Source organism: Centropristis striata, chromosome 20 (assembly GCF_030273125.1).
Source record: "Centropristis striata isolate RG_2023a ecotype Rhode Island chromosome 20, C.striata_1.0, whole genome shotgun sequence".
Lineage (NCBI taxonomy): Eukaryota > Metazoa > Chordata > Actinopteri > Perciformes > Serranidae > Centropristis > Centropristis striata.
Window position 1 is genome coordinate 25718762 of NC_081536.1, and position 72089 is coordinate 25790850.

At 40.6% G+C, this 72089-nt stretch overlaps 1 protein-coding gene across 1 annotated transcript; it reads left to right on the forward strand.

Annotated features, from left to right (window-relative positions):
- The first annotated feature begins 699 nt into the window (after positions 1–699).
- fbxw4 (F-box and WD repeat domain containing 4) lies at positions 700–52079 on the forward strand. The gene is made up of 9 exons (XM_059359865.1): positions 700–1007; positions 3742–3837; positions 4192–4377; positions 5267–5399; positions 6204–6289; positions 25629–25694; positions 47224–47364; positions 51572–51713; positions 51820–52079. The coding sequence occupies exons 1-9, from the start codon at positions 823–825 to the stop codon at positions 51952–51954; spliced, it is 1170 nt and encodes a 389-aa protein (XP_059215848.1). The 5' UTR covers positions 700–822; the 3' UTR covers positions 51955–52079.
- The last annotated feature ends 20010 nt before the right edge of the window (positions 52080–72089 follow it).

Consider the following 72089-nt stretch of genomic DNA (forward strand, 5'->3'; position numbering starts at 1 on the left):
GTTTACAGAACTATCTTTTTTCTGTTCCTTTTAAAATTCCCTTTGGAAATGCACCTTTGGTCATATTAATATATAATTGACATTTTTCTTCTTTTACATTTATCTGTTTTTTGTAACCAGAGGGTAGCCGGGTTTCAGGTTTTAATATATATTCTCAGACTTTTAATATATATTCTCAGACTTTTAATATATTCTCAGGTTTTAATATATATTCTCAGACTTTTAATATATATTCTCAGGTTTCAATATATATTCTGACTTTTAATATATATTCTCAGGTTTTAATATATATTCTAAGACTTTTAATATATATTCTCAGACTTTTAATATATTATCAGGTTTTAATATATATATTCTCAGACTTTTAATATATATTCTCAGGTTTCAATATATATTCTCAGGTTTCGATATATATTCTCAGATATTCTCAGGTTTCGAATCCATATATATAATTATATAATACTTTTTAAAATATATATAAATATATATTTCACAAAAGTTTTCATCTTTTCATCGATTAAAAAATTAAGATGCCAATAAGCACGTGAGTTTGTTTGCCTGTTTGTTATAGTGGATCATCATCATCATCATCATCATCATGGCAGAACGGTGAGTCTTGCAAAAAGACGCACAGGACGCAATAGAACTCAGCAGCATACGTCATCACGCCCAGAAACGTAGGGTAGTCATCAGCTGTAGCAGGAATGGCTTCCTGTTTGCTATGTGCTGCTGCTGCTGTCTAAACATGACGTTTTTACGAAGCAGCGGGTAATAGGGGACATCACTCCGCAAACACACGGGCATGGTGCACCGGGAGGAAGCATGCTGTTAACCCAACTCCCAGAAGATGTTCTCTATCATATCTTGTCTTATTTGGACTGCAGATCTCTCAGTCGCCTGTCTCAAGTTTGTAAAAGTATCTACCGCTTCGTAAGCCGGGACGCGGTGTGGAGGAGGATTGCAAAAGAGTTCCTAAACACTGGAATTACCTGGAATGGGACGGACATGTAAGATAACAGTCGCACATTGATGACAGAGCTGATTTGTAGCTTAGCGTTAGCCTCAGCCTGAACTGTGTTGTGGTGGAGTGACACTGAGCTCTGATCATTCAACTGTAATGGCTTTAGACTTTAGTTCTTCCTGACGCTTCTGCATGCTGTCCACAGCCTTCAGCTCATGTTACCTGATCAGAAATAATTTCATAGACCACATTTCAACAGCATACACAGAGTGACCAAGAGGAGGAAGTCTGTAAAACATTCTTTTTAGCATTCAGCACCTTAAATGACATCCATTTTTGGGATGTGTTAGTGTTACCTGACAGACCTCATTCCCTGAGCTCAGGTGCTCTTTTAACACCTGTTCCTCACCCTCTATTGGCAATATACACACATTAACCTTGTGTTAAAATGACTAGTGCAGTGCCTGTAGGAAGTATGTATTCATATAGTGGGAGATTAAGTAGATTTTTCAATTATGGCCAAAGGAGGGAGTGTGTGAAAGTGGGATGTACAATGAAGTGTAATACGCTTGCTTGTTAACATGTACCCAAATAGCTGATATTGCATGCTCATATCAAATGATTATGGGCATTACACTAAGCAACATGAATGTCATCCCTTAATTACATAGTAATGCAACATAAGAAGTGAATAAAGCTAAATCTCTGCTTAACATGCTAATTGTGAATAACAGAATTTGCACATTACATGCAGACCACTACAACGTCTGCAACTCCATAAAACACTTACTTTTCATAAGGTACGCACACCATCCAGCACATAGAAATTGAACATTGATATTCGCTGGAAACTATTCAAATATTATTGTAAAATCGAACCTTGTTGCGCACTTTAAAACTCTGGAAGCTAGGTAGGCTAAATAGACTTACAGATCTGATGAGTCAGGCGTGGAAATTCAGAGTGAATTGTGTTACTGACCAGGTGTAGGCCTATCACACAATGGGGTGCACACCTTCTTGCCATGCGCAAGCCACATATGAAATCTTTGGTCAGTCTGACTAACGGTCAACGAGATATGCCCTAGACACACACACACACACACACACACACACACACACACACACACACACACATTCACATAGGAAAATGCAAAACTGTGATTAGGAAAAATCTTTAACCTAGACTGAGAACTAGACTAAGACCCTGTCAAGATCAGGTAATGAATTATGAGCCGCTGACACTCTTGACATCTTGATACCTTGACACACATTAGCACAAATCAGTTGACAGACAATGAGCCTGAAGCTTTCTGGCCCCTGCACTTCTGAGGACCAGGGGCAGTTGCCTTCTTTTTCCTGTCGGTAAAAACCCTGTAAGTTATTGGTTTCTGTCACAAATATTTTGAGAAACCAGTGTTAGCGTTTAGGGTTCATTTGCACATTTGCTGCATGGCCACTAAAAGTCTCAAAAGAATACAGCAACAATAATTAATTCATTAATTAATTACTGTTGCACTCAAGCCTGTCATCCAGTGGCAGAGTGGCGGCAGCCTCACAGATGCAGGTGATAGTATAATAGCACTTGTAGACCATACTGACACAGGGGGATTCCAGGGGATTCTCACAGTGAGACAGTTTCAAGCTGCATTACCTGAACGCTGTGCTACTTCTGCACACAGCCCCCACACCTCAGACAAACACTGCCTTGTGATCCACATCAGAACAGCTTCTGCCTCTCATTCAACTTGACAAGTCCTTTATCAAGCATGTCCAATGTCCTCATTCAGGCCTGTATTCAACTATCATTGAGATTCAGCCTGATGTACAGTCAATTTACATTTTAACCTTTTTCATAATCCAAACAATGTTATTATTGGGACAGTTCCAATGTAATCTGTTCACGGGCAGTTTAAGGATTATCATGAATTATGGACCAGGGGTTTTGAAAATAAATGAATTTTTAAAATTTTTATGTATAATTTTTCAGTATCGTGAGCACCACAAATGAAATTCATTCACCTCCATTGTATTAGACTGGGAGGAGTCTTGAACCTCTCAGTTCATTTTTCATTTTGTTAATTACCATAAGGCGTTATCATCGGGTGCAGACAAAAATGCTCCTCAGTAGACTACCACCAACTAGAGCAATTAAATGTGACCCCCCAACCAATCAGAGCAATGGATGCATGAGTGCATGTGATGCAGTGCTAAGTGAGACATGCAGGTCGGGGCGGTGCTTGGTCCGTTTTCAAGTAGGACAAATAAGACAAAGTTTGTCAAATTACAGGGAAACAGTCAATTAAATGTGTTTCTGAAAACATTTGATGAGAGAAATAGACAATGCATATATGCAAACATAATCAGTGCTGCATGTTTTGACAGTTTGATCTGAGATGCCAGTCATCCTATCAAAGCTGCTGATTTTCCTGGTGGGTGCCAGGCTGTCTGTAAGTAAGTCTGAATGGGAGAGCAACCAGACTCTTCTGTCACAGCGAATAAAACAAGAGCTGGGCATATTCATCTGCTTCCCAGGATACCATTTTATTCGAGTCAAAGAAGAAATTCTGCAAATGTATCTCTTAACTTCAGACAAGAGAAAAAAGTGACCTGAATTTGTAGTTTCTTTTTTTATTTAATACTTAAATATAAATCTGGGATGAATTTGTCATTTAAAATCAGTGCTCCAGTATGTCTAGGTGGGATGGGTATGTTTGCCATCATAACCAGCACAGTAACATCCAGTGTGGCCAAAGCATCATAATGTTAAAATGTCATTGCAGATATCCATTCATCCCCCTGAAGGAGAGAGTAAAGATAGCTCAGAACTGGTACTATGGGGTCTGCAGAAGGGCCATTCCTCTCAAATGGAAAACAAAGTAAGTGCTTTGCTTATACATTGTTTGAGGGCTGATCTGATCTTTTTAACTCAGCATCACTGAGACACTGTACACAGGGAAGTGAGAGTTCAGAGGGTATATACTACAGATGATGTGTTTATAATAAGGTATGTCCTCTAGGTCTAAGACCATTCCCCCTGCTCCAGTCTTTATGCTAAGAATGAGATTAATATTAATCTTGTTATATAACTCTTACAAAGACTGCAAGTAATTGTATCCACAAATGTAAAATGTGTTTTTTTTTTTTTGTTTTTTTTTTAGCTGGAGACGTTTTATTCATATTAGCTTTACAATCATCATTTCATTGACATTTCTTACATTTCTTATCTTCAGACTGTTGCCATGGTTACAGCTGGAGGGGAACACACTGTTTCTGTCCCAGGCTGGTGATATTGCAGCGTACCATCTGCACCAAGACTCTGGGAGGCTCCAGCGTAACCCATTTGAAATCTATTCTGGCCACACAGGTGATGTCTGTCGCTTTGTTGTGACAGACTCTCACCTGATCAGTGGTGGAAGGTACTGCTCATGCTCTTTTTGTTCCTCTTGTGACTTTATTTATCAAAATTAACATGCATTAGTCACATAACAGTCCCAGATCTTAAAGTAACAACTGGTATCTTCCGTACAGATTTCAATAAAGCTATTATATTTACTGTTTTTAATACATAAACACAGGTGAAAAAAGGCTTCTAGCTGTTAACAACTCTACAATGCTTCGGTGTTTGATAATCCATCAAGCTCATGGATCTGTCACTCTTCATTTTCTCAGTGGTATCTTGAACAACACAGCCATTTCAATAAGATACACATTTCTCAAGAAAGGGCTTTTCCCCTTCTGAATATGTCCTCCGCCAGTGGCTGAACAGCAAACAGAAAAAAAGTCAGACTCCATCTTTAAAAAGTTTAAATAAAGACATCAAAGGTCTTTATTTATCTGAGTTTCCTCAGTTGTCTGAGATTTCATTCACTCAGTTATCATGTGACCAAGTGAGCATGGAACTTCTTTGGCAGATGAAGGTCAAGAAAGGTGGTTGAAAGCTCTGCAATAGGCTAGAAAGTGTACCTTGAGTAAAGCTTTCATGTGCTGACCAGAGGCTAAATATCTTCCTAGAGCAGCCCTACACATGGCTGTGTATGTGACTGTCAGACTGACTGGACCTATTTTACCATCGCACCATGTGCCTGTTTTCAAACACTTTGTCATGGAGACTTGAGTGGTGCGTTTATGTTCTAATGTGCAATCCACACTGATTCCATCTGCATAGACAGCTGTTTAAATCACACACTGTGTTTGAACTTATTAACTGCTTGTTAATTGATGAATCAACTGCAGTGGCGGCCGGTGACTGTCCGGCTTGCGGCTATGATCCCTTTGTCTAAAATCACTCCCCTTTGTCTGTTACAGTGATAGCAGGATCCTGGTTCACAGCAGGAGAGTTCACATGTCGGTGGAGTTAACAGGTCACAAACAAGAAGTCAACTGCCTGGACTCTAAAGAGGGACTCATTGTCAGTGGATCCAGAGACAGAACTGCCCGGGTCAGGATACCTCTGTTATGCAGATTTATTCAAGTGCCGCACAGTGTCATGATGTGGACTAACGATTGAGGGGCGTTAACCTCATCGCTTTCAGGTTTCAGGTTTCAGGTTTCAGGTTCCAGGTTCCAGGGACATTTTTCACCCTGAAAAGCTCAAGGTCAGGGGATAGTAATGTGCTGCCACTGCTCCTTGCATGGTGTGTTCACTTGAGTGTAAAAAGGATGGGTTAAATGCAGAGGTTGAATTTCCCCTTTGTGGGATTAATAAAGTAAATAATCTTGATCTTAATCTTAAATCTAGTACTCTCAGAAAGTAGAGGATCTTTTGCGGTGGGGTTTGCTGGGATGACTGCCGCTGATTGGTCAAATACACACGCTGCTGCTTCAACTCGTGCCAATTTATACATAAAACAAGGAAGTGCTGTAGTATTAATTAAAGAGATTTTAGGCAGAGGGGAGGACATTACTTTTTGTTTAATCACATTAAAAGTGAAGTCAGGCTTTGGTGCCGGCCTACCAACTCATTTTAAAAATGAGAAAAAGCGAGATTGTGTTAGCTTGAAGAGAAATTGCTCCTTTCATTTATTCATTCATTACATCTAACTAGCCTAATTCAGCAGTAAATGTTGTCACAGAGCGGCAAAACCTAAGGTATATGTTTTTTCCGACATGTTTTTTAGACCAACAGGCGGGCACACTGAACGTTAGGAGTGTATTTACACCTGTGATCAGCAGTAGCCCTCCTCCTATGTCATTATAATCGACATTATTACATGTGCTTACTGGAGACTTTTGTTTTTTTTAGATTTGGACTTTGACTTCCAGATGCCCCAGACACACCATCCCCACCTATGACAGAGTGTGGTCTGTTGCTATTAGTCCTACATTGAGGTAAGCATTTGCTCAGAATCACTCACTAGGTTTTGGCTCTAGTGACTGAGCCATGAAGAGGTGGATAGTTGTGAAGAGGATCAGTCAGAGAGGCAAAAAGCTCTTCTTTAAAATCCCCCATTGATGTCATTGACAAACTCCTGAGAGAATGATTTGTCAACTGGTCCACCATGTTGGTATCTAACTTTAAGGCTAGCTTAAAAAAGCTAGTAATGTAACATGTTAATGGTGATGATCAAACTTGAGACCTCTTTTGTATTGAAGCCTGTTTTCCCATTGAATTATGTTTGTTGTGGAGCTAACATCTGTGGTTAGGCTTTCGGATGAGTTTAGCCTGATATTAAGGTAAAGACAGACTAGAGACTGTCTTGCGATGGCATCACACCAGCCGCAACGCCAAATGGGGCCAGAGCCCTGTATGTAACATAGCTGCAGTTACAGTAGTTACTGTATGTAACATAGCTGCAGTAACAGTAGAGTTACTGTATGTAACATAGCTGCAGTAACAGAGTTACTGTATGTAACATAGCTGCAGTTACAGTAGTTACTGTATATAACATAGCAGCAGTAACAGTAGAGTTACTGTATGTAACATAGCTGCAGTTACAGTAGAGTTACTGTATGTAACATAGCTGCAGTTACAGTAGGGTCACTGTATGTAACATAGCTGCAGTTACAGTAGAGTTACTGTATGTAACATAGCTACAGTTACAGTAGAGTTACTGTATGTAACATAGCTGCAGTTACAGTGGAGTTACTGTATGTAACATAGCTACAGTTACAGTAGAGTTACTGTATGTAACATAGCTGCAGTTACAGTGGAGTTACTGTGTGTAACATAGCTACAGTTACAGTAGAGTTACTGTATGTAACATAGCTACAGTTACAGTAGAGTTACTGTATGTAACATAGCTGCAGTTACAGTAGAGTACATTTTGGCTGCTTCGTCATCTGACAGGCTTGCTTTTTCTTGTCCTATCTGAGCAGCACCTGCAGCCGCTTTGTGCCTTTGGGGAGTGAGCCCCTCCCACTACGCTTTGCGAGTGCTTGCACTTGTGCTGTAAACATTTTTCAAAAATTTAGGGCACTAAAGGGCCCAATTCTGGCCCCCCCTCCCTAACTCAGGGTCTAACAACTGACCCGCTAGAAAACTGTTGCAACATCCAGAAACACAGACGACTTCTCTGGGCCTGAGCTCATCTGAGTTGATCTGATACAAACTGGAAAAGTGCGCTGTCTGACAAGTCCACATTTCAAATTGTTTTTGGAAATCATGGACGTTGTGTCCTCCATGCTATATAAAAAAAAAGGGAATATCCAAATTGTTACCAGCACACAGTTCAAAAGCATCTGATGTTACCAGGATGTGTTTGTGCCCATGGCATCATGGATAACTGTCACTTTTAATTCAGAATGAATATTTATTTACAATAAACACAACATTTTATTAGTTTGATGATTAAATATTTTGTCTTTGTACAGTTTTCAATGTATGTCATTTAGGGTTAGCAAATTGTCACACAACTTTTTTGGAATCTGAGTTGTTTCTCAACTTATTAATTTAGTTACATTAAATCAAATGCTGTCATAGATGCTATGGTATCCTCACTGTGTGGGCTTTGCTGTGTGATCTAGCACCCCTGCTGTTGATTTTATAGTTTATAAAAATATAGCTTACCATAAGTCTTAGAAGCCGCTCTGACAGGTATCCCATGTTTGGCTGGGGAGGCTGTGGCTCAGTTGGTAGAGTGGTCCCCCATTTATCAGAAGGTCAGTAGTTCGATCCCTGACCATGGACCTAATTGTCAAAGTATCCTTGGGCAAGATACTGAACCCCGAATGGCTCTTGAAGCTGCGTTCATCGGATTGTGAATGAATTCCCAATTTTATGCATTTTTTAACTTTCAAATTAATTCTGTGTATGTCTCACACCCCTGGTCTAAACAAACCTAATCTTTTGGCATACCTGGCCATGTCTGCCTGAAACAGCTTTAGGACCCTTTTTATGATACTGCCATGGTGGAACAATATTCCCTGAAACTTGTGTGTGTTGTGTTGTGGTTGTCTTCATATTTGTGCATTCCACCAGATAAAATAAACTATAAAACAATCATTTATTTAAATGAAACCACTGTGTTGGCACAGCGGGAAAAACATGTAAATGCACATACTGGTAAATGACATTGAAACTTGAAGAGTGCATCTGTTTTGGAACAGGTGTAACCCAACCCCATTGAAAAAAACAAAAAACAACAGCTCATTCTTAAACCCAAATGTTGTAATCCCCTCTAACTCTAAGCCTTATGTAAAACAGTAAAACCCAATCACCGTCACGTCATAGTTTGGTCCTTAAGCCATGTTAATACCTGAAGAAAAATGAAAAACATACCTTTTTTAGTCTAACATTATAACTCTTGCCCACAGGAAATAAGAAATGCAGTTTGTCAGCATACGCGCATGATGGCCTTCTCTGTCTGAGCCAGACATCGAAGCCTCTCTCACATCTAAGAGGAAGGGGCAGATTAACCACATCATTAATTCTCCAATTTGCTGGCTGAAATAGCAGACTGTGCCTCTGCCTGCTGCCCCCTCATTATGGAAACTACCTCTCACTGACCAGCGACCTGGTTAATTAAAAATCTTCTGGAAACCAGGTGTCAACTCACTGATAAACCTGTTCAACTAACTTCTGACCTGGTTTTCACCACAGCTGTTTCGACACAACCCTTGATGATAGTCACAAGGGATGTGCCAGAACATTAAATTGTAGAGAACGTGCTGACCAACCAGTGAGCTGCAACAGACTGTTAGGTCTGAACTAAAACAGGTGGGGTAAACTTCCACCAATTTATCTGTTATGTAACTGTTATTGTTCTATATGATGGTCATTATGCTCCTTTGTTTTTTTGATACAGTGATTATACAGTAATGGTCTTCAAATCAAGAATTTCATACAATAGTTCTTTCCACATTGAGCCACTGCAGAGTACATGTGCACAGTCCTGATCATGAGCCACTGTCCAAAGCACTTCGCTAGTTCAAGTTGAAGTTATGGGATACAATGCGTAAAAATAGAAATACATTTAATTATGGTGATTGCGATTTAACTGCAGTGATGATTTGCAGAAACACAGTGAATTAGTAGCTACATACAGCCCCATCTGTGTGTAATGCTCTCAATTGGAGAACCTCACTGATGCCACACAGTTGGTGGCATCTGGTGCACTTTCTTTGCTTTATTTCTCACTGATCTGATGAGTGGTGGAGCAGGCACAACTTTTGTTATGCAAACAGATGTTTAAGGGTGTTTCTACATCCATTTATGGTGAACTGTGGGTGTGGAAATTAGGCTTGTGCATGTTTGCCCAAGTTCACAATTTATAATAATAATAATTATTATTATAATAATAATAATTATAATAATAAATCAGATATCCCTAGAATGCTATGGAGGTAAAAAAAAAAAAAAAGGAACCCTTGACAGAAGCCCTAAAGGAGCTTTTTTCAGCTTCATCTCTATTCTTAAGTTTATCATATGCACAACTTTGAATAGATATGGTGTTATGCAATTGACACCCTGGCTGTATCCCAAAGTCAAGGAAGGATCCTCAAACGGCTGAATTTGAAGGATACTACGTCATCGACATCCGCCAAAGGACTGTCCCAATGTCCAGGATCCTCCGGAGGACAGAGTCCTTCTTTTGCCCAAATTCCAAGGATGCATGTGTGTATCCTCTGCGCACCCCGCGTACCCATAAAGCCTTGTGGACACAAGTATGCCGGTTGATTCAAAAGTGGTGAGCGAAATGACAGTTTATTTAGCTATGCATTCAGTGCAGTTAAATGTTGTCTGTTAGTGTATGGTCATGGTTAGAGAACAAAAAGACTTGGTTAAGTTTGGGAAAATACTTTAGGTTTCGTATTGACGTATGTAAGTCCATATAGAAAACCACATGTTTTAGTATAACTGTGCAAGACAAAATGCTGGAACCTTTAACTCAGAAATAAGATCTGTGTATTCCAGAAGAGATGCAGCATGCTTTTCTATCAAAACCACATGTTCAGTCCTTATTCACACAACAACAACCCTACTTCTCCTACTAGTACTACTACAATACAATACAATTTCGGGGAGATTACGGAATAATAGTTATTTTTATAATGTAATGTTATTCCAAAAATTGTGTTTTTAAATATCTGTTGAATATACATATAGTGTTGACAGTTGAACTTTGCTTTGCTGGTTTCAATTCAGGAGGCTAATTGTCTTCCCAGATGTACAACTCATGGCAGGTGTTGTAATTCACTTTCTTTGTGGCATTTGTTTGTACCATATGCCACTTTGACAGATTTTGTTAGATGTTTAAAGGTTAGTTCAGAGTGAATGGTGTCTCAATCCACAGCATACCTTTCACCAGCAGATTTAAAGCAGAGGAGCTAAATTGTTTACAGAAACACTTTGTCCCATATAAGTTAAATCAAGCAACATAAAGCACTTTATGTATACTGAAGTCCTACAACCAATTCCTAGTTGTAAGTAAACAATTATTAAAATCATCAGCAGATCAGTTGTTCTCTTGGCTACTTGCCATTTGTTATTTCCAGCTGAGTGGCATGAGAGCTTGTTGTCTGCTTCCTGTAGTTATGTGTGATATTTGGGCCATGTCTTAAAGAGAATGGTTGGATTTGATAATGACCAAAATGAATTGGCACTGTCACTACTGTTTTGACAATGTGTGATGCAGGCATCAACTAGTAGTCGTATGGTGTTGCTTACAACAGTAAGCAACGGTATATCATCAACCAAATGGAGAAAATCAATTTGTGTTGAACTGATAACATTACTCCATCTACCACACATGTACAGACATCAGCCCATCTCTGTTTCCATCTCTGTTTCCATCCGTGTTTCTGATGTTCCACTGGATATTATTTCAAGGTTAGTTAGTGAGGATTATTTGGACTGCAGTGAAATGCCAAGGTTAGTGCAGGACGGTCGCCCCCGTCCGCTGTGACTCGGAAAAATATTGATAAATATAGATCTTCTTCCGTCTCTTCTGTCCCTGTGTGGTCAAATCTCTATTGTACATAGTACGAAGCAGTTATTTTAACCACAACGCAAGAAACGCCAGAAAATGCAACAATTTATATTTTGTAATTATAATTCTGATCTGTAGCTTTACCTTATACGATCAGTGTGTACATTCCTTTTCCTACTTGCGTCAAAATTAATTAGTTTTCAGATGAATTTTGTATTTTTTCTTAAAAAAACTAAAAAAATATTTATTGTATTCAATTTCTATGAAGACGGAAACTGCTTGTGTGTGAAAGTGAAAATGTCAGGGTGAAATTGATCATTAATCAAATTAAATAATAAAAATTGCGTTTTTCTTATTTTTAAAGATATTTTTTATTTTTAAAGATATTTTTTTGGGCATTTTATAACTTTAGATTGTTAGGGGTGAGACAGAGGGGAAGACATGCGGGAAAGGGCTCCGAGCGGGATTCGAACTCGGACCGTCCGCTCACGAGGTATGCTTTCTACCAGGTGTGCAACTGGAGCAGCCAATGTTTTTCTTATTTCTTACCATCTAAGGGCCTTTTTCAGATTTATTATAGCTTATATTATGCTTACCACTAATTCTGTTGCGTTTTCCTCACCAAAAGCCTGCCTGTGTGTGACTGCAACAGGGTAGTACATGCAGATGGCAGCACCTGAGTGATGTGGAGTGCTAGACATTATCAATCCACCTAACGAAAGTCGTATGAGTGTAAGTATTAAGATCTGATACCCGTTTTGACCAAGGCAGTTCCAGGGTTCAGAGTCAGTGCCTAATCTCGACCCAGTTCCTTGCATTTCGACAGACAAAGACTCATGGCCAAGAACTGGTTCCACAGCAGCATTAACTCTCGTTACTCTCGTCACTCGTGTTTTCACTGAATACTTTTTTGGAAAGCAGCGGAGTGTTTTGGCTACACCCACCAGTTAGTTTCCCTCGGGCTCTTCCCATACAGGTACTTTTGTAGCAGCTAACCAACGTCTGAATGTCTGAATGTGGCAACAGACTGACGCAGCAAGCTGTGTTGCCAACTTAGTGACTTTGTTGCTTTATTTAGTGACTATTCAGACCCATCTAGTGACTCTTTTTAAAAAAAGTGACTAGCGACAAATCTAGAGACTTTTTCTGGTGTTAATAGAGACTTGTGGAGACTCATTCCTACTCCTCTTAACGAGTTGCAGGCACCGTCCCAAAGCACTCACAAGCGGCCCAGTTCTCCCGTAGCAGTCTCTCCCAGCTGCAGTCAGCAGAGCAGGAGCTGTTAACCCCTCGGTGTCCAGTTTGCACCAGTCTGCAAATGAATCACACATGCGCGAAATTGCTGCCTCAACTGCATCCAATCAGCGTCGACTAGTCAGTAGCGGCTCAGAAAAGTACCTACCCGTGGCAGGTACTTTCTGAGCAGGCTACTGTTAGCAGGCCTGCGCAATCTGAACCAACTGCGAACCAGCTCCAGCACCAGCCAAGGACAAGAACTAGGTTTGAGTGAATGCCAATGTACACGACATGTACAGCTCATCTGTGCAGCTCAGCTTGATCGATATGGACGGCAATTACATTTTATGTAAGAACGCTAGCCCAGCAACGCTACTCCACTAACACTAGCCCGCTAACATAGGCGTGTTAGTGCTAGCCCATACAAATCACATTGCAGTTAAACAAATCAAATCAAATAAATAATACACGTTTTAGATGGTCTTGTTGGTCATGATAATCCCAACCCCAAGCCCCTGACGTAAGTGGTTCATGGCTTAAGACCAGCAAAGAGTTAGTGCCGCTCTGGAACCAGTTTTCCTGGCCGAGGGCTGGTTCTTTAGCAGTCAAAAAGCGAAGAAGTGGATCAAGGTTGGGCACTGGAACTGCTTTGGTTATATTAGTGGTAATTAGGGTTGCAAAATCCTGTCAATTTTCAAAGTTGGACATGGGAATTGGCAGGAATTTATGGGAATAAACAGCAATAAACTGGGAATTTACAAAATTGAAGGTTTGACCCTTAATAGGGAACTTAAATATAGTTGGGGAAAATATATTTTAGCGTAATCTTGACTAAAACAACCAGATTTCATGCAGGTATACTTGAATATCTGTTATTCCTCAATCACAGTTAGGTGTTAGGGGTTAGGTGACTTGGACTGCCCAATATATTATATTTATCTCTCCATATTTTGTTTGTGGTTTATTTTATACATGTTTTTTTTTTATCTAGGATATGTAAATATTCTCTTTCCACATTTCAACTTCAATGTTTAATCTTCTTGATAATTAAAAGTTAATTACTCTTGAAAAGGATGTACTTGGATTATTATGCTCTATTATCTTTATAATGGTGGCATAAAATGGTCTTAAAATGACATCAACAATAATATTTATCATGATATTTTCTGGGACAATATATTGTCCTAAAAAAATGTGTTATCGTGGCAGGCCTGGTCACAGGATGTTGGGCAGAACGCCATGCTGGTACAGCCATGCTTTAAAGTTTTGGTAATCCCGATCTTAGCCAACTCTGCATGTCAGGTGGATCAGGCTGATGATGTATCCCTCAGAGTGCTGTTCATCACAGCTTTTCTGTGATAAAGAAGTAACTTGACTGTTATTTGAGCGACAACCATTATCTAGATATCAGCTTTGATTTGACAATTTGCAATAAATTCAGTGAGTGATGAAGCTCATGGCTGTGTCTCTCTGCCTCTCTCTGCCATCTAATAGTTGACTGAGGTGTTTCCTGCAGACCCTGCTGTCATTCAAACAAGACCCAACAAGTTAAAGTGTGGGCTGGGCAGCTGCAGATGATGTGTGGTGGCAGGTAAGCTTTCACACTGAAACATGGCTGATTAGGTTTCTTGGACAGGGCAGGTTTTGAGCTTAGCATCTGACCGGTGCTCATCCAGCTCATAGTTATCTTCGGTGGACATTAGATTTGGTTTGAATTGGAAAATATCTCATTAGCTCACTCTCACTTTTACTCTGGGTTGTCAGTCTATATCCGTGGTGCTGCCCGCTGCTTCTAAGTATAACAATGGTGATGATAATAATAATAAAATTAATAATAAGCTTTCAAACATGAAATGCAGCACAAAGTGCTTTACAACAAAGAAAAATACAAGCACAAAGTGCTTCACATTGAACAGACATAAAAAACAACAACATATAAAAACATTAAACGCATTCAATTTATAAAATGGAAGTTAAAAATATAGATATAAAACATGCAGACAGAGCAACTTAAGTACTTTACAATTGTGTGTGTTGGGTCTGTTCCGTGTGCACACATTTTTTTGCTTACTTTCCCGATGAACACAAATCTACAGACCGGTCTTGTCTTATTTAATTAATTCCACAATAATTCACCCTGGAAAATCTTCTCAAGGAACAGAATTGCAGGTTGCCCAATCTGGTTGAATCCAATATCATACTGGCCTGGACAAACCCCACAAACTGCAAGGTAAACTGTATTTTAAAAACATAATGCAAGCATTATTGCACATTGTTAACAATTACAGTCCTGTGAAATAAGAAAAGGTGCAATCCTTTTCACCAGTCTGTCAGGTATTTGCATGTTAATGGAAAATATTTTTATACAATTAAAACAATTAATACAAAAAATACAGCCCTGTGAAATATGAACCAGTGAAACCCTTCTCCCAATAATAAAGCAGGCCTTTGCCTGCTCATTTGACTCTGATAGCCACTCACACCAAGCAGCATAGAGCCAGTAATGTCCCACATAGCCCTGTGCCAATTTCCTGCCAGACGAGGCGGGTATCCTGACTTGGAGCTGGGGTGGGGCTTGCGAGGGGGGTACGCTACATTGATCACTAGTGCAGAGAAGGGGGGCTGGGTAGAAGCCAGTGAAGGGAGAAGCTACCCTAAAGAGAGGTGAGAGCGAGGAGGGGGTTACAATTGTTTTGTCTAGAATTCCTCAAGCACAACTACAAAGATGTAGCAGGGGCCAAAAGCGCTTTTGAAAGTTTCCAAAAGGAGAAAATGATTGTTGGATAAACCGTCCCCAATTCGCCACTTTCTCAGCACCACAGGGGGAGGACGACCTTTCACCTCCAGTATCAAAGTACAGGGTGACGCCACAGCAGCCACCCAGCCAGCCAGAGCCAGCCCTCTCTGACTGCACCCCCACCACCACTGCCACCACCACCCAACCTCACACTCCAATTTCACCCCCACTGCTCTGCCCCACTCAACCGCAAGAAAAAGCCTGAAAATCATGTCTTTCTCTTTGGTCTCTCCCGAGCCGTCCCTGTGGCTCAGGAGTCAAGAATTCAATTAGTTAAAAAAAGAGAAGAAAAGAGCGAGGCTGCAACAATGCAGCGATAAGGGGGCAGAATGTGCGTTCCCACACGCTAAATACAGGGCGCTTTCCCTGGGGCCCACAGAGCCAGAGGACCTGCACCGCAGGAGGCGAGAATAATCACAGCTCCCTCTGAACCCCCTCATTACACACACACACACGCACTTTACATTCCTTACACACATAGATAGCTTCATGCAGACGCACATTACAGGCAGACATTCCCTTGAAGAGAGGCACACCTTGCAGACACCCCACACTTACTACACACATAAACACACAAAAACTCATACACACACACAACCTTCAGTACATAAAGACTGCTCATTATACACTGGGCTCATACAGGTGTTCTCAGGTCTCAGGTTTACCAGGGATGTGTGTTTTCATGTTACACACACTTTCCCTCATGTTTGACATGATCAAAACACTAGCAAGTGTCCACATCTGTTTCCCAGTGTTCAAACCATCTCACAATAATATATGATACAGCATGTCATACAGATAACATGCCTGTATTTTCGTCAAACTGGATCATTCTATCGTGACAAGGTAGAACTAAGTAAAGTATATATATATATATATATATATATATATATATATATATATATATATTAGACTTGTGCAAGTCCACAATTCTCTTCCTGATATCTTGGTTGATTTCTTTTGACTTTCCCATGATGTTACACAAAGACACAGTGTGTTTCAGGTGTGCCTTAAAATACATCCACAGGTGTGTCTCGAATTAACTCTAATGTTGTCAATAAACCTATCAGAAGCTTCCAAAGACATTATTCTGGCATTTAGCAAATAGAAATAATTTTGGTAATCCTAACGGACCTAAAACAGGAAAAGTGATTGTCTGATTTCATGTCAGACAGTGAGAAAAAAAGCATATGTGTCATTTTATATAGTGTATGTAAACTTCTGGTTTCAACTCTCTCTCTCTATATATATATATGATATGTCATTGACAATATTAGCTGTCTTGCTTGTCTTTTCATCACGGTAAATTGATTGAATTGATTGATTTGACTCTTTGTCTGACAAAACCATTTCAAGGTAATTTAAAGACATTTTGGACTACATGAAAGTTCCCTGAGAGTGATAACAACACGAAGCCCACCGCAGTCTGAAGCCCTACTAACAATATTTAGATTTTTTTAAAGTTCAATCTCAGTATAGAAAACAATATAGAAAAAATATGCAAAATCATATGTTGCTCAATGCAACACTGTCCACTGTATGTGTTTATTAATATAAACAGAACTAACAATGCAATGCTGTCCTCACACAGCACAATGTTGGGTTTTTTATTTAATCAGTGACTGAATTAATTCATTTTGTTCTGTAGTGAGTGTAGGTTTACAGGTTTGTACAATTAAACCTTATTGAAAAATCACTGTACCCAAAATACATGTACATGTGTGTAGAGACCCAGGCCCTGTGGAGCCCTAACAGCGTGGGAGTGTGAGATGTGTACTGGCAGCAGTGTTATTCATACAGCACATTATTCTCATGATGGTCACTCCCACTGAGCAGGAGAAGCTCTGTGATCACTGAGGCTCTGCTTCTAATGGATCCCAATATAAAAGTTGTCGGTCACGCTCCTCGCTGACCCCGACCATACAAACACTTGTTAGAGACCTCCTCTCACAAACTCACACCCACATGTCAACAAATGATTGTGACTTTAACTTTTGTTTTCTCATTTCACTCCAAACGCATTCTTTTAAAGCATTTATTCACTGAGTGATGTTCAGGAGGAGAAAGTCCAACAATTTTTTTTCTTTCCTGGTATTTACAGTGTTTAAGCTTGTTGCAGTCAAGTGTGTTCCCTCGGGGCATTTCAAAGTGCCCATTAATTAGTAAACATAAATCTGTCAGACCAGTCAGTCTAAGTATCAGTGGTTGCATCATGTCGTTCAGGACATTTATTTATTTCTCATTGTGTTAATAATCTCTTTTTAAAGAGGGAACTGTGGTACACAGAGTCACATGGTTTCTAGTTTGTCAGGTGTTCCACATGGTCTTGATTATGAGTCCCTAGTATTTACACTGAGCAGTATGGATAGGACAGTATGCTGAGAATATTGTAGCATCCGTTTAGTTTTTTATGAATTTAAAACAGTTCTTATAATCAGTTTTTTGTTTGATAAGAGAATATATATATACACACTACATCTACTGTATAATATATATGTTACATATTTTATAGTAATATGAGCATTTTTTTTTTCAAACTAAAAACTAAATGACATTAATTATATGAAAAATATTATAGCCAGGGCATGCAATTTCCACATTTGAATGGTTTCATTGTCCATGAATATATTTTGATATACCACAATGATTAGTCCAGTGTGAGTAGTCCAAATAAAATGTCTAATGTATTATCCTGATATACTCACATTAAACATATCTGTGTTTCATTCAAGACTCGTCAGAAGATTAAAATAATTTATTTGACATATTTGTGATGACATCATGCTACAGTCATGTACAGTACCTTATCTTGTAAATGTCATTACTTTACCAAATGTGACATTGTTTTGAGATAGATGGTATTTTCATAGCCCTGACAGTGAGCCGCTAGCTAACATTATCGTGTTGTAGTGTCTGCTGTGGACGGTTGTGCTGGGTCCCATTCTGTTCCAGCCGGGTGCACAGAGCTGAGGGGCCGGCTGAGGAATGTCCTGGTGACCCTACACACAGGAGACACAAACAGAAGCCAAAAGGACATAGGGGGGTAGGGACAGGACAACAGGGTCGAAGTGTGTGTATGTGTGTGTGTCCATGCGTAACAGTGTGAATTTGTTAGAGAGTGCATGTTTGTGTGCATGCATATGTTTGCCCATGCAAGTAAGAAAGGGCTGAAGGGAGCAAAGAAGAGCAGGCTGAGAGAGAGAGAGGCAGAGAGAGAGAAAGACACAGAGAGAGAGAGAGAGAGAGAGGGGATTGCCTCCCTCTGTGACTGATATAAAAGCATCATAACCCTTTGAGCTCAGACATATTTAGAAAGCAGATAAAAGCACTTTTTACAAACTAGATACACGTCAGACACAAAGGCCGGGGTCAACCGCAACAAATTAACAACCCTCTTTCTGATGGGAGGTGGGGGGTGATGGGGCAAAGCTAAACCGCCCCTGGAGTCCATAGCCAAATGCCTCCACATTCCCAGAGCGGGGACTGCTCGCATTCATGTGTAATTGGTCCTCGGGCATGGGCTGAGATAAATACTGACTTACTTTTTGTGTTTGTATTGTCCTTTTAATAGAAGACTTGTCTGGAATTCCCGAGTTCCAGCAAGAGTCAAGACGGCCATCATGAAATAATTTAAATCATTTGTCACTCAGGGTCACAGTCAGATTCCGCACCTTGAAATTTATATTTTGATTAATTGTCATTTATCAAGTGTTGGCAAACATTTATTCCTTTGCTTGTTACATCACTGTAAAGTAAATTATCTTTGGGTTTTGGACTGGAGGTCATGCACTGAGCAATTTGCCCATTTTCAAATTGTGATCAACATTACTTTATCATTTTCTCATCACTGACATTCTGTCTTGAATGATGTTTGTTTGAGTATAGCCAAACACACAATGCAGGAGTTCTATTGCCACACTGCTGCATAGCTATATTGACAATAAAGGGTTACTCAGCAGTTTAGAGAACAGACCTGCTCTTCATCCAGTTGCTGAAAATCCAGAAATCTCCAAAATTACAGAAACTCAAAAAGTTTTTGATGCCTAATCAAAGCATGGATTTTTCTGTATTGTTCCAGAGATCAATTTTTTTGACCATTTTATCCATTCTCAATATGAATAAAATTGAATAATTCAGCACCAAATGTGTGTAACAAATGCTTTCAAACCAAAATGTTCTCCAACAACTTATGGGACATAGTTGAACATATATAAATATTAATGTTCTGAACCTTCATACACCTTAATATGTTTAATTAATTAATTAATTAATTCATGTTTATTAGAGATCTTGTCCCAAAATAACTTGACATACAGTGTTGAGCTGCATCTCAAATAAATTATCAGCTTCCAGCTTTCAGATGATGTCAACCCCTTCTATGTGGCATCTACTGGTGACCTGCTATCTCCCCTTAAACATGCACGGCCCACAACCCCTAATTTTCAATAATTGGGGGCTGTATGTTAACAGGTTGTAAATGGTGATTTAGTGTGGATGGTGTTGTGTCCTAGATTAGTGCGTAGGATTGGGAGGCCTTAAAAAGTTAAGACCTCCTGTAGTATCTAGCCATGCAGAAATATTTTGTTCCCTTGATGAAATATACCTCCAACTGCTTAACAGCTGAGAATATTTTACCTGGCTTAAACCTGTACTTCCCCTTTGTTTCATAAAGGTAGGTGGTTCACATATGCAGCAGAACAGCGCATGGTGGAAATAAAATGCTGGATGACATTTGCAACTGAAAGATCATTCTTTGCTACTTTAAATACATGTGTTATGTGCATTTAAGTTGAAATATATTATTATTATTATCCATACATTATTTGATTTACATTATCTGTCCATGTCCAGTATAAAAACAATACAATATACAGTTGTTATATAATATAATAATGTGTTTGTCGGGGGCTCATTGTGCAGTTAGCCATGTTGGCTCACTGTGTGCAGGCTGCATGGGTTTCCTCTCACAGTCCAAATACATGAACACCTGACTGACTGTATAATGCAAGTGTGAATGGTTGTCTGTGTGAGTGAGCCCTGTAAGAAAGAAATGTGAAAATGACTGGATGATTTGTTAATCACATGACTGAAGAAACTATGACTTTATAGTTTGCTATATCTCTGCCCTCTCCACCCTCCGCCCCTCAGTTTGAAGGAAATACATTGTCTTTGTGCATTTTTCAATTAAATTTGTTTAATTTATGTTTTATACAACAAGGTTGTACACCTTGTGGAACACTCGGGACAGTGATATGAACATAATGTTAATTGCATCTTCTACTGTTGTGCAGTTCCATCTCCAACTCATCTTACTGCTACTGAGTAAGGACTATTCTTGCGTTTTCCTACCAAAAGCAGCAATGCATTATGTTAGAGGCCTGCGTCAAAGGAGAACGTCAGGTGATATAGTCTAAAATTCCATAAAGTCTGTGAAGAAAGAAGGTTCAGGTTGATGGATGGGTCCCAGGAGAATGCTGTCTCACCTGAATTTACTGGCATACTTCAATAATGTAAGAAATGCAACAAACTGAATTATTTTAACTCACTTACTAAACCTAGCCTAACATGTTTCTGTTGGCCAAATAGCTTCCCCGCTACAGGGTTCATGCAGGTGCAGTGATTGCTCATGCTGTTGGGCATTCATTAGAGAGCGCACCAAAAATGGGCAAAATGAATAGCTTAGATTGATCAGTAATAATAAAAACCAAAGCACACCGCCTCATTAACAGTAAACATTTGATGATTTTCCACAAACTGACACAAAGTCTGACATAGGGATGCACGATACTGATACCGATATTTTTTTCCCGCATAACTAATACCCACAATCAGGGAAAATTAGGCCATTTTCCAAATTGACATAATAAGAAAACATAACCTGTGTTCACTGGGAACATGTGAAAAGTGAAACTGTACAGCAATTAAACCCAAATTGAATAAAACTACATATACCTTACAGACTGCTGCTTAAATTAGAATTTAACTTAAAACAGGAGCCCAATTTGTGACGACTCAATCTGCACTGTGCAAACAAAATCACAAAAAGTACAAAAAAATATAAGCTTCAGTCCCTAATCAGAACGTAAATAAACAGGTGGGCTCAGACTACACTGCACAATTCTGTGAGCTACAAACAAGGTGCAACAGAGAGGTGATGTGCACCCCATTATTTAATCAGTTCATTATATCGGCGAATATCGGCGTGTTGGCCGATGTCCGTTCATTTTTAAACCAATATTGGCCGATACCGATAACATGCCGATAATATTGTGCACCCCTAGTCTGACACAATTGTGGTTAAAACCTGAATGGAAGGGTTCCATGCTATTGCTGTGGATTGAGCTGGGATCAGACAATATGGTGATAGTCTGGACTCAGAAGCATGTCAGTGGTGGTCTTGGTAAAACGGGTGCTCCCTCTGTGGTCAGCGTGTTGATCTGGCGCTAACAATGTTGGTACTGTTGGAATTAACTCCTGGCTATACTGGGCATGTCTGTGCTTTAGCCTTTATCAAAGTGTGTTTGCATGCATGAAAATGGTGTGAATGTGTGTCTTTGTAACAGTGATTTGTTTGTGTGTGTGTGTGTGTGTGTGTGTCTGTGGCTGTGTCTGTGTGTGTGTGTGTGTGTGTGTGTGTGTGTGTGTGTGTCTGTGTACATGGCTGGGTTCCCACTGAGGACTCAGTTAAGTTTGTGTGACCCTGCCACACAGGCGCTTAGATAATACAGCCAGCTGATGAGGTTACCCAAACGGCAGCAGAGGCCCAGCATGCTGCTAATGATGAGAGGAAAAGTGAGGAGTGGGGGGGTAGTCAGAGATATGACTGTGTGTGTGTGTGTGTGTGTGTGTGTGTGTGTGTGCATATGTGTGTGTTTAGGGGGGATGCCTGCCCCACATTAGGCGAGAGAGGCTCTGACCTTAGCAGCTATAATATCAGTGCGAGCTCTGACCCCAAATCAAGCCCAGTTAGCCCTTCAGCTGGGTGAGAGAGCTCGGGGAGATGCAGGGGGAGTCGTTCTTTCATTGTATGGCTGGTGTCCTCTCTGCTGCCTCTGCCAGCACCACGGCCCAGTGAGGGGTGAGTAATGTGAGTAATGGAGAGTAATAGGGTCCAGATAGTGATTGTGACCGTAACCCTATTGTATCCTGTGTCAGTGAGTCAGAGGTCACCCACCGCACATACTGGTCCCGGCCCCACCCGACCCATTTGGGCCATAAATGAGTTTACCCAACACTAATTACAGAGGGCCTGCTAGTGGGCAACACTGCTTAATGGGCCTGACAGCTGCCTGTATGCCGCACTTAGAGGTCCTCAGCATCCCTGCACCCACCAGCCCTGTCCTGCCAAACCTTTAACCCCACCAGCATATCCCACTCCTCACCACACCCCTTGGCAGTACATGCATGTGTTAATGTTAACAGCATCCCTCAGTCACAGCTCTACTGTTTGAAATGCTGCGTAGCCCAATTAAACATTCGACCACCTATAGCACACTAAATTCCACTTGGAGGTGAAACACTTTAAAGTTTCTTCTCTATGAACAGCCAGTGTGGACAGCCAGAATGGACAATCAGTATGTGCAGCCGGTGTGGACAGTCGGTGTGAACAGTCGGTGTAATCAGCCAGTAAGGTGCAGCCAGTGTAAACAGCTACTATGGACAGCCAGTTTTGATAGGAGGAACAATTACAGCAGCCAATTTAGTGAATATTTGACTATTAAGGTATGGTATTAAGATATGCTACATTTTATATTCTGATGAGATGCAGCCCCTTAGATAATAGTTATTATCATCATTGTTGTCCTGGTGCTCTGAACAAAATGCAAAGTATATTTCAGCAACCTTTTCCAAAATTAAGGAAATCTGCTGTTTTGTATGTTGCAATTTATTTTATTTTAAAATGAAATTCTTTGTTAGCTACGTGTCAGGATGTTCCACACATAGCAGACAAAAGGAAAGCAGCCCTGGTTGTCTTGCTTAAATGAATGTACACACTCTGCTTACGTTCTGACAGTGTTTTGAGCTGCTCTACCACAGCTGAAGCTAATAGCTTCCTTCCCTTCACTGTGGTTTACAGGCAGGGAGTCAACCCTGGGGTCAACATAAATGTGGTTTCTGCTCTGAGTATACATACATACAGTCAGTTCCGCAAACAATCCTTGGGGTTTTCTTATACCCACACATATCTACAATTCTGTGCAAAAGTCTTAGGCAGGTGTGAAAAATGCTGAAAAGAATTGATGCTGGTTTGAAGTCAAAGGGTGGTCACACCAAATGCTGATTTGATTTAGATTTTTCTCCTGTTCACTCACTTTGCATTTTGTTAATTGATAAAAATACATTTTACACATTTTTTTCACACCTTCCTAAGACTATTACACAGTACTGTGTATAAGGTAATGCAGTGTATCTGCAGATTGCAAATGACCTGACAACTGCATGGTTAATCCCTAAAGGAATACTTACCCTCAAGATAAACATATTTAAATCAATTATTCAACTATACTGTGTGTTACCTTGAATTCTTGAAAAGAATGTTGTTTTTCTCACATGCCTCCACAATGAACAGAGAATGTGAAAACGTGGTAAATCCTTTATATTTTTTGTTGTAAATGGGGGCTGCATTTAATAACAACAAACCTACATCTAAATATATCTCTAAGACAACCTATGCAGTTTCATCCAGTCACCCAGACTCACATGGACTTGCAGCGTGCCTGCACTAGCCTTAGACGGTGCTGGCAAAAGTGTTGTAAACTGTGGGATTTTGGCAAAAATGCATGTGTGTGGGAAGGGGTGAGAAAAAAAAGGAAGGGTCATTTTTGCATGAAGTCTCTTCCTTTTAGGTCATTTATCAAGTAATTTTGTAAAGAATAAGTCTATTTTCAGTTCCACTCTTTTGGACCCTGTTGTTTTGGAGTTTTCCTTTTGGCTCACCAAAACTGGGGCTGAATATCAGCCCTGCAGCGTTGTTCATGCTGAAAGTTACAGCTCTGTTCACTGACTTCAGAGTTACCAGTGTGTCCTTCTTACTTCTCTATACACGTTTATTATTTATCTATGCTTTCATCTACAGTATTCCAATCCAGCCAATAGCCCTTCAGTACCTATCTGTGTATAAAAGGTGGGCCCTCCCCCCTGTCCGTCAACCCTGTAGGAGGGCACTAAGCCCTGAGAGTCAGCCCAGCCCAACAGAAGCCCCCCTACCACCGGCACCCCTGGGCACCACCCCACCTTCTGCATAGCTTCTAACATCCAAACACACCCAGTTAGCCCTCTGTCACAGTGCTCCTCCCCGATCCTTTCACTGCTCTACCCCCCCACCCCAACCCCACCCCCCCACCTCACCTCTCCACATGCGTGGTATTAACTGTGCATAGCTAGGCTGCTAATTCCAACCTGCCACCTCAATCAAAGGATCATGACTGTTGTAGTTTTCTTCTCTTTTCTTCAGCTGGATGGAGGCAGGGAGGTGTGTGTGTGTGTGTGTGTGTGTGTGTGTGTGTGTGTGTGCGCTCTCTCCATCCTCAACCACTGAAGTGCACATATAACATGGGAACATATGGGGGACGAAAGTTGTGAATGATGTTGAGATGTTGTACACTGCACTGTTAACTGTTGGTGGATCAAGTCTGTGAGGTAAATCCATTGAATACTTAACTTGTAACAGTAAGTATGAATGGATACAGCAGGCTTAAAAATGAAGTGTGAAACTGTGCTTAATGTCTGTCAGTAGCCCCTTTCATAGTGCGGTCCCACAAAGGGCCCGCTATATTGCCGGAAAGATCTGTGCCGGCTTTTCGCCTTAGGGCGTTCATAGTGATCCCGCAAAGGCGTGATATTGTCATTCAGATTACATCTCTGAGGATCAATCCTTTCTATGTTTTTATATAATTTTTAATTAAAGTTGCAGTTGGACTGATGGTCATTTCCACTTTATTTGTACAAAGAGATACATCTATTAAACAAAACAGTAATTGAAAAACAACAAATGAATCAGTAATGATAATAACAGGTAGTTGTGTGCACTGGTCAGAGATACAACTCACAAGGAGACGCACAGTTGCCAAGTGGTCAAGCGGGTTAAATTAACACAGGCTTTCCACATGTATATGACAAGATCCAGAGGACATCATATTTATGTTATTGTTATTTTTCAGAGTTTGAGTTCAGCTGGTTAAAGTTGTGTCTGTAAAACTAATAATCGTGTGTGTGTGTGTGTGTGTGTGTGTGTATGTGTGTGTGTCTTCTGTCTCTCTATGCACAGATCCTTTGTAACAGGCACTGCATGCTGCGAGAACTATTCTCCTCTTCGCATCTGGGATGTTGAGCGGTAAGTCAAGAAGTTGCTCTGACATGCTGTAGCATTTCTGTACATGAAACACATGTGAGATGTTTTGAGATCCCACATGCTTGACTGAGAGGGACAACGTGCAAACAGTGATGCAGCCTCTGTATTGGATATTACATGCAAAATTATACAGCCCATCCCAAGCCAATGCACAGTGGTGTGTTTGTATGCACTGAGATGGACAATATACAATGTAAAAATAATAAACTATTAATTATAATGTAATTGTTTGTTAATGGTAAAGTAACTATAAACTTACATTAATATACCATCTATTTGTCATTTATAAATGATTAGATTAGTTAAACATTAATAAATTATGTATTTGCCATTCTAAATGGCCTATATGCGGTTTATAAATGATGATTAAACATTAATAAACTATCTGTTTACCATTTATAAATGATGGCTATTGTAAAGTGTTACCATTATAAGTAATCAAAGTGTTAAAAGGTGAATGTGTATATTTTCACATTCAGCACCAGAGTAGAAGGTCTTTAAGACCCTCACACTCCTGTTATCTGAGGTACTGAATGTGTGGCGTTGCCTTATTTCCCTCATGTCTGCCAACAATGTAAGGTTCTCAGTGATGGGTTCTCCCAGGTACCAGAAGGTGCTCCCCCACTAGTGGAGTGGTGTTTGCCCATTCTCAGGGGTGTATATTTCCTCTACTGCTTCCTCCCAAAGTTCAAATCCAGCTCCTTTGTTTTTGCTGACGTTTTTTTAGAATAGCCTTTATTGTCATTGTATATATACAACGAAATTGGAGTGCAACTCCCATTGGTGCAAATAAGAAACTCAAAATATATATTTACATACACGGTAAAAATAGAAAATAAAAATAGAATAAATAAATAAATAAAATAAAACAAAATAGACTTTTTACATGGGCTGTGCTTAAAAATGTGTCCTCAGATATTGTTCAGTAAATTGTCCTTGTGGAGTTCAGTTCAGAGATAGCCCTAGGGAAAAAGCTGTCTCTGAACCTGCTAGTCCTCACTCTCTCACCTTCTGTCTAATTCTGTTTTCCACTTTAATTTAGAATAAACATTGAATCTTTTACAGATGTCTGTAAAAAATGTTCCAACAAATGTCATTGATTACCTATCACTTTCATCAAATAGTGTCAATAGCACAATCTTTAGAATAGCACAATGTCCTAGGTCACATAATACAGCAATGTCAAACAGTGGTGAGCAACATTGTTTGATTGGGTATGGACAGTAGACACATCCTCAGCAATATCAATGTGCTGTCTAATTGTCCCTCCCAATATTTCTGATGTCAAACTATCTTGTCAATATAACGTCAACGTGAAGAGCTGCCAGGCTTGACTGTTTCCTGCAAAAAAGTGTGCCATTGATATGATACATGTGAGAGACTGAGATATGAGGGACATGAACCAGCTGTACTGTGTATTGTCTACTAGCCGCAGCACTCTCTGTTGTCGTTTGAAGAGTAATGAATGAACAGCAGTCTTAAGAGGATGGTAGTTTAAATGTTTCAAACATTGCAGAATTAAAAACATCTTGCGACCCTGATTCCAAAAAATTGGAACGTTGCCTAAAATGTTTGCTAATAGTTTTCTAATCCTCTGTGACATATATCCAGTTGAAAACTGTACAAAGAAAAAATATTTAACCTTTATCTATTATCCTACAATCTATAAACATATTGAACCCCCAGGGGCAATTAAAAGGCACGAAGGAAAGTCCATCATAAATATATACATTCATACAGAAATCATTTGAAAACTAATACTAAAGTACAGTGCAGTGCACTGTGAAGTACTATTGCTGGATAGCAGGGTGGGCATGGGTCAGGGATGGTTGGGACTTAACCCATAAGAACCCTCGGTGACACGGGTGTCACAAACATTTTAAATGTTCTAGTAATGTTCATGTATGTTTTCTCAAGTACATAAGTGTGTTTTTCAGTGTTCTACAGCTACAGTAGCTTGTTGAGAAGCCATCAAATGAGGCAGTGTTATTTATATTCATTTATTATTGATTTATTATTATTTTGTTACTTAAAACAAATCTGAAATGGAATTTGTAGTCTAACAGCACTATTAATGTCACATTTTTTATATATGTTGTGGAGATGCAAAGAAAAAGGCAAATTTGTGTTTTTGTAAGTCAAGTCAAGACAAGTCAAACTTTTTTTTTTTTTAAAGATTTTTTTTTTGGCATTTTTTACTGCTTTATTAGATATAGACAGATAGAAAGGGGGAGACAGAGGGGAAGACATGCAGCAAAGCGACCGGGGTTGACCAAATTGCTGTACAGATATCACAGTAAGCAGAAAAGGTGTCTAGTTTATTCATTCAAAAATAAGAAATATCATAAACATAAATTCCATAAACTCCCAATGTAACATATATGTGAGATCAAAGATCTTTGACATTTAGGGCTAGTATTTAAAAAAAACAAAAAACATCATAAATGTGTTCTATGTGGTCCACTTGGTCTGTTGTATATTCCCCATAATTTTCCTTTAAAGATTACTGGGTCTGGGTTCTCATGGGTTAAGGAGTTGGACAGCTTTAGGGAGGGAGGTTGCCCTTCTTCTCTGTGTCCTGCAGCCTGGGCAGAGAAGCTGCCATCCAGAGCGGAGCCACTCATACACATGGAACAGGAGCTGTAGAGGGTCCTGTAAGATCCTGCCAGCTTTCCTCACAATCAGCTGCTCACTAATGCTGGAAAGGGCTCTGACAGGATGACCAATCATTTTAGAGCAAACTTTGACAGTCCTCTGCAGCCAGTTTTTTGGAGAGAAATGGAGTGAAACCAACATATAAAAAGAGAACGTCACGATACCGGTGTTGCTAGTATGTCTTGAGAATCTCCTCATGTGTTGGAATAACAGATTCACTGGATGAATATGCAGTGAGATGGGTTCAAGACTAAATACCTTCATGTTGCAGTGTTGCTTTCATGAAGGAAGACACTGTCGAGTTGTGACGTCGAATCAACAGAACATTTTGCAGAGTCATGTTTGTACACACACAGCTGTGCATATGAGACATCCATACGAAGCAAACCTGTGCTCTTGCTCTCACCGACCCTCTCTGCTCTTCCTCCTCCTGTTCCCCTTTTCACCTTGTGTCTTTCTATAGGCACATGTGAATTCGTATATTATCTGTGTGAAGGTTTCAGTGTTTTCAAGACCAGTTACTTTAGATTGGGGACCCCAGATCTGCTGAGTCCAGTGAATTTTGGGTTAAACACACTTATGGAGAACTTCTATTTCTAAATTACCAGATAAATTTTCCCACATGGCTTCTGTTAATGTGATTTTTTTTCTCCATGTACAATATAACTGCATCAGTGGATGGACACAGCAGCAGATGGGCCCCTGAAGCACAGGTTACAAACATCATGAGACTCACTGTTCCTGAGTAAGAAGCAGGTCGAAATGAGGGGCCTCTGAAAATTCCAGTCTCTGAAAGCAAGGCTTAAACCTGATACATCCCCTCCAAGGCTGCTGTAATTCCCAGCTTTACCTGGACCAATTAAAAAAGGCCAACACAACACAACACAAAAAGCTGCTTCCTGCTCCCAAACGGTTTGGAAATCTGAGGAGGGGAGAAGACAGGAGACACAGTGAGAGTGAAGGAAGGAGGGGACGGGTGGGCAGTTTATGCTGGAGGTTGCAGGTGCTGAGGGAAGTTGACATGGTGACAAGGTGCAGCAGACTTAGATAATGCATGTGTCCTCCAAAATGCAAGTTGTTTCTTTCATGTTCACAAAAGTCTTTAGAAACTATTTAAAAAAATACTCTTTGCTGTTAATGCTTTATACCTGAAGATAAGCTAAAGGAAGATAAACTAATGTGCCTTTAAATAATTGACTCATCAGGGAGGGTTTGGCTCTCAGTGTCTTTGTAGCTGCATTCATATTGAAAAGGTAGACTTGTCCTGGCTAATCATGCCCGTGACTTTTTCTTTAATCAAAGACAATCTTTTCTAAATCCTACATGCTTTGACTAGCTCAAACACAATTATAAAATGTATTTATTATGTTGATGAAAACTAAATTTAAAACAACACCATTGAGGAGTGATAATCCATGGGGCATAACACTGCAAATTGCTGCTGCAATTAAGAAGTATCTAATGTGATTTTTTGGAGACAAGGTTAATCTCTAATACAGCAGCACTGGTTTCATTACACAAGGAGGATGAGATAAATTGCTCGTTGCCCTCTTAAAGTGACCATAATAAATGCATAACTTATTATCATCATCAAAGAAAGTTATATAAATTCGATCAACCATAAAATAGATTATTTCTTCTTCTTATTATTATCATAAAAGTGGGGTCGAATGAAAAAAAACTATATACATGCACAAAAGCATGCGCATGCCTTTTTCCACACAGGAACTGGTATTTATGAAGGAAGAGTGCGAAGGCCTTAGAGCAGGCAAATTTTAAAGCACTTTGTAAAGTTAGTTTCAACATGAGCTATGAATGAATCATTGATCACCCTTCTGATGTTTAAGAATTATGATAATTGAGATATTACTGAGATGACGGTTTGCAGAGATTTGTTGCAGTACAGACGCTACAAACAGCCACAGCTCTTGCTATTTGTAATATATTGTTCTGTATCTTATTGTATGTACTATGTATTTAACATGTACTTGACATGTAAATTGCTACCTTGTTGGCCAGATTACTGTTGAAACAGTGTTCTTTATTTATTTATGTTTTTAATCTCAATTGTTTTTATCTGGTCAAATAAAAGTTAAATAAAAAAAATAATAATAATGACAGCATTAAAGCTGCTCTGTTCGAGGATCTCACTGTTGAGACACAGTTGGGGAAATTTTACTTTTTCTCTACCATATTTCTTCTTGAAAGTTCTAATGAGTGGTTGAGAAATCACAAGTAATAATATGCAAACGGATGTTTAAGTTCCTATATCCCTTTATGGCTAAATGGGGCTGTAAAAATGGGTGCATGTTCGTCCAGCTCCACAAGATGAGATTTATAAAACAAAACAACAAATACATAATACATGTAAATCCAATTAAAAGAGTACATATGCATGTTTCAACAATAAACTCAGAATGTTTACTGCATTAATTAATCAAGCCAGAAGTGAAAGTCAGTATTACTCTCATACAAACAACTTCTTTTTGCAACCAGTGAAGTCGCCCCCTGCTGGCCATTAAATAGAAGGCACTTCTGCATTGGCCTCACTTATCAGGCCCGGAGATTGAGTTTTATGCATCTGACTCAGCAGTCCTCATCCATGGCAACTCTGTGGATGAAACTACAAATATCCAGCTTACAGCATGTGAGTAGATAGTAATTAAAAGTCCCAGTATAATATGTCATCACTGTGTGTGGTCACTGTTTGAGATTCTGATGCAGTCAGCAGCTTCTCTAATAAGTGATGACTCAGATGAGAAAATGTATCAATGGATTCACTACGAGACATGGAAGATAATGCCCCTCCCCCGTCTGTGATCACTAATGAGAATCCAGCAGACACAAGTGACAACACTATTCTTCTCTTATATCATCTGTTGAGCTCAGCCCTGCTCTCTAGCAACGAGAGCACTCCCTCTACAGGGAGTGACAGGGAGCTGGCCTTGCTGCCATCATCCTTCCATAAGTCCATGAAAACAGGCACGTTGAGAATGTCTCACACAGACGTACACATAGTCCCTCACTGTGACTTTTCATGGTAGAAGCAGCTGAAGGCAGCGCACTGCACCAGGCTGTGTGTGGGTAATCAGGTTTCATTGTACTTACTCTTAGCATATGCATTGAAGCACTTCCACTGCTGTCACAGACAAACACTGTTTATGTTTAAAGCAGGGGTTTTCACAATATCCTAAATTTGAGAATCGGTGCAGCTTTTGTCACATCTGTGGTGTCCTCTCTACAGTCAGTGGTACCTCTCAGTTTTGGGTCATTCATCTTCTATCTTTGCTACTAAAGACTGAAGAAGTTGAAAAGCATTTTCCCTAGAATTCTGTCTCTTTACCAAATTTTTAGGAAGCTCAGTTTTTAGTATTTGGATTAATATTCACACTGCTAAAAAGTATGTGGACACCTGAACATAGTATGTGGACATCCAAATCGTCCGGCCATATGTGTCAGTTGATCATTTGATCCAGACACTGTGCTCAGAGCCGGCCCAAGCCTTCATGGGGCCCTAAGCAGAATTCGATTTTGGGGCCCTCTATTTCTGCCAATAATATTGATTGTTGATCATTCACACGCCTACTATACACTCATTGTTGCTCTGGCAGTGTTGTTTTACATTATCCTATTGTCAGCCTGATATGTCTTTACACATTAATGGGGGTGGCCCAATGCAATAACAATACAAATAATACCAATGAATAAATGATGTCCAGGGTGTCACATAATATGGTTTTTAATCTCAAAATGTAGCACATTCAACGAGAAGAGCGAGCTAGGGTTGATTTACACATCGTTCCAAATGGTAAAATATTATATTAAAAAAAAACTATTTTATATATATTATAGTAAAAGTTTCATCTGGTTTCTTATTTTTGGCTTCAAAAAGCTGCAACAGCAATGTGCAGCAAACAATTTGTGCAAACAACAAATCTCAAACTATATATAGTAGCCGGATGCAAAAACAACAAGCTAATTTGCTATTAACAGCTACGCAAATCTCTTTGATAAACAATCCATTACCAAGACAACATACCTTTATCTTGGCATTTTTAAATAAAATAAAAAATATTGTTTTAAATTGCTCTTGGGGGCCCCCTAGTGGCCACAGGGCCCTAAGCAGTCGCTTAGTTCGCTTAAGCCTTGGGCCGGCTCTGACTGTGCTCATCAGTGTGCAGCCTCCACTCTTCTGGTTTTAGGCGCAGCCCACATACTGTTGGTAGTAGTGTGCTCTGTTACTGTGGGCCAGAAAATGAAAGTCCATAATGCTGATGTTGATTTAAGATATCCTTTTATTGTTAAAAAAATGTTCTACAACTATCTGAAAAGACTTGCTAATATCCCTACTTTGAAATAAATACAGAGTACTGAAAATACTTTCTACTCCATGACACACCAGCCTGCATCAGCCTTTACCGTGTGCATTAGCACAATGGCATGTCTCTTTGATACAACATCCATCTGAGCTAGTGGTTCTCAAACTTTTTTTCTGTTGGGCCCTCCTTTGGGGGAAGAAAAATTTCCGGGGCCCCCCCACTGCAACAAAATTGTTATCCTCTTGAAAACTTGAGTGGCTTACTGACGTGATTGGAGTGTACTAAGTGTCTCTTCAGTTTGTTAGGTTTTATACAGTCATGCCAGAGTTTTGAGACTCAACACACAGAGGTCTTTCTTCATCTCCTACCACTCACTGTGAATCCAAGACTGTAATACCACTCACTCACTCACTCACTCACTCACTCACTCACTCACTCACTCATGTTTTCTCGTCTTGGATTTGATGGTGAATCATCACATCGGCTGACATTGTCTTGTTAGTTTCGTTGCACATTTTTATTTTCACCCAAGTAAGAAACTTACAAAATCTTGGCATTGGATTTGTTTGTTGAACATCCCTAAGATGAGTCTGGGGTGCTCCGACGCCAAAACATTAGTTCCGCCTGGTACATGTTCTGACCTGAAGAGAAAAAAAACACCCAGGAGCCATCTTGCGTGCCCCACAGTTTGAGAAACACTGATCTGAGCTAAAACATCATGAATAAAACACTGTTACACCTGCAACACCAAAACAACAGACAAAGCAAACAGATCACAGAAAAGAGACCACAAGATTTCAGGAAGAAATCCAGCACTCACTTCCTGTCTCTGTGGTGACTCTATGGTGAATTTTCAGCTGGCTTAAAAAAGAAAGAGAACCTTGCATTCCTGGACAACAAGCAACTTTATACCTTTTTCGGTTCAGGTAGAAATAGAGTTTGGTTCAATCTCTGTGTAGACGACCAACACAGGCCTGTATTGAACTTGTTAAAATAATAATTTAGATCACAATCAAACAAGAGTATTGGATTGCTCTCTGTGATTATTCAACAATCTATTTTCTTCAACCTTCTTTCTTCTGGTTGGCACCAAAAGACTGACCTTAGGTTAAAAAAGCCCATTGATCACTTGAGGCTTTGATTTTAACGCCATTTAACACTTTCCCTTTTTTCCTCCATGCAATGAATTCAGTGTCTTTTTTCATGTTAGTGGCACAAAGAGATCCTATGATCAGCCGTATAGAGGGGGATCCCAAAGAAGAAGCACCATTGGAGCAGCACCCCAACTTTTCACACTGTCTTCGCTCATGGCTAAACACAGTGGGGAGAAAAAACATCAAAGAGAAAAGACTCCGACCATCACTCCCAACTCCCAAGAATCCCCTCTGTTCCTTAAAAAGGGAGCCTTCTTTTTTTTTTTTTTTTTTTTTTACAATTAAATGGCCATGCTAGGATTCCTTACATTCATGACACTAAAAAGAGCAGAGTCAAATGCCTGCTTCTGGCTGGGTGTTCTGTCATACAAATTGCAGCTGTATTGTCTTTGCAGTGCATGCATGTATATGACATTTGGAAGGTGGTCATTGTTGATGCACACTGCCTCTCCACCATCTCTGCCAGGAAAGCTCACATTCCTGCTGCAGTGAGCTCAAAGTTGCAGGGCGAATTGGGTGGATGTGCAGCAGGTTGCGTGGCTCCCCTCTGTTTGTTTTAGCAAGTAAAAACCTCAGCAGGACTTCTTTTCTCTACCTGTCTGATGGCTTTTGACGAGAGGGCCTGCTTCCCAGTGTGTTTCCAGGCTGCTGTTTAGAGCTCAGCCTCCAACCACTTCTGTCACAATAACACACACACACACACACACACACACACACACACACACACACACACACACACACACAAACACACTGCTTTTTCTTTAGCTGTCCCCAAACTAAAGGATAATGCCCTTAGCTTCTTCTATCTTTTTTTTTTTCAACATTGTCAGTTCATTAATGATTCCTTTCACAACTTGTGTGTGTGTGTGGCCCCTAAAGCCAACCTGACCCCTGCAGTGAGACCAGACAGGCTTAAATCAGGATTTAGAGTCTGTATGTCACACAGCCAGTAGCCCCTTCATAACAATCATTAAGTTGGTGCCCCCTAGGGCCACCAGTCTACCCATCTGACAAAGTAGCTGCCACACTGGAGCTCTAACTGCCTTGTTCTCAAAGATCAGAATGATTTCCCTCAGAAACCCAGGATTTCCATTTGAATCTTTGCCATTTTAATTTTTACATGACGCTTAAAGGATCATTCTTATTAGGTGACAACCTGGTTCTCGTTCTTTTTAGTTCCAGCTGTCTGGTGTTTCCGTTATTATATCAGAAATTTAGCAACAAATTAGTTGTCATTTTTTCCCTGTATCTCCTGCTTTCATTTGATTTACTTTCTTCATCAGGTCTGACTATGTTTTCTATGACTTTGTTTTCAGCGGCACAGTCAGTCAATCAGACATGCAAGCTGTTATTGTAATGTTGTTTATCGATTGATGTCTATCTGGTCAAGAGGAAGTTGGCCACCTTGAATTGAATGAGCTATTTTGGGCTGTTTTTAGCAATTCCCAGGCTCCATACTTTAAACGGATTCCTTTAACCTGATCAGTTTTAAACTTGGTCAGTTCCACCTTAAGACCTTTATGATTAAAAGTTGTTTACAGTTTAGTTTGTTATTTAAGTATGTGTGGCAGCAAATTTTGAGTACTGGCGATGAAGTTGCTCTAACACCAGTGTACATTGTCCAATCTGCCTCAAATTTCTTGTGGGTGATGAGAGTCCAGACCTGAACACATTACCATGTCAATATTGACACATAGTCATAGTGCCCGCTGTCTGCAACCGGAAGTAACATGTTTAATGCAGTTTTTAACTTAAATGAAATTTGGAAGGCAGATGTAGACCTGAAACGTACAAAGTTTCAAAACTTTGCAAGTATGATGAAGCCTGCCAAAACGCCCGAATATATATATATATATACATATACCGATTTAAGATGGCTTGAATCGAGAGTTTACGACACCGAAGGACACAATACGGCCTCGTTTTAAAAAAAAAATTTTAAAGTCAGCTTTATTACCAATTATTAAGTGCACTGTTACACATAACAGGAGGGAAATAGACATTTTACAGAAATACGCAGTGACGTACTTGTAGTTATAAACTCAAACAAGTTAAATGAATATTTTATTTTTTTTAAAGAAAGTTTTAATTCCAAAAGAAGAGAAATTTCTCAGAAGCAGAAAGTGAAACGCTGATGTCCAACAGCTGCAACACAACAAATTGGTTTTGTTTGGCAGCATAAAATGTGAAAAGAAAGGAAATCAGTGGTGTTGTCTGCAGAGTAGCAGTGGACCATCCAACTCCTGGTGAGGTTTGAATATTTCATTTATACATTGTGATATATAAAGCCTAATAGCATATATAATATGCAAATATTATTATTATTATCATTATTATGGAGAGATATTATCCACCTATTTACATTTAGTAAGACTTATGTCCCAGACAGAGGAGCGTGTGGCAGTGCTTCTTGGAAATGTTTCCATTGGGTCAGAACCGCTGGTGAAGGAGACGCTGGCGCTCCGGTGTCCAGCAGGATAACGGTAAACAGCAGAAGACAACAACATTTAATAGCCTCGGCTAGTAGCCTTTATAAAGAATTGCACGGTCGAAGGGGGGATTTATTTTTTAATGATAATAATGACAGTAATTTTAACCATTACCTGTCGTAATAAATGAAAAAAAATCATAAGAGCATGTTAAATTAAGTGAAAAAGTGATTACAGAAGCTCACTGGTTCTTGGGTAAGTTTTCCCTCCTAACTCTCCACTCTCCACAGGTCCGCTTGCATTAGCGAGTTAGAATAGACACACAAATCTCTAATAACACTAAAAATCTCTTAAAACACTGCTTAATTTTTACCAGCATGAGCAAACTATCTCATGGCAACATTTTATACTCTTAAAGTCTGTAACGTGCACTAAATTTATGACCAATTAACTAACCTGTGATAAAGAATAGGAGAACACACGTTGACACTTCACAATGAGAAGGGTTTATTCTTCTTTTGTGTGCTGTATGCAACTCTTTACCACCCGCGCGATTAGAGCCCTTAGCGGCCTGTATGTGAAATAGCATATTTAAGCTCCACTGAACCAAGTGAGTAGTAACCAAAAACAAAAAAAAAAAAAATAGGGGTGCCTTTTTTCAATTGATCTAAAGCTGCAAGAAAAAGTATGTGAATCCTCTCAAATTACTTGTTTTTTTGCATTCGTTTGTCATAAAATGTGATCTGATCTGCATCTAAGTCCCAAGTATAGACAAACACAATGTGCTTAACCTAACACCACACAAACAATTATAATATTTCATGTTTTTATTAAACACATTCATTAATTAGGTACTTTCATTGCATGCATCCCAGGTATCCGCATAGAAACACATTTCAGCCCTGCTTAAAGAACCTCTGTCGCTTCAGTAGAATTTGTCTGGTCTTTCTTTCGGCTTAGATGCAAGTAAAAAAAAAAAGGTTAGCTTCATTTTGTGCATGTGTGCGCTGCCTAGGAAGTAATTGTTACAATTATAATATAGTTCATAAAAAGCAAAGGTGACCCAATTGAACCATCACCATCATTATACCAACAATTCCACAATGAATGAAAGTATAATACGTCCAAAAAAATTATTTTTGTCAACAGGGTTTTATTTCTACAAAACAAAAATTTCAAGCAAAACAGAATAGAAAACCAAGCTCATTCAATAGGTCTGTAATAAACTCAGTTGACAAAAGAAAATAGCTACTTGAGCCGGGCTGCTAGCTGACTTATCAGTTTCAACAAAAAGTGCAAGTCTTTCCCCTGAACTTCTTGGGAGGAGACTGAGAGTTCCTACTCTCAGCACGTACAGCAGTTGTGGCCAATTCTGGATTGCCTGGATCTTCAGTTCCTGGGGCCTCAGATTGCCACTCCCAATAGTAAAGCCCAGATATTCTGCCTCTTCAAGACCAAGCTTTAATTTTGTGGGGTTATCTGTCAAGTGGCCCTTACGGATAGAGTTTTACTCGATAGCTTTCCCTTAAATCCCAGGCTCCGTGCAGGCTGAATGAAGAACCGCGTCGTGATACAGCTCTGTGGGAGTGGCGAAAGCTGCTTATACCCCTTCATCAAGTTCAGGGTGTTGGTATCGTGGGCTGGGCACTAAAGTTGTGTCTCCAGGGTCTGGAGGAAACACATTCAAATTCTGTGGAACCTCCCTGATTGAAAACCAGATATAGGGGAGAAGTTGTTCCTTGTTATGCCAATTTTTGTCAACCACTTTCTTCAGTATAGATTTAAGATCTTGTTAAAGCGCTCTATCAACCTATCTGTTTGGAGACTGTAGACTGAGGCGCGCAGCTGCATCACTTTGAACAGCAGGCAGACGAAATGAAGGGGGTGCCCTGGTCGGTCAGCATCTCCTTGGGGATTCAGACTCTCCTGAACAAGTGAAGTAGCTCCCGAGTAATCACTTTTGTCTGTGCCTCAGGGGACGGTCTCGGGGTACCTGGGAAGCCTTCACCAGGGGCCTCACCGGGTTCAGAGCAATTCGGGAAAATGGCACCTCAGTTATGGGTGGAGGTATGACAGGACTTAAAATTGGGCTTAGGACATATCTTTTGGCATTCACTGCAAGTACAACAAAGGTCCTCTACTGCTCTTACTGCACTTGGCTACACTGGAACCAGTTTGCAATTGGCTGCTTTGTCTTCTCAACCCTGAGATGGGGTTCCTGAACATGGCTGTGGGTTAGGTGCAATACTGTGGGTACATATTGCTTTGAGACAACCAACAAGCCCAAGGAAACAAGGGTATTTTAACTCACCCACTCCTAGAGTAATTTTTCCCTTTATTTCATGACATTACTGGGGGCATGCTCTAGATTGGGGGCCTTGATGGACTCACCCGCTTTTCCTGGTGCAGCCGGGGGGTACAAGGAGCAATCCCGTGTGATCAAGACAGGGACTGGACAAGATAGAACCACCCTTTCTTTCAGCATACAGCTGCCTTTCAGGTTAGTTTGATAACTCCATGTATGTGCAAGAAAGGCACCAGCTAATCTTGGAATGTTCCATAAGCGGGGGTTGTACATGGGAAACAACAATGCCCGAGTCCACGATTGACTCTGCATACCTCCCATCTACTTTCCTGCACCCAGCAGGACAACAGTCAGTGAAAGAGTCTTCCTCCAAATGCGTGAGCTGTAGGCATCTGGTCATCCTTCCCTGGGTAGTCCCAGGACATGTGGCCTGGCTCTCCACATTGAAAGCTGCCCCTCAGGTCCCCCAGGGAACGGGGCTGTCATCTTCTTGGAACCTCCAGTTCTCATGTCGATTTCCTCCTTGGTTTTGGGGTTTTTGCACTGGCTTTCCAGTTTGTCTCTGGTTCAGTTTGTGCGTTTTGAGCAGTTCAGCAGTCAATCTGTAGTGCCTTACCAGACTAACCAGGTCATCTAGATTGGCTGAATTCTGCTGACTGGTAATTTTCTTGGCCTTGATTGAATGTATGTGTCCATCATAATACTCTCAAGACACTTAACTTCTCTGGCTCTGATGTCAGCCAAGCCGTAGTTACCCTAGGTCATACATTTGTGCCGTGACTGACAGTTCAGACTTAAATTTTTCAGTTATGGAATCACTGGGCTGTTGCTGCTAAACGATAGCCATACCTTGCCAGAATTTCCCCCCTTCGGCATTGTGTAATATTTGGACTGATCTGTATGGGGGTTGAGATAAGCTTGCTGTGCTGGGCCAAAGAGGAAGAGACCCATCAGATCTCCCCACGGCTCCTTTGGCAAGCCCTCTCAGCTGTGCGCTCAAAGGCTGTTAGGTAGGCCTCAATCTCATCGTTCTTGGTGATCTTGGGGATAAAGAGGCTTGGACTTGGCTAAGCTGTTTCCTTTGTGGCTGAGGTGACTGCTGCATTTCTGGAATTCTGCATTTAGAGGGGCGTTTTTTCCTGTTGCTGTTAAACAATTTCTCAATGCAGTGTCTGCTGCTCTGAACAAACCATGTTAGTGTGTCCTTCCTGGTTTGACTGCAACACTGGCACTAGTGTCCTCGTGCACGCATCCTCCACCAGTGTGAGGACAGAAATGTGGTAATGCAACAGCCAAACTCAGAGACGGTTAGACAGTCAATAGGGTTTTATTTTTACAAAACAAAAATCTCCAAGCAAAAACAGAACAGAATGACACCCTATAGCTCATTCAAGAGCTCTGTGCAAAACTTAGCTACTTGAGCCCATAGATTGTAAATCAATAATGGACATAGTCCCCGTCACCTGTTGGTTTGTGGACTGCCCGTTTGAAGCGTCAAGCTCAGTGTTACAGCTGTTGCCATCTTGCTTTCTGTATGTCGCCATCATTGCTCTTTGAAACCAGGACAGACAACATTTGGACTGGGCAGGCGCAAGCACTGGTTTATCTAAAAATAAACTACTAAACGCTAAAATGAAATGTACGTTACTTACTGGAAAAATGGAACAGCCGACTCCTTGGAATGTCTTTTAGTATAACCGAACACTGAATAAGACATTTTTACATGAACAAAACAATCAAATAAACTCATGAAATGAAAACACACTGAAAGGGTCAAAGTTCTGAGATGAAAACATTGCAAACAAGTTCAGTTGTCCTTTCTTCAAGCTTCAGTCCTCCAGTTTGTTTGACGGAAACGACAGTGAGCAGCTGTTTTCAGGAAATTACAGAGACTGTATATCTGTGAGGTATAAAAGATTTTCTTCAGTATAAACCAATGGTCTTGTAGCTGAGAATAACTCACTTAAGTCCTTTGCTCAGGTTCTTTTCAGATCTCTTCAGTTGAGTCCATTCCCAGACATTTCTGCCTCGGCACCCTCTACACCTGTTCCTGGGGCGACTTCTTTTCCTTGGAAGTTCCATTTCAGGATTTGTCAGTTGATCTTTGTGGCAAGTTTTCTATAAAGCTTCATGTTCCCCTTTGAATTTGTAAGTTAACGGGATAATGGTGTGTTCTTCTCCACATTTCCACATTGTTTACTTTGTCTCTTCACCAGATAGTAATGGTAATAGTAATATCTCTTTACACAGACGCTCTCTACAAAAAGGGGCAGAGCTGCCTCTTTTTCTTAAGGAAGCTCAGATCTCTTGACATATGTAGTAAGATGCTGCAGATGTTTTATCAGTCTGTGTTGGTAGTGTGTTGTTTAATGCTGCAGTCTGCTGGGGAGGCAGCATCAGACACAGAGATGCAAGGCGGTTGGACAGACTGGTCTAAAGAGCAGGTTCTGTGGTTGGAGCCAGGTTGGACACACTGGAGGAGGTGGTGGAGAGATGACCTGTCAACATGTTCCAGGCCATCCTGAAATACCCAGATCATCTGCTACACAAAACCTTTATGGACCAAAAAAACAGCAGTGTACGGCTCCTCTCTCTCTGTTGCAGGACGGAGAGATACAAAAGATCCTTCTCCCCTACAGCCATCAGGCTGTCTCATTCTAACAGAGATTCTACCAGACTAACTGAATTTACCCTCAGGGATAAATAAAGTAATTTTGATTTTGATTGATTTGATTTGAGGCAGATGTTAGTAACGTATTGCAGCCTGTTGTTCTTCACAGAGTCACCTGCTCCTCATTTGACCCGAAAGGTGTGTATTTTGATGTTGATTGAGTTGTGTTTTGAGCGGCGGCTCAGTTGGTAGAGCGGGTTGTTTTCTGATCGGAAGGTTGGTGGTTCGATCCCCGACCATGGCAGCCTACATGTTGAAGTATCCTTGGGCAAGATACTGAACCCCAAATTGCTCCAGATGCTGCGTTCATCAGTGTGTGAATTAATTCCCAATGGTGGCAGGTGGCACCAGTGTGCCCTGGTAGCCTCGGCCACCAGTATGAATGTGTGTGTGAACGGGTGAATGAAAGTGTAAAGCGCTTTGGATAAAAGGGATATATAAGTGCACCCTATTTACCATTTTACAGATCTTCCTGAGCATGTTAAATACCTCCATAGCTTTATGGATCCTGTTTTAATGTCTGTATCTGTCCCTGGGTGGTGACCACAACACGGCCGAGGTATGTAAATGTTGTCTATTATATCTAAGACTAAGGTTGTGTCACAGCTTTTGCCTCAACGTGTCTTTTCTCACCTGTGTGTGTGTGTGTGTGTGTGTGTGTGTGTGTGTGTGTGTGTGTGTGTGTGTCTGTGGTGAAAGTAGACATCCTCGATAGTCCAGTAACATAAATGGGTACTGTAGATGAAAAAAAGGGTTTTGAGTGACACCTATCTTGAACTAAAGTTCTAGGAGCTCGGCTGTATGTATGATTTTGCATGGTTCCATCTACCCAAACTTGATAAACCTGTCCTCAAGGTTCATTTTTGTCTTGTCTAAGCTGTCAAACGTTTCTCACAGTCGAATTCCATTCAATCAAACTGTCAATGATGATGTAGTGTTGCTATGTGTTCTGTGCAGTGTTATTCATTGGAGATTCGTTGACAATAACGACAATATAGAATAACACCTGCCGTAACCTTGAATCAAGTAAATTGACAGATTTAACAAATTAATTGAGTAAAAGAGAACAAAAAATGTAGAACTGCACTGCTGGATCTAATTGATGGTAAATGGACTGCATTTGTACAGAGCTTTATAGCAAACACTCAAAGCACTTTTAGTTCACTATCTCACCCAATGGTAATGGCAACATTATTTATACAGTACTGTGCAAAAGTGCAGGTGTGAAAAAATGCCTACAACAGGTGCTGGTATGAAGGCAAAGGGTGGTCAAAACAAATATTGATTTGATTTATTTTTTTCTTCTGTGCACTCACTATACTACAATTTATTACATGTCAACTCAAAGTGCTTTACATATTCATATATGTATAGCCATAAAATGAGGACAGAGGTTGCAAAACATCACCACAGTCAAATAGAATTGATAACTGTATTTGGTATTTATCATTATATATTAGGCGTCTAAAGGTATTAATCCAGCTGTTTGCATACAACTTTGTCAAGTATTTTGCTTATGTATGGAAGATTTGAGATTTTGTCTCTAATGATTAATTGCAGATGGGTCAAGATTGTTTTTCTTATAATGATATCTTTTATCTTTTTGGAATATTTTCTTCTTTGGAGATGCTTGGTCAGAATGTAGAAATTGAGCTTCTAACAGTAAATTGTTGTGTGGGTGAGCATTGACCTGGCATATTGCTGCAAGAAATTGATCTATTATATTATTATTTTTCCTGGAAATGACAGCAAATTCATCCCATTTGGTCCTGGGAAGAAACTTTGGAGGGATGAATCAGTTTGTCAACTGAAGAGAACAGGAGTGAAGTGTTATAGGCATTTATCGGTTAACCTAAATATTCAAAACACAGATTTACAGCTAATTTGTGCTGTGAGTGCAATGTACAAAATTGTTGTATGCAGGTGATGTTTCAATCAGTTCCTGACTACCAGTTTTATCAAGCCAGATTCCTGTCAGCGAGATAAAGTCCAGTTTATTTTTAGTAATTATGTCGTTGACAATGAAAGTCTTCTTAGCTAGAGATCTGCAAGTTTCAGTATGCGGGGGAAAAAATGTCCATAAAGAGGAGGAGGTCTATCGACTATCAGGCGAGAGCACTAACAAAAAAGAAACTCATTCATCCGCCCATTCTTTGATTCCACTCCTACCAAACTGTTTAAATCTGTCTCTCATTGCTTTATAAATCACATAGAAAATATTCTAAAAAGAAAAAAGATATCATTATAAGAAAAACAATCTTGACCCATCCGCAATTTACCATTAGAGACAAATCTCAAATCTTCTGTACATAAGTAAAATACTTGACACAGTTGTATACAAACAACAAGATGAATACCTTTAGACACCCAATATATATTGACACATACCAAATACAGTTCTCAATAAATTATCTTAATTCTATTTGATTGTGTTGATATTTTGCAATCTCTGCCCTCATTTTATGGCTATAGACAAGAGTGAGACACAGTAGTTGTGTGTTTGTTTTGGTTAAATAGATGGTACAATGAGTTTAGATTAAGATAAAAAATTAGATAAAAATGTCAAATCATTACAGAGCCTCTGACAGGTAGACGCACCAAGGATACCTGGCAGTGGGTGACCACTCTACCATAGAGCCCCATGCTCAATTTAACTACACCTGTCTGACCTGACAGTTTTTATTTACTCCATATTTAACAATATGCAGTTAAGTCTACCAATGGAAATATATAAATAGATGACATTTTCTATAAAATTAATTTCACATGTACACTGTAAAACTTTTTACTGTAAAATTACAGTAAATTACTGGCAGCAGTTTCACCAGTAAGTTACTGTAAAATTTACAGTACCTCTACTGTATTATAGAAATACAGGTCTGTTTGCTGACAAACTGTCTCCTAACGCAGAAAAAAAATAGCATGACATTTAAATGTTTAACTCTAAATTATGTTACAACTAATCCATTTCAACTCTATTTTAGGATTGCTGGAAAAACAACACATTGTGATTATTTCAGCCCAGACGAAAAAAGAAATAAAATAAAACTTGTCTTCTTTTCGAAAATAATGACTTTATTTTCCTGACATGCTCAGCTGAAAATATTAAATTCCTGAAAAAATATCTATAATTTTGATCGTTGGAATGCCTGAGCAATCATGATAACTCCCACAATGCATTGTTTTCACAGCAATATACTGTACAATCATAATACAGCAAGTTACTGTTAGAATTTGACTGTAAATTTACAGCAAAGTCTTACAGTGTAGTAATGCATTAATACATTTCCACTGATTTGGGTTCAATGGTTTTAACGGTTTCCAGCCTGTGGTTGTGTGTTCTGCTGAGTACATGAATTTGTGGACACCCTGTGTGTCATGGTTATGACTGCCAGTCAATTATGTTTAGGAGCCTGTCATGTGACACCTTCCAGCCAGGCATGCTCAAGACCAGTACCAGGAATTCAACATGATAGACCCAGACAGGCAATGGAAAGGGTGGCCAGATGTCAACATGGCACTGCTGCTCACTTATGCTACCTATACATCCAAAGACTTTGAAAAGATTTGGAAAAGACTCCCGGAAAACTATCAGCTCACACCTGCTCACATCTAAAGACAAGTGTTTTTAGTCTCACACTGAGATTTTAGACAGACTGTGAATCTTGCAGGGTCACTATTTACAAGACTACAACTAGATTCTTTTAGCATTTTTTCCGACCATGAAATTTTTCCCCCATCATGCTCTTAGTAAAAACTTACGAAATGGAGGAGAAGCAGCTTTTGGCTCCAGCTGCTCTAGTGTGTGCAGTGGTTTGTGTTGAAAAAAAACAACAGCAAAAAGAAGAGATTACGCCATAAAATGCCCCCTCACAAAGCTGAAAAAGGGTTTCTGTTTTTCTGACATGAAAAGTTGACTATTTTACAGTAAAAATATATATAAGGAAGAATAAAGGAAAGGAACATTTAGAAATGAATTCATGATATCCATTTATGTCCTATTATGATGTGTTTAATTGAATAATTATATTTATCATCTCTATCAACTCTCATTTAGTTAATCATACATTAATCATCCATTATTTATTAATTATTTATGTATACATTTATTCATACATTTTAACTGGGTCTCCTGTTCTCTTTACTCAGAAACAGCGCCCCCAAAAATCCCGCTTGTAGCCATAAATATATGACATCTCTATATTTTTATTTAGGACTGAGCTTACTGGCATTATTGTGATGTTCCTTTTTCCTGTGGAAGTGGTTTTACTGGCCGGTCTGGAACCGGGGACCTTTCCCCCGCTCATCTATTGGTTGGTGATTGTGTTACGTCACTGAGACTTGAGATAATATCAAACACGTTTAATATGATCCAAACCCAAGACTAGGAAAAGACTGATATAAAACAGAGCAGATTACTACCTTAAACTTAACGATGGATATAACGGGAGCGCCAGGACTCCAGTAAAACTCCTAGATTTACTAAAGACTTTCAGTTTTTAGTCTGGGACTGTGAAAATCTTTTGGTTTAAGCCCATCATGACAGATACAGTTATTTTTGACAGATTATATGTTTATGTTTCCATCCTGTAATCACACAAGAATCCCTTTTTTTCCACGTTGCACCAGCTCATCGCATGGTGCTATTACTGGCTTTAAGTTCCCGGCACAGATGTCAGATCCATTTTATGGAAACCTAGCTTTTATTTTTCTTTCACATTTGGGTGTTTGTAACTGTTTTTTAATTGTTTTATTTTTAGAACAGTGTAAGATTTTAATCATCTCGTTTGAAGGATTTCAGGGGGTAGGGTTATGAATTGATGATCTCCTTTTAGTTGGAGTGACTATGCTGTGATGGAGACATCATTATTTAGTTATGAATGAACAGGCTTGTATCCCTTTGGCTTGAATGAGTTTCTTTTTGTGTGACATATGCTAAGCTGCTTGGTTTTAGATGTAAGGGGAAAATGAGGGGTCACTACCCCACACAGACCAAAACTCAGCCTCATAACAGACTCCCCATTGGCTTGGGCTTAGTCATGAGACCCTGGCAATGAGAAAGCTCTCACCCAATAAGGTGCCCTGTGGGGAAAGCCCTGGTCCAATAAGAAGGCCCCCTGCGGTAAGGCTGGGGGATTACCATCCTGAGCCTGCGGATTGAGCTCCAGGGTGAGGGAGGGGGGCACGAGTCGAAGCACAGGGCTATTTGGTCACCAAGGCCAGTGGTCTCCTTTAAATGGTTGCTACGGAACAGGTATCAAACGTGCGAGAGTCACACACAGTCACGGTCATGGAGGGTATTAAATGGCAACAAAGAGACAGTTATTCTGCAATAATCTACCCTGCTGAGTGCAAGTTATTCTCCAATAATCAAGAGGCGAGGAGCAGGTGGGGCAGAGCTGTGATCACAAGAGCATGGTGCTGCATGGAGGCTGATTCACACACTCACACACTCACACACACACACAGGTCACACTGCATCAACTCACACACACAATCTTTACCACTTTTACATACACACAAGTAATAGTCCCACAGTCACTGATCCAGGCTCAGTGACACATTGTTGAAGAAGAGAAAATGAAGGCAGAAATGCTGTAATAAAGGAACTAAGATTCCAATTAAGACAGAAATTAAAACATTAGTAACCATTATAAGACCATCAGACTGATGCCATCTAATGTTCCTCATGATATAAACATTTGACAAGTATTTGATGAAATCAAGTCAATTTGGTGTTCAAGTTGCTGACCAGTCACAGTTGTTGTTTTGCCCTTGTGGTCTCTGTACAAAAAAAAAAAAAATCATGCCAAACTATTGTTTTATATATTTGTTTTTAACATTTTATGAAATCCTTCACTGTTGAATTCACATTATCACATGAAGTCATATACCATTTTAGGATAAGCCACATGGTAATAATATTCCACATAAACATTTATCCTGTCTTTTTATCTTCCATCCCTCTCCTCTACCAGGTCGGAGAGTGTGTGCAGTTTGGGCTCAGATTTTCGTCGCGGTGCTGGCGTGTTGGACATGGTGTTTGAGTCTCCGTTCCAGCTCTTCACCTGCAGCTATGATACTTTTATTCGACTCTGGGACCTCCGACTCAACCCAAGGTAATATACAGTCATAGAAAAATGATTAGACCACCCTTTAATTTAAGAGCTAATATCTAGCCATTTTCCATTGTTTCTTGATAATGATTTTGGTTATTATCAAGAAAACCATGGAAAATGGCTAGATATCAGGTCTTAAATCAAACACTTACGAGCTATATATATATATATATATATATATATATATATATATATATATATATATATGTAAGGACTTGTGGTGGGCATGGTGAATACCTGATGCTATGCTGCCATGCAGGCAGGTATGTGTCAGAAGAAGTTGAAGTAGGAATTGTTTGAAAAGTGAGATTTGGTGGAATTAAGATGAATGTAGTGAAAGGTGAATAATACCAATATTGTATTTAAAAAATCTATTTTTAAGTTCATTAAAAAAGCTGATGCTACCCTGCAATGGTGTCCTGAAGGGGTAAGTTAAAGATGAAGTAGCAGGAAAGGTGCTGAATCATGGTTGAGTAGAACAGGTGATAAAGCACAAAAGTAGTATGTGGAGACAGAGGTCCCAAAAAGAATTTCAGAGCAATACACCAGTCAGAAATGGCGAGAAACTGATGTAAATGTAGGCAGTTGTCTAAAACAGTGTTGTTAAACCTTTATTTCTGACGAGTGCCATAGACAATTACAAGAACATCACTGTAAACAAGAAGCATATGAATGACTTCCTGTCACTTAAGACATGTAGCTTTCAAAATAAGAGCACATTGAAGTGTTAACAGAATCCAGCACAAAATTTACAAGAAGACTGTAAAACTGTGATGCCTTAAATAGAACATAGTTTCTTCATCCTTTACAATAATTCCCTACATGTTAACAATGAGGTAGGCAAACTCATTATTGGTGAACAGACAGTTTAATCAGAACTACTTTAATGCCAATCAGCCAAATCAAAATTTATTATGCACCTATCATTGTATAATGCAGCATATTCCACATATATGCTATCTTTAAATGTGAAATACTCCCCACTTCTCTCAGTATTGTCATCTTTTTAGGATGGAAAAGCCTGCTGTATTCACAGCAGGGAGCTTACCTGCAGTCCTCTGTGGCGTCCATATTAATGTAGCAGCCCTCACTTCAGTATATGCCGGCAGGGTGGCTTACATGACTGGGGAGGACAGCATTTATTTTGGACAGCAGGGGTTAGAGGGGTTTCAGCTTGTATTTCAGGGGATCAGTCAAGTAAGACAAATCAGATCTGATTGGCAGATCGCTCTAGGGACTTAGAAAGGGGTGGGGTTAGGGTTAAGGTTGTCGGAGGGGGTCCCTCTTTAGATCTCAATAATTCATTTGCCCAAACCTAACTGGTCTCAAAAGGGCCCGAGGGTCATCCAGGAGGTTCAGGTTGTCTGGAAGTTGCTGAGATGCACTTTAAAAAGTAAAAATACAAATGCAAATTATGAATGTTCCCATGATGCTTAATAGATCGTATCAATAGCTGTATTTCCATTAAAGTTGAAGCAAATTTTGAAGATAAATTTTGAAATGTTGCATTAAAGAAAATGTGAATTAAGGAAGTTTCCATCAACTTGTTTAGAGCGAATTTACAAAGCTAAAAAAGAAGTTTGCTAATTGCCGCCCATGATAGAAAATATTAGATAAGTCTTTACAAATAGGATTTATTTTGGCAACTCATAATTGTTCTTTCATGTCAGCTCGTCTTGACTGGCAGAGCGGAAACAGCTGATCAGTCAAGTGAGTTAAGATTAAGATTAATACCAGCAGCGAGCAGTCAATTTGTCCTCTGCATTTAACCCATCCTTTACACGTCAGTGAACACACCGCAGCAGTGAGGGAGTTAGGTGCCTTGCTCCTCGACCTGTCAGTCCTGGGATTTGAACCTCCGGTTACAAGCCTGATTCCTTACTTCTAGGCCGCAAGGTGCATTAGCTCTTTTTCGAGCTACATTAGCGTAGACATTTTTATGCGCAATTCAATAGTTTAATCGAAGTTTCCATCAAGCTTTTCTCATGAGAATCTTCAAAATGCTCATAGAAAGTATTTGATGGAAACACAACTGTTAATCAGTCTGATTGTGAACCTTAGCTATTGCCATCTCCTCCGTATATGCAATTCACTCATAGTCAGACAAAATCCTCTATGGCAATATGTCATTCTATATTATATATCTATAAATACAATACAATACTTAATTTATTGTAGATCCAATGTGCTTGCATACAGGCTATGTGACACAACACAATTGAGGATCAGTTAATGCCTCTTCAGAAGATTTTACACCCTGACCAGAATACAGTCCTCTGAAGGGACAATAAATATTTAATGTGGTCATATTTAAAGACATTTAACAGTCATTCATCAGCTTCAGTAGAAAATAATCTGTATCAGACTTCTTTATTAAAACAATATTGGTGGAACCCTACCGTTAAGACACTCCAAAAACTTTTGATTTGGAAATGGTTGATAAGGCAGCCGTTAACTTCACCTGCTTTCTCATGAACTTCCAATGTTAGTGCGGTGATGGCAGCGTTACCACACTGGAGTGCAAATATAAGGAAAATTATAATAATAATAATAATAATAATAATAATATAAATCATTTCTAGAAACAAAGAAGAAAATAGGGGTAAAATACTTTACTGTTGTTCAGTTCCAAATACATGTGACATTTGTAAATCGGTGCAAAATTACTTTATTTATCCAGAGAGGATATTCAGTTAGTCTGGTAACTCTGGAAGAATGAGACAGTCAGACAGAAGATCTGTAGCTCAAAACACGACTCAACCAACATCAAAATACACACCTTTCGGGTCAAATGAGGAGCAGGTGACTCTGTGAGGATCAGAACCATGAAAAACACACACAAAAAACAACAAACAGGCTGCAATAAGTTAGTAACATCTGCCTCAAATCAAATCAAAATCACTTTATTTATCCCCGAGGGTAAATTCAGTTAGTCTGGTAGAATCTCTGTTAGAATGAGACAGCCTGATGGCTGTAGGAGAGAAGGATCTTTTGTATCTCTCCGTCCTGCAACGGAGAGAGCGGAGTCGTCCACTGCTGTTTTTTTGGTTTCATAAAGGTTTTGTGTAGCGGATGATCCAGGTATTTCAAGATGGACTGGAACATGTTGACAGGTCATCTCTCCACCACCTCCTCCAGTGTGTCCAACCTGGCTCCATCCACAGAACCAGCTCTTTAGACCAGTCTGTCCAACCGCCTTGCATCTCTGTGTGTGATGCTGCCTCCCCATCAGACTGCAGCATAAAACAACACACTACCAACACAGACTGATAAAACACGTGTAATAGCAGTGAGTGGACTGACTGAATGTTGAGACATGTTTATATTGCATGAATTTTTCTTAAGACATCTCAGGCTGTTTATCATCTGTTTTAATAAATGCATTGTTCATTCCTTGTGAATGGCCCCGCTGTGTGTGTTCCACGCTGCAATGGTTGCAATGACAATGGGTGACCGCCCCATTTTCAACAATTAGACTGTGTGTGTGTGTGTGTGTGTGTGTGAGAGAGAGAGAGAGAGAGAGAGGGAGAAAGACAGACAGAGACAGAGAGTCTCCAGATGTCTTTGCTGCCCTATTGTCTGCCCCTGGTCTCTTTCCATCACTTATTGATGAGGCTACGCTAATGCACTATGGATGTCTATTGGAAGAAAATACTTATACCCAAAATAGTTCCCCTCTCTTAACCACAGCCACCAGCACCCTGCTCTGCTGCTCACTCAGACTCCTGCAACACACACACACACACACACACACACACACACACACACACACACACGTTCACCTCCTTCTTAACTGCAGTATAGACTTTCCTGTAAACAAGAGAGAGTGTCAGAGTCATCTTTAAACCTACAAAACATATAAATTGTGATCTCACCTATACTGTTGTGATTTTTAATTGTGATTGTTTTTGTTTTATTTTCAGTGATCTCAGCCATAAGAGATTTGATTTATATATACATTACAAAATATTATTTCATCAAGTTGTTATGCTTCTGAGAAGTATGTTAAACAACGTACCTTCAGTCTGCATTAAAGCTTTAATGACTCTAGACAAAAAGTTAAGGGAAAAAAGGAATTACTATGTCTTCCACAAGTGCAGTTGCCTTTGACCTCTATACATGTCTTTCAGCACATTTTTAAGTTGACAACACTTAGGAGTCAGACAGTATGCTTCCTCTCAAAATGTGTGCAAAACTCTGCCAACAGGAAGTGTGTGATGGCATGGGAGGAGCCTCATGACAGCGCTCTTTACTGCATCCAGACAGATGGAAATCACATGATAGCCAGTGGCTCCTCTTACTATGGTGTTGTACGACTCTGGGACAAACGTCAGACTGAATGCCTGCAGGTATGACCAGTATATTCTGAGGATGAAATAAAACAGTTTGAATTAGACACAGTACCTCACATGTAAATGCTGTTCTAATGTGATTTCATGTTTCGTTTTTGTGCAGTTCTTCCAGCTGAGCTCACAACCCCTGAGCAGCCCTGTGTACTGCCTGAGGTTCAGCAGCTCTCACCTGTATGCAGCACTGGCCACCTCCCTGCACTCACTGGACTTTAGACAGAACCCCAACCACATCGGATGACACACAAACACAAACAGAGACAAACATTGTTCAAATTGAACTGTTCAATTAAGCTGTCTATTTTCACAATAAAATTGTATAAAAGAAATGCTTATTCCGTTCCAGCAACATATTTACCAGGAGTTATTATATTCACTCAAAGTTGAATGATAGCAGAAGTAATAAAAATAAAAGGAATAGGACTAAAGTAGGAAAGGAGGACAGGAAAGTTTTAAGTTTACTCATAACTAGGGCCGGGACTCGATTAAAAAAATTACTCTAATTAATTAGAGGCTTTGTAATTAATCGAAATTAATTGCATTTTAATCACATATAAATATTTGACTTGAGAACAGTAATTTTTTTCACATGGATTTTTAGTATACCAGTGGATAATGACTGAATACATAAGCTTAAGCAACAAAAATATTGTTTATTTTTGTTCAAGTCCAACAGACCAGTGCAATTTTTGCCATTAAGTGTAGCAATAGCATATTTAGAAATATAGTACATTTCAGATATTCAGGTAGCCTATAGGTAGGTAGACCTTCTGTAAACTATAATACTTTGGTTTAAGGGTCATAGCTTGCACACAACCATGCTCTTATTGACGCTTCCATCCGTTCATTTTTTGTAACAAAATGTCCCATCATCCACGTGGCCAACCAAAGCGCTCTCATTAGCTTCTTTGTTCATGTTCACTGTGGTTTGTTGTTGTCTGAACTCATGAACCGTCATGAACGCTAGTTGGTGCTCCAGTATAATCGGTCCGCCTGAAACTCATCCAGTGAGAAACGTTCCGCGGTGCAAAAATAAGTGCGATTAAAATGCGTCAATTTTTTAACGCATTCATTTTTGTGTAATTAATTAATCTTAATTGACGTGTTAAAGTCCCGGCCCTACTCATAACCATTAAAAACCAGTACCCTCTCCCTTTCATCTCATCTGCCTTCGAGCATCTTCCACCACGATCTCTGCAATGCCTATCACCTGGTCTGGGTAAGAGAGAGGGACAAGCGGAAGACAGCTTTCACACCCCCATTGGCTACTACGAGTACCTTCCCTTCAGCCTAACCAACACCCCTGCTTTCTCATCAGCTGCCCTCAGCTGAGAGAAATTATTAAATTGGTAATCGAGAACAGATGGCTGTCAAATTAACTCGTGGCCAGTTCCAGGAGGTGAAGAGTTCTACATCAGGATCCTCTCCCATCCTCTCTACTCCTTGTCAGCTCGCCACCCTCATCTGTGGTAATGAGGAAGAGTAAAATCTGCTGTGGATGGTCAAGCCTGTCCCAGCGCCTGCCCCCCTGATCGTTTGTCCCTCTAATCCAGACGTCTAATGTTCTCCAGTGGGGCCATGCTTTCAAGCTTACCTGTCATCCAGACATCCAGACGGAGCACAAGAACTGGAGAATGGAGACGTCATCCTCTGTCCAAGATGGATCCACCTCCGAGGAGTTTTTCAATCCTAGCATTCCAACTTGTCAAAGTATGAAAAGCACAGGTGTTACGGATGACATTATCTAGAAGTCTGAATACGTCAGTTTCCACAGCTGAACATTTGACTGTTTGAAATTCAGACGTGCTTTTTAGGCTGCTGTTCCCATCTATCTGTCGTTCTGTCTATCTGTCCTCTCACAGTGCCTTCAGAGACACACACACACACACAACACAATTAATGTGTGTATATCTACAATATACACACATAAAAAAAAAAAATATATATGTATATATATTGTCTTTGTTCAGGATAAGCAAATTATTGCAACCATGTAAAAAAATATATATTTTATATTATTTTAGATTTTATATATTATTTATATTTTAGAATATTTGTTTCCTCAATGTCTAAGTGAAGAACACTGAATGTATGTCACTCAAAGCGTCAGCTTGCTCCTTTATCAAAATTGTACAATAAAAACTGAAAAAGGTTCACCAGAGATGGAAACAGGCACCGCTTGTCTTCAAAGTAAGAGTCACAGGGGTTTATAATCTGTTAGCTGCATGCATGAAGAGCAAACCTACATATGAAAAACAAACATCAGAAATAATGAACATAAGATGATTCATAACTGATGATGGCTGACATAGTACAGCTGTTCTCGTACACAAAGGTGCCTCATCAGCTCTGTCATTAGAAGCTTAAAGTTATGAGATCAAACCGGTAAAGGTCCTTTTTTATATCTATATAACGTTATATATACATTTATTTACGCGTTGCCGTGGATACGCCTTGTTCTGCTTCTCTCCTGATGACGGCTCGCCTTGTTAGTGACCTGTCAATCAAAGGTAGCCATGCCCCAATTCATACGATTCTTTATCTTCTATTTTCTTCTAAATGTGGCCATTATTTGAATTATTAACACCAAATTGTCTTGGGGAAAATGTTTTACTAGTGATTGAGACCATTGTGTTGTCCTAAAAAAAAATTCTGAGTTAATAATTCAAGAGAGAAGTTTTCTCATTTTGTATTGAAATTAATGGACAGAAATGTTTTTGCTGCCAAACTTAGCACCTCCTGCTGGCATTTTACATGCAAGCTTCCTGGTTTGCCTCCCTGCTCAGACACGGAGGTTGCCGCCTGGTGAGGCCCCAGGACAATGCCACTGTATTTAAGGAAACTTTAAACACTGTGCAGAACAGGCTTCTGGACTGCATGTTGTCTATTGTGAGGGAACACATCTACATCCGAGAATTTGATGTGAAGGAAAATTTGAATATTATGGTTTTGTTTTAAATCACACTTTACTGTCTTTCAACATTATCTGTTGTTTCATCTAGAGAATCATGCGAACCAAAAATATTTGAATATTTGATATGAGCCTATCATTACAGCGTGTCAACTACAACATTGCTTTCTGGGAGCTGATGTTTTTGTGATGATAGAGGCTTAGAAACATACAGACAGGTACCTTAGAAGTTCTTGAAAGGGCTTGCATTTTACCTTGAATAGCTGTATGAACCCTGACATTACCACACAGTTCAAAGCAATTAAACTTGACCCCAACTGGCAACCTTTCAAAATACAAGCTTCTCCAAATTTTAGTTGCATTACCCAGAATACACACAGCACATATTTTATGAAGTATAAAGGTCCAATCTTAACCCAAATGTTGGATAAAATAAATTGTGAATTGTGTTTTTCAGTAGCAAGAGGGCGATGGCCACCACAGACTGGTAGAATGCCTTCAGGAGTTTGTTGCACACACTGAATGACCTTAGCCTCCTCAGGAAGAACAGTCTGCTCTGTTCTTTCCTGTAGAGGGCGTCAGTGTTGTGCATTCAGTCCAGCTTGTTGTTGATCCACTTCCTCTCCCTGATTGTAAACAGGGACAAGGGGTTGTCTGTTCCTCCGATAATCCACCACAAGCTCCTTGGTTTTGCTGATATTGAGCTTCAGATGGTTGTTGCTGCACCATGTGATGAAGCTCTCAATCAGTCCTCTCTACTCCTCCTCATTGTCCCTGGTGATACATCCAACAATGGAGGGGTCATCAGAAAACTTCTGGAGGTGGCAGGAACCAGAGTTAAAGTGGAAATCCGAGGTGTAGAGAGTGAAGAGGAACGGTCCCAGTACAGTTGCTTGGGGTGCGCTGGTGTTGCTGATCACAGACTCAGAGACACAGCCGTCCACCCTGACGTACTGTGAGGTAGTCTGTGATCCAGTGAGTAGAAAGGGATGCAGGTAGGACCGTAAAGCACTCAAAAGTCAAAGAACATGACTCTCACAGTCCTTCCCTGCTTCTCCAGATAAGAGAGAGGGCCTTATGTGTCAGGTAGATGATAGCATCATCCACTCCGATGTGTGACAGGTAGGCAAAGTGCAGTGGGTCAAGAAAAGCTGTGAGTTTGGTCCTCAGTGCCAAAGAACCAGTCTCTCAAAGGTCTTCATGACATGTGGCATATGGAAGAAGAATTATCCTATCTTTATTCAAGAGTGTAGATTTTCAGTTTGAGAGCATGATTTTTTTTTTTCATTTTCGGTAACACAACTCCTTCTCTTCTCTTTTTAGAATTACTTTGTTCAGTATGGAGATTATATGGAGTCATTAATGTTTCTTAATGGCATCAAAATGGCAAAGTCTGACTGTCACATTTGTGCGAGCAGCTGCTCTGCTAGCTTGTGTGATCTCTCATTAAGAGTTCCATTCCTCTGGTTCTGTGAAAAAGTGAAACATGTTCCTAGAGTTTACTATCCACAGACTGTATTACAATTAGATCACTCTGTAATCTTAAATAAAACAAAGAGTCAAATACTAAAACATAAATATATAGATATTATTTCAAATTACAATTCTTAATCTGGCATAGCAATGATTGGACAGAGAATAACTGTTACACCCTGTGAAAATATCTTAAAACACTGAAAGCGAGCTGGACAGCACATGCTGGTGCCTGCTGGGAAATGGCTAATCCTTTAGCTTGAGGCACTGTGAGCACAAATGCTCAACACATAAAAACCATGTGCACTGTCGTCGCAGTGGGGTAAACACAGCTTTGCCGTTCCTCCACAACACTTTGGAGTGGCTGCTTGGATCCACCATAAGCTTTTGAAGGGATTAAGGCACATTAGCCTCTTGACAAAACCATCTCATCACTGTGGAAACTATGGTGGCCAACAAGGGCAAACGCGCTGCAAATGGCAAAACGCACACAACCACCACATAAAACAAATGCAACAGAAAAACACAACAATAAAAAAGTGTTGCAATCACAGAAACAACACAGAGGCAAAAACTTACAAACCCACAAAACAAATGCCAAAGAACAAGGCTGCAATACCAAAAACACACAAAACCCCAAAACAGCTGCAAGATCGAAAAGCTGCATATTCACTCTGTGGTCTCACACTGTGGGACGAAGATATTATTAAACCGGTTTGATGAAGTCGTAAGTAATAGGGAAGTGTTATAATTTATTGTGGTAATAAGAAGGTGTTTGTGTGTTTGTAAAATAAAGCTTCAGCTTAGCTGACATTATGCAATTTTATGATGACTAAACTTACCGTTATGCAGAGTTAACGCCAGACTCGTCCATGATTTAAAGTGTTGAACGGTTTGTAATTACAGTAATGTATGTGTCATTTAAAAATATCACATTTCAGCACAAGTTGGGTATTAAAACTCACAGACTGTAAAATATTCAATAGTGTTAAATTTGATGCCGCACAACCCCAGACTTTATCTTTTTATATTAATATTTTTATCAAGCAGATATATTAAGCTAAATCCTGATAAAACCGAAACCCTGGTTGTTGCCCCGGAGGACTTAATTCCAGATATAAACAAGTACTTGGAAGATTTAACCCTTGTGTGGTGTTCGGGTCTGTGGGACCCGTTTTCATTTTTTATTAAAAGAAAAATGATACAATTAATACATTTTTCAAACTGAGACTCACTGACTTTGGCTCATTTTCTGTGAAGAACATATATCAGAATACATATAACATATACATATTAATGACCACACACCATACACCCCCCCTACACATTTCTATTACATAGGCTATAAGATGTCCGGGTCCACTGGACCCGGGGCTAATAGAAGTGTGGAAATTGATGTTCTGTGTACCACACACGCACACGCACACACACACACACACACACACACAGCAGGCCTAGACAGGAGGAGGACAGAGTGTAGGTACACACAACATCAGAGGGTCAAATGTGCGAGAAAATGAGAGCAGACAGTGTTGACAAACAATGAAGCTCCAGAAAAGACGGCTCTTTCTTGAGGATCTGGGAAAGGCATTGGTGAGACCACAAATCGAGAGAAGAAAACATATCCCCAGAACCCCAGCCTCTGCAGCCATGGTGAGGAGGATTCAGGAGGAGAATGCTGGTGCCCTGTCCACCCAACCTACAGAACCACAATCTGCAGAGCCTGAAGTAAGTGTGTGATGCTGTTGCAGTACATGTCTGGCACTCATGTCTTGTGAGAGAGAGAGAGAGAGAGAGAGAGAGAGAAGTAAAATTCCTGATCTTTTCATTATTCTAGGTTGTGAACACCAGCAACAACAAGAAGCGGTGCGAAGTGTGCGGACCCAAGATGGACAGGAAAACACAATATACATGCATCAAGTGCAAAAAGTATATCTGCAACACACACACAGTAAAGCTCTGCCCCTCATGTGTTGTATAGGTGGTGTATAGTGGCTAAAGGCCATGTGTTCAATGGGGCTGATGTGTTATCTTGACTGAAAATTTCAAGTTCAAAGAAATAAAAGTCAGTAGTTTTGAAAAACCTTGCTTCACTTGTAAATTTGTTTCCACTCATATCTTGATTTTAATTGATTATCTTTATTATGTTTTAAATAATAAGTTATATATGTGACCTAACAAAGGTAAAGGGCAAATATTAACCATATATATTGTTTATACTGCTTGTAATTGGGATAAGGTAAACATCTGTTCAGTATTTTAACATAAAAGTGTTTGATTGTGAGACATTAAAAGCCACAAAATGCAACGGGTCCATCAGACCCACAAACGCTGGCTGAGTAACAACAATATGAACATTACACAAGGGTTAAGCCAGTCAACTAAACCAACCCTGAGAAATCTGGGCGTCATATTTGACAAAGACATGTCCCTAGTACAGCATTGCAAACAGCTCACGAGAAATTGCTTTTTTCAACTGAGAAAAATCTCCAAACTCAGAAAAATGGTGTCGCATAATGACCTAGAAATCATTATTCATGCATTTGTGTCTTCTCGGCTAGACTACTGCAATAGTTTGTTTTCATGTCTTAACAAAAATGAGCTGTCGCGTCTGCAATTAGTTCAGAACTCTGCAGCGAGAATTCTGACCCGCACGCATAGGTGGTCTCACATGTCCCCTGTTCTTAAAGCCTTACATTGGCTCCCTGTCTCCTATAGAATAAATTTTAAAATTCTGGTTTTAACATTCAGAGCCTTACATGGCCAGGCTCCACCCTACATATGTGACCTGATACAGCCCTACACCCCCACTCGGGCTCTGAGGTCTACAGATCAGAATCTGCTCATGGTTCCACGCACCCGTTTTCGAACCAGGGGTGATCGAGCTTTCTAGGCTGTTGCTCCCAAGCTTTGGAACAGTCTCCATCCCTCACTGCGCTCAGTAGATTCTGTTGTCACTTTTAGAAGCCAACTGAAGACATTTTTATTTGTTCAGGCTTTTGATTAATTGTTTCGGGACTGCTATGGTTGTTTAAATTGCTGTTGTTTTGGTCTTTTAAAACTTGTATGTACATTTTTATGTTATGTGTATGATTTCTATGTGAAGCACTTTGTGACTTCTGTCTGTGAAAGGTGCTATATAAATAAAGTTTACTTACTTACTTAAGATTAAAACACTCCAGAAACCAACTGATTGGGATCGACTTTAGTTGATGAATAACATTACGCCTGCATTTCAGGAGGAACTGTGCAAAGCAGCGTAACATTTACTTAAAGGCTATATTAAATATTGGATGTGTTCGGGTATCCTAAACAATAATAAATAGGTAGGTATGTGAAACTGAAATTAAAATTTAGCTCATCTGTTGCAACACACATATTACTTACATTTCTATTTGTCGGTGTAAAATTTTACAGACAGGGTGGACCACTGATGCTCACAAAATTCAGACCCTGGTTGACCCTGGTTGCCTTGGCAGCCATTTTTAAAAATAGCTACCAGCAGTTGGTTAAACATTCTTTTCCCATTGGGCCCACGTGCTATAATGGACATATTCTAGATCCTATAAGCCCGAGAACCAAATAAAATACAACTGAGCCAGCAATTGTATTGCCTTTTTGATAGGACCTTTAATGTTGCGGTCACTGGCGACAGAACAAAGCCCTTCATTAGTTCTACTCTATACACAACTGCAGGCTATCTCACTTTGTCTCAGTCTAATGCTTTGCCAAAAGTGGACCTTCTCATTGCTTCTATTAAACGCTTTTTATCAGGGTGGGAACATTGATGACATCTAAAATATCATGATGAACACTCAACGCCTCTGCACCTCCGACAGCATGCTTTGGGTTTGTGGCTTCAGGTGCTGGAGGATGGACACCACATTCTAGATGTAGGTGGCATCTCTGCCTTCGAACATATCTACCATATCCACCATGGCCAACTCCAGGCTTAGCCTCTCCAGCTTGTTCTTGATAGCTGACCTGCACACAATGCTGTGACAGCCCGAACTGTATTGAAGCCACTGCCATTCTTTAACCTGAATATTTGAAACAGTTCACTCTTTTTCTCCACTATCCATATATGGCGAATACCACAGTAGCCTTCGAGTTTGTAAAAGTGATTGTTTTTAAACTCTTTCCCTTGGTCATGATGCATCTTGGATAGGAAACCAAAGCACATGACAAAATCATCAAAAAGTTCTCTGGCTGCAGTCTTCCCAGACTTGTCCTTCGGCTTATACCTGTGCATATTTTTTAGGTGATCCACAATGACAAATACGTAATGACTAACAGTGTACAAGTCTCCACGATTCACCAGTCTGGTGAGTTGGTTAGGATTTTTTCTCTTTCAGCATCAACACTAGCCTGGCTAATGCCAGACTAATCACAAATGAGATTAGTCTGGACACCAGCAATTAATTTTTCCGTAGAGGAGGTGTGGTTTACGATCCTCCAGAGCCGTTTATTGGGCGCTACGAATGTCTATCAAAAGCGTCTGTACGTAGCTCTTAGCCAATCGTATCAGTTATACCAGATGACGTATGTAGAGCGACAGAAATTGATGTTTACCTTGCCAGACTAGCCCATCTCTACTTTGAGACTAAAATGCTGTGTTTGTGTGTGTGAGTGAGAGAGAGAGAGAGAGAGAGTTGCTTGCTGCTTTGCTTCTCCAGTTCTCGCTTTCTGCAAGATTATTTATTTTTACGCCTTATATCCCCCTCATGTTATTCAGCCACACACATCCACTGATTTTATGGGCAATAGACAAGCTGCTGTGGGTCTCTCAGCAGCTCCGCTGTCCCCCGGCTCGTAGCGAGATCACCGGCGTTACAGCAGTGAGCGGTAGCGGTAGGCTAAAACATCCTTTTTCGTGGTGAAACAGGAGTGGAAAGTCAAACGTTGTTCTTCTTTTAAAATCAACTTTCGCTCTAAACTATTTAAAACGCCGTCTACAGCTAGATCGAAAGAGAGTTTCGCGTCTGCTGCAGCCATGTTGGATCCGTAAGAAAATTACAAAAACTACAAGCTTCCATCTGTCGAGTAGTACGCGGCATCGTCTTGCCGTCCCTCCCAGTTCTGTGATTGTATCCCTAAAACAGGGCTAAGAAACGGCCTTAGTTTCCAGACTGTGTTGCAGTTCGAAATGAAATTGAGCGTGCAAGACAGTATGGGTATACCCAGGCTACATCAACACTGGACAAATATAATTCTCCTTTTCCTCCTCATCTTGGGCCAGATGCAGGTGTTTGTAGATCATAGGCTTCAGGGACTCAGGAACTATGTTCTGGACGCTGTGTCTCTCCTGAGGATCCCATCTCCACTGATCTGCAGGTAGAGCTACTCTCTGACAAACTGTCTGATGGCTTCATTCTCTGCCAGCTTGTGTTTATGGTTCATGTAGGATCCCTTCCACTGCAAGAGGTTGAATTGTCTCTGAGATGTTGCCCTCTTCTGGCAGTGCATCCACATTACAGGTGACAGCAGAGATCCAACCAATTTCTTCAGGTTTTTTTTTCCTCTTATCTCTTATCCAGTGGAGTCAAGGGCTTCCTGCTGGTACATCCTTGCATGATTTCCTCAATAGGTTTCAGCTGTCGAGATAAGAATTCTGCAACTCTATCCATTAATCCAGGCCTATACTTGAGAGTAAACCTGTAATCCAACAACTCTGCCAACCAGCAATGTCCAGCGGAGTTTTACTGATTTGGTTATATACGTCAGTGGATTGTTGTCACTGTATAAAGTAAAGTTGGAGGTGTGGAAAGGCTCATTACAAAAGTGATTGTTTATGGCCCATTTCAGCACCAAGAATTCCAATTTTCCAGAAATCATTCATTATCCTTCACTGCTTATCCAAACTCGGGTTGTGTGGGGGGCTGGAGCCGATTCCAGCTGACATTGGGCGAGAGAGACCAAGAGACAGACAACAATGCATGCTCTTATAGACACCTAAGGGCAATTTAGAGTTAACAATTAAGATGCACGTTTTTCGACTATGGAAGGAAGCCGGAGGACCTAGAGAACCCATGCTGACACAAGGAGAACATGCAAACTCCACACAGAAGAGCAGCAGGCTGGAAGTGAACCAGCGGCCCTCCCCACTACACCACCATGTAGCCAAATTTGCCCGAGTGTAATTTATTTCCGCCGCTGTCAATGTCGTGGACCCACAGGCTACAATTCTAAAACTATGAATCATCAACATAGAGTGTGAATGGCTTCTCCAAGTCTGGATATGCCATGGCAGAGGGGTTTGTCAGCTGGTTTACACATTTTTCCAGTGGTTCTCTATGGATCTATGTCCCCTGGACAGGGTGAGATGGTGATAGCTGAGCAGGTCTTTTTCTTTTGACTGTTTTGAAGGGGGAACTTTCTGTAATTTTGGGAGATTGGACTCATGGTAGTAAAAATCTTTCTATGGGACCTAGGAAGCTGATTTTTTAATATGTTGTTCCTTGGTCTGAGACAAGTCTGCGATGCCAGTGGACAGCATTTTGCAAGGATATCAGTTTTCTATCAACTTTTAAAATTTCAACCTTGGATCAATTGACAGGGTGATATTTCACTGTGTAAAAAAGAAATAGTTCCACCTAATACCCTTAAGACATTTTTTGCACCATTGACTCCCATTGAAACATACGTTTTTGATCCTAGTCTAATTTGAGCATAAAATCATGTTTTTCAATCTAAGCTTTTGGCTTGAAAAAAATGTTTTCAATTATCCATCATATGACGTCATTTTCCACTATATGGCCCTCATTGAAACTATATGCTGTTTCAATGAGGCTTTCTCCTGTTGCATTTCTGACTATCGCTTGGCAACAGAATACATGACTACAACTAAAATGTTCTGAGTGTGTTCGTGTTGATGTAGAAGTGTGGTATGAATGTGTGTATTGAGAAAATTAATTGTGTCTGAGTGTGTGTGCATGTGTTTGTGTACAGGCAGACAGACAGACAGACAGACAGACACACACTACAGTGCCGCATGTTTACACAGGTGCTGTTGCTGTAAGTACAGTAAACCTATAAATGCATGTAGCTTGCTTGGCTAGTATTATCTCTGGAGAAAGCTTTGACTGCTGTCCTGAAGTCCTCTGAGGACAAGGAGATGTCGAGAAAGACGGACACAGCCAGTGAGATATCAGGTGAGGCTTCACCTGAATTTGAGGATGGGTCTTCCAGCTCCAGCTTAAGAGAAGACATGGAGGAGGAGGAGGATGGTCCTTTTTTTGCGCCACAATGTCACAGAGGAGGTTTGCGCAAATCAGCACTGGCAGAGGAGCTACTGAAGAGAAAAATGACCCTGGTGGGCACCTTGCGCAAGAACAAGACGGAGCTTCCCCCACAGCTGCTACAGACCCGGCTGAGAGAAGAGACATCCTCACTGTTTGCATTCACTCCAACCCAAACAGCTGTATCCTACATCCCAAAGAGGGGGAGAAATGTTGTGCTGCTCAGCACTAAACACAGGGATCCAGCAGTGGAGGAGGAAAGAGGAAATCTCAAATTGTGACTGATTACAACCACTGCAAAGGTGCAGTCGGCAACCTGGACAAGGTATGTGCCATTACACATTCATTATTTGCAATTTATTTTGTTGTTACTCAATACACTTTTCTGATATAGCCATAGGTTATTTAGTTCATTTTACTGAGTAATTTTTATATTTATATGATCAATCGCAGATGATCTATATTTGTGTTGAGAAAGAATATTTTTATTTATTCTTTTTTTTCTTTGGTCATTTTCTTTTGAATGTTTTTGGCACCTACAGCTGTCATAGGAGGTTCTGCAGGTGGCCACCAGTGAAGGGCAGAAACGCATTAAAGTAATGCATTACTGTAATGCATTACTGTAATCCGATTATTTTTTTCAAGTAATGAGTAAAGTAAGGGATTACAATTGCAAAAACTGTTACTTTCTCACAAGCAGGCTGTGTTCCTGCGTTACTAAACCGCGATTTTGTTTGTGAGAGTTTCTCATGACAATCACGTATGAGTGGTGCTACACCAGTGGTAATAAACACGTGTTTCAACAAGAGATGGAGTGCGGGAGAGAGCAGGACCATGCAGCGTTTAATGCCTGGAAGTACTGACATTACGCTGAGTTTGACTCAGCATTAAATCCAAAAATTCCACCTCAAATCTGGGCACGTAGCAAGCCAGCACAGGAATATGAAACTCATTGAGGCAGTCCCGGATCCCCCCACTGACATGACTGCTGAGGCTACCACATCCAATTCAACCGGGCAAAACGTCGAGGGGCCCTCTCCTGCTAAACAGGTGAAAATAGACTTAAGAGCGACAGGACTTAGTGCTGCTGAACTGAAGAAGCTTGTCGCTGGCTATATTGTCGAGGACATATTACCTGTTTCCACTGTAGACTCTGAATCATTTTGACGCATCGTAGAAAAAAACCCGACCAAAAGCGGTATCGAGCTGTCGCAGAGAAAGTCATTTTCAGGATACCTTGAGAGAGAATACGACTGTTTCATTTAATTAAATTGTATATGATGGAATATGCAGAAAGAATAGAATTATGCTGAAAGGTCTATTGCTTTAAAGCATACTCATACACTCAAAAGCATGACGTTGTGCGTCATGTTTTTGAATAATAACTAAGTAAAGAAATGAAGTAACTAATTACTTTTGTAAATAAGCAATCAGTAAAGTAACTGGATTACTTTCTTGGAGTAGTAATCAGCAACTAATTACTTTTTCTAAGTAACTTGACCAACACTGGTGGCCACAGACCCTGTTTTGTAACATCTTGGATTTCTCCTCCTACAATGCATTCATCGTCTTTAATGCGGTGGATCCCAGCTGGAATCAGAGGAAAATGTTTAGGAGGTGCCTATTTCTTGAGGAATTGGGGAAATCCCTATTTTCCCCAACGATGCTCCGAAAAACGCTGCATGCCGCGCATACCAGCAGCAGCCACACTGGTGGCACAGGTCTGCAGCCAAGGCCAAGGATTGGAGCAAAGGGAAGAGCCAGCAGCAGAGTCTGTCCCTCAAAGAGCAACAGCGGAAGGTCTGGACCCAGTGTGCTAAGTGCAGCGACCATGCATGCAAAATGCACATGCAAATGATCTGCAGCTCCTATTCCACTGACTGTACACACCACACACTACACACCCCAACACACGTGCACACACAACGTTTCATATTGTGTTTTTTACAATAAACCTGTTCCCAAAAAGGCATTAAAGGGTTTGAATTATTTAAGAAATAGGGCCTACATAATGAAGTGAAAGCTAAATATATACCACTTTTAAAGAGCTGAACATTTTTTGCACCTATGGTAAAAGGTGAAGTATTTTTTTATAAACTCACACTGCTCAGAATTTAATAATGCATTAAAACCAATGTTGTTGTCAATTATTGATCTATCCAATGGTCTAATAATCCCCCCCAAAAAATTGCAGTTTGCACTACCTATATGATTAATATTTCATATTTTGTGTTTTTATCATTTAAAACAAGTGTATTAATATTCCTAAAAGGTCATATTGAATGCATTGAAAGTGAAAAAAAATATTCACATATAATATTTTTATTACACTTTTTGAGAACTGAACATGTTTTGCACCTAGGGTAATACATTAACATTTTCTGAAGGGGTGCACAAGGGCTAAAGTTTGCATTGGCTGTCTGTGCACTTTAGAATCGATTTTGAGGTTCTTTTACTGGTATATAAATCACTTAATAGTCTTAGTCCAGCCTATTTATCTGATTTACTTTTATCCTATTAACCCTCAAGGACCATCAGGTCTTCTGGGAGTGGCCTTTTAATAAAAAAAAAAAAGTTAGAATGAAAAACAATGCTGAGGCGTCGTTTTCTCACTGTGGTCCCCGTTTGTGGAACAGCCTCCCTGAAGACCTGAGGGCATATACATATATATATATATATATATATATATATATATATATATATATAACCTGGTGATGTTACTTCCCTACCACAGAAAGTACACTCTTCAACAGAACATTCTGTTTATTCTCCTGGTTCCGACTCTTCCATGGAGGGGACTGCAGTTTCAGAGCTTCTATCTTGTACCCAAGGATCTATAGGATTACTTGCCGTACTGTGTAACAGCTTGTTGATCTCTGTGATGGTCACAGTTGGAATTGTAGTTAGTGCAGCTGTTACGACCCTGACAGAGCAGAAATTAATCTAGGAGAATATAGGGAGGCAACAATTAAAGCAAAGACAAAGGTAACTAAGGGCCGTCTGCAATCGCAGGGATTTATTCACAAAAACACAGGTATCACAAACAAAAGGCTTTCTTAGAACGAGACGACCCCGGCCAGAAACATCCACACCGCACACACACCGCACACCACGACCCACCAGCTGTAGGAGCACTCTCCTCACTGAAATCAGCCGGCCGCTATCAATCAGCTAATCAGCTGATTGAGGCCGAGAGGTAATGGGCGGTACCTGAAAGGATAGAGAAAAAAAAAAAAAAAAAAGCAACAAGCCATACACACAGGCCCGTAACACCCCCACCAATAAGAAAGAAGACCACCAACAGACTAACATTATCACACTACACACTATATAGCCCCAAAATTACCGACCATACAGTAAAACACTAAATGTTGAAAACTGACTTATGTGGCCCGCTAAGCGATGACCTTACCCACGGGACAGCATGTCGGCCACCAGATTATCGGCCCCTCTCTTGTGCTTAACATCAATGTTATAGCGCTGGGCTTGAAGCGCCCAGCGCATCAACCGCGGGGTACTGTTGTAGATCTGCATGAGGAAAACAAGAGGATTGTGATCTGTGAACACAGTAACTGGTACAGAAGTAGAGCCCACATAAACTTCAAAGTGTTGAAGAGCAAGAAGCATGGCCAGGGTTTCTTTTTCAATGGCTGAATAATTTAGCTGATGCTCCTTAAACTTCACCGAGAAGTAGCAGACAGGGTGGCACACATCATCAACACCATCTTGCAACAGCACCGCTCCAGCTCCTAGGGCACTAGCATCCACTTCTAGCTTGAAGGGCCTGGAGAAATCAGAAGCAGCCAGCACTGGGGCACTACAGAGAAGGGACTTCACAGCAGTAAACGCGTTATTACAGTCATCATCCCAGACAAAAGGAATGGCTGGGCTACACAGTTTCGTCAACGGCGCGACCGCCACAGAGAAGTTTCTACAAAAACACCGATAATATCCTGCCATGCCCAGGAAACGGCATTCACGAGAGTTCACGCCGGGTCGTAGGCTTCGGGAGAGCCAGCACAGCCTTGACCTTTGTGGTCACGGGCAGAACGTGGAACCCAGTGAGTGTAGATCCAAGCAGCCGTATGGAAAAGTGGCCTGGGCATTTCTCATGCCAAAGGCCATGACGGTGTACTGCATAAAATCATCCGGGGTGACAAATGCCGAGATGTCAGATGCGCGTTGCGTTAAAGGGACTTGCCAGTACCCTTTTAGCAGGTCTAGCTTCGTGATGCACACCGCCGGACCAACACTGTCTATACAGTCACAAGAATCAGGCACGGTCACTGCATTCACCTTACGGAAATCTGTACAGAACCGAGGGGTTCCGTCTGACTTAGGAGTCAACAAACAGGGAGAACTCCAAGGACTACAGCTAGGCTGGGCAAGACCATGTTCAGCTAGATAAGCAACCTCCTTCTTCATCAACTCTCTTTTATCAAGAGGACAGCGGTACGAATGCTGCTTGATGGGAGTATGATTACTCACATCAATATCATGCATCAACACATTGGTACGGGATGGCACATCCCCATACAAAGTGGGGTATGCAGTGAAAAGGTCAAGCACATCCTGACGCTGAGCTGGAGACAGATGGGACAGATGTTGCTCAGCATTACACAAAAACTCAGAGTTTGACAACCGGCCAGATTGCTGTGCATCAGAGGGTGTAGTCAAATCATCAGTCACCTCTGCCACACAAACAAGTGTGAAGACAAGAGTGACTGTAACCCGGAGCTCTGGAGAACTTGTAACCGGTCCACTCTCTTGAGAGTGGAAAGCTTTAAGCATTTTAATGTGGCACAAGCGAGTCTTATTCTTACGCTCCGGTGTCCGGATGACATAATCTGTGTCAGAGATTTTACTCTCCACTACATAGGGACCCGTGAAGCGAGCAGTAAGAGCAGACCCAGGTACAGGGAGCAACACCAACACCTCATCACCTGGTTGAAACTGCCGTTTAACTGCCTTCCGGTCAAACCGTTCCTTCATACTACCTGTGCGGAGGACAGTGCCTCTTTTGCCAGCTTAGAGGCAATATGCAGGCGCTGTCTACATTTGGAGACAAAATCCAAAATGTTAGTTTGCCTTGGTTGGCTGCCCACTAACTGCTCCTTCAACACTGCTAACGGACCTCGAACACTGTAGCCAAAAACCAACTCTGCTGGGCTGAATCCCAAAGACTCCTGCTTAGCATCTCTAATGGCAAACAACCCAAATGGTACACCCTCATCCCAGTCCTTACCACTGTCACGACAATATTTGCGCAACATCGATTTCAAAGTTTGGTGCCACCGTTCTAGCGCACCTTGAGACTCAGGATGATAAGCACTGGACACCGAGTGCGAAATACCAAGAGACCGCAGGGTCTCATTAAAGACCTTGGAAAGGAAATTAGTCCCCTGGTCACTTTGCACCACCCTCGGCAAACCATACGTAGTGAAGAACTTAAGCAGGGCCTTCGTCACCGCTGGTGCTGTAATTCTTCGCAACGGGACAGCCTCAGGAAAACGAGTGGAGACACATTATTGTTAACAAGAACTGGTTACCAGCCTTGGTTCAAGGCAGCGGACCCACACAGTCAAGCATCACTTGTTCGAAAGGCTCACCCACAGTGTACAGGACGAAGAGGAGCGGGGGGCACAGGCTGATTCAGTTTCCCTACCATCTGGCACGTGACACAACACTTGCAAAACCTCCCCACATCATTCTTCATACCAGGCCAGAAAAAATGCCTGAGAACACGATGATATGTTTTAGACACACCCAGATGACCTGACCACAAATGTTCATGAGCCAGCTTCAACACATTCTGGCGACAATTAACAGGAAGGACTATCTGATGGACCACACCCCAATCCTCACCGATCTCCACTGCTGCGATGTCTGGCTGTGAAACCCACCTGCGCATCAGAACACCATTGTCAAGAAAATACGGCTGCTTGGATCTAAACTCACTGGGTTCCTTCACAGCAGCGGCCATACATCTAACTAACGACTGATCTGTTAGCTGGGCAGCAATTAGGGCCTCACGATGCAGTGGCAAGGGAGCCGCAGGAGCAACAGGCTCCTCACCCTGTCCAGGTTTTCTAAAACCACAGTCTGCTGAACCACCAGCAGGGGTCAGCTCATCCTGAGAGAGAACAGATACAAACAGAGAATCTGCCAAATTAACCTCCTGGTCCTGGACCTGCTCACGGGCCTTATCCCTTGTTAACACACTAACTGTAAAAACATCAGGATGTTTTTTAGCTAAGTCATCATGATCAGATTCTGGAATGGGCTCAGCAACGACCTTGGGGACAGGATAAACCTTACCGCCAGCTATATCATTATCCATGATGAAATCAACGCCATTCATGGGAAAAGAAGAGCGTACACCCACAAGAAAATAACCAGTTGCCAGGCCCGACTGCACATGGATTCGGTGCAGGGGTGCGGGAATAGAACCCATCTCAATTCCCCTAATCACAGCACTGGAGTCAGACTCTGTACCAGATGGCAGCACACTGTGAGCAGGCAGTGTCACGCAGCACGGTCACACGGCGCTGGTCCTCGGCCTGTCCGGTAAGAGACACAAAAAGTTAAATATGAAAGGCCTAAAACAGTCATCAGGCACCCCTGACACTATGACATCATCACCGATGGAGGTTTTAATAAGCCCCACGCCTTTTGGCGGCCTCACAACAGGCCCCTGCTTACGCTTCCAGGCAACACAATCAGCAATCAAATGACCCGACTTATGGCAATAGAAGCCCTGCCGATCAGCTTTGGAAGCAGAAGAAATAGCAGTACCTGACACCTGCCAACCATGCCTCTGAAAAACCTCCCGAGGGGACTCACGTTTCGCCAGCACACTTTTGTGTGTGAGCGCAAACTCATCTGCCAAGCGGCAGCCTGCTGCAAGGTGGACTCCTTCTGTTCATTTAGATAAACAGCAGTACGCTCAGAGACGCATCTTTTAAACTCCTCCAGCAACATCAACTCACGCACCGAGGCAAAATCGTCTGCCTTACAGGCCGCACACCACTGGTCAAAGAGAATGCCCTTCTCTCTGGCAAAATCAATGTGGATCTGATTGGGCACTTTGCGTAGATTGCGAAAACGCTGTCTGTATGCCTCATAGCCAGCTCATATGCCCGCACTCTTAACTTTTTCATAATTAAGACCATCCTCCACGGACAAAGAAGAACAGGCCTGCCTCAGGTCTAACTGTTAATAAATAAAGACTGGGAGATACAGTTTATTTTCATTGCATTAATTACCTTGTGGACCAGAAAATCAGAAGTCTAGATCACTACAGGAGAAAGGGTTATTAGAAATATGCATTAAGTGACAGGGTAAAGAATTCACACGACCAACAGGTAAGTTTTAAGTGTGTTATATCGTGTGGTATTAAAGAAAAGAAAAGAAATAAAAAATATAATAGAAAAAATACATTTAAATTGTCAGCACACACATGAGATATCAACAACAGTTTTCCATAAACCCAGCTTGAATAAATCACAGTTTCTGTTTGCAGGTCTCAACCCAAGATTCCATACATAGAAAAGAAAACCTGGTCTACAAGGGCCAAAAATAGGGTTACTGTAATATTCATGTATAAATATTCTGAGGTAGTTAATAAATTATTGAACTTAAAATAAATAGTAACAATTTACAGGACAAACTAACAAAAGAACTGCAACTATAAATAAAATGTCCTGAGTTTCAACAATAAGTTGCAACAAGAACAAATGCCCAAATGCAGCAGCTTTGTGGCTATGCAAATGTTAAAATATTAATCTAAAAATAACCTGCAACAGTTTACATTCTACAAAAAACAACCTCCAACAGTATGGCTTTGGCTGTACCCACACCACGGTCTGTGTTTTCTTGCATCTCCAAAAGCCATTTGAGTGCAGTGATGGCTGGAATGACATCTGCTGCTGTAGCTGTTGATGAGCTGATCTCCTTTGTGAGTTCCTCAAAAGGTGCGAGGATGGTCAGCATATTGTCCATTAGCACCAATTCGTGTGCAGTGAGTGTGGCTGGTAACTCATGCTCAGCAGCATACACTCCAATAGCACGACTCTGCTCCATCAGCGACTGCAACATATAGACTGTGCTCTTCCACCTGGTTGAAACGTCTTGTTGGAGTCGCTTCCTGGTCTGACCTAACTGTGTCTGTGTGTTGTAGAGTCGGGAATAGGCGATCGGTGAATGCTTAAAATGCACGACAATTCTCCTTCCCGTTGCCACAATATCTGTGATGCTGCGCTTCGCTAGCAGTCCCTCGTTTTACAATGAGTTGCAGAGTGTGTGCCAGGCAGGGCAAACTTTTCAAGTTGGCATCATCCAGTGCTTTGGTCATATTACGAGCGTTGTCCCGTAAAACAACGTGAACTCTTGCATGATCCAACATTGCCTTAAACTCTGCCAATAAGTTGGCAGCAGTATGAGACCCCGACATTTCTTTGCAACGTAGAAGTACTTGATGACTTTCAAAATGTTTGTCTATCCACTGCGCAGTAAGACTCAACATGGACATTAAACTTACATCAGAAGTCCAGATGTCTGTTGTAAAGCTGAGTGTCTTTGAATCGGATTCTAGCAGGCTGTGGGTGTGTTTCGAAACTTGGCCAAACAACTCCGGTAATGCAACGGCTGAAAAGTATCTTCGACTCGGCATATTATATTGTGGGCTCAAGTGCTGCATCCGGTTTCTGAAACCTTGGTCCTCAACGACCCAAAATGGCTGGTCGTCCAATGCCA

What these genes read in the sequence shown, in the direction of transcription:
- fbxw4 (XM_059359865.1), top strand. Translation starts at nt 823, where the DNA reads ATGCTGTTAACCCAACTCCCAGAAGATGTTCTCTATCATATCTTGTCT. An exon ending in CCTCTCAAATGGAAAACAAA is followed by an intron (nt 3,838 to 4,191) that starts GTAAGTGCTTTG and finishes TCTTATCTTCAG; the next exon opens with ACTGTTGCCATGGTTACAGC. An exon ending in CGCATCTGGGATGTTGAGCG is followed by an intron (nt 25,695 to 47,223) that starts GTAAGTCAAGAA and finishes CTCCTCTACCAG; the next exon opens with GTCGGAGAGTGTGTGCAGTT.